The sequence below is a fragment of the Lathyrus oleraceus genome, chromosome 6, assembly GCF_024323335.1.
Source record: "Lathyrus oleraceus cultivar Zhongwan6 chromosome 6, CAAS_Psat_ZW6_1.0, whole genome shotgun sequence".
NCBI lineage: Eukaryota > Viridiplantae > Streptophyta > Magnoliopsida > Fabales > Fabaceae > Lathyrus > Lathyrus oleraceus.
In genome coordinates, this window is record NC_066584.1 from 203,667,619 (window position 1) to 203,739,707 (window position 72,089).

General features: G+C 38.5%; 1 protein-coding gene across 1 annotated transcript; it reads right to left on the reverse strand.

Annotated features, from left to right (window-relative positions):
* Positions 1 to 29,321: 29,321 nt before the first annotated feature.
* On the reverse strand, positions 29,322 to 37,823 carry LOC127091117 (CDK5RAP3-like protein). The gene is made up of 10 exons (XM_051029669.1): positions 37,402 to 37,823; positions 37,177 to 37,311; positions 36,599 to 36,693; positions 36,422 to 36,516; positions 36,174 to 36,309; positions 35,957 to 36,106; positions 35,200 to 35,748; positions 34,747 to 34,955; positions 30,306 to 30,438; positions 29,322 to 29,676 (listed from the first exon to the last, which is right to left on the reverse strand). Exons 1-10 carry the CDS (start codon positions 37,460 to 37,462, stop codon positions 29,545 to 29,547), a joined length of 1,695 nt encoding a protein of 564 aa, XP_050885626.1. The 5' UTR covers positions 37,463 to 37,823; the 3' UTR covers positions 29,322 to 29,544.
* Between the last annotated feature and the right edge of the window lie 34,266 nt (positions 37,824 to 72,089).

A 72,089-nucleotide genomic window follows, 5' to 3' on the forward strand; every position in this document is an offset into this window, starting at 1 on the left:
AAAAATTTGACATGTTGAAATTTCCAAACTTCCACCTCAAAATTCATCATGATACAAGCTTCAAATGGAAACGTGTTCAACATAAGAGTTGTTCCTCTTGACCTAACATTTCCAAAGAGTCCAATTTCATCCATTTTGGACAAGGTTTGAGTGGTTTGCGCATGGTCTGAACATGGCTGCATCATTTGGCAAGGATTAAACTTCAAACAACTACACACTTTTGCCTTGCATTCCAATTCACTTTTAGACTCAATTACATGTAATTGTGGACTTAATTGAGTAGCTTCATGGGCCTGTACACGCCCATGCAATCATGCATCACTCAATTGCCAAATTTTGAAACATTTTGAAGGTGCAAATAACACTTGAATTTGCTATAAATAAGAGCCTCTAGCATCAGAAATGAGGACCCTTTCGCGCAAGCTTTTCCTCCCACACTTGAAACCCTCACATTTGAAAGAAAAACTTGAGAATTTTCATTTGAAAATTAAGTTTTAATCTCACTGTTTGGAGATTCAAAAACTCTAGGATCCAAAGCTTTGTTTCAATCCTAAGCCACTTCTGCAAGCTTCCTGAGCAAGATCAAACAAGAATTGAAGCAAGAGAGATCAAGTTTTGCACATCATTGAAGGTATTTTCCATATTTTTTGTTCTCTTCGATTCTCTCTCAATTCTCATCAATTCTCTTGGATCTTTGGTTGTCTTAAGTCCTACCAATGTAGGCAAGAAGATTGAGTTGCTTTGAGGCCAAATGGAAGCAACTCAGTTCATGTACCTCGAATTTTAACTCCATGTATCTCTCAATATACTTGGAGTTAGGATGAATTAAGGTCAGATTCGTGATCAGTACCATTTTTTCTTTAAGATCATATCCTCTTTTTTCATTTTTGTGATGGTGATGAGAGAACCAGTCTGGCCAAGGTCGCCTGAGAAGACAACTGGTGGTTTGCTCCGGCGATGAGTTGGATAGGTTCTGAGCCACAGGATCAAGTCTTTATGTTTTAATCATGAACGTTCCTTTTGATTACCAACTGTGTGGCACGCTGACTCAAGTGTACCATGGAACGCGTGTTTTGGTCTACTTGATCTGCCACCTCAATTAATGAGGGAGATCAAGTGGACCACGTTTTTTCAGATTAACTGATTTTCATTTTATTTGTTTCATTTTCATTAATTCATATTAAATTTAATATTGATCCAAAAAATATGAGAGTTTCACCAAAAAAATTTAACTAAAATACTCTTTCATCTTCTGAATTAAAATTATTTTTTGGATCATTATTAATATTTTTTATTATTTAATTGATTTTGTGAATATTTTTAATTGTTTAAAAATACTTTTTAGTTTCCAAAAATTATGAAAATTTTCTCCAAGGTCCTTTGACCTTGTTTGACCTATGATAAATCTCATGGCCATTTCTTTGGTGTTTTGATGAGGTTTTAGGAATTTGACCGATCATAATTTAATTTAATGCATATTTTTATTATTTTTTAATTGTTTAAATGCCAAATTAATTGTGTAGAGCCATTTTAAATGACTTTTTAAATTTGACTTGTGTTGTTGGGCCTTGGTCAAGGTTGATTTGACTTTGCTTGGTTAAGATCATTGGATTTAGGGGATTGATGGATTGTACATTCCATCTCCCAAAATGAATGAATGATCTTAATTTGGTAAAAGTATTCCTTTGACCAATTTGTGTTGAATTCATTCTCCCTCCCTCTTCATCTTATTTCCCAACTTTATTTATCCATGTCATGGACCTATGATGTCTCTATATCCTAAGGCTAGTTGATTGCAAAATCAACATAAGTATGGATGAGATTAGGTCCACCATTTTGCATATTTTTTTTGTGTGTGGTATGTTTCATGAGCATAGTCCATTATACTATGTCTCTAACATGCATCAACACCAAAATTATATTGTCCGACCTCAAACAGTTGTGACTTCTACATAAGTCCAATTAAGATTGCTTAAGATAGCGCTAAATGTGTGACACAAAATAGCATAGCATTCTTGTTAGTGAGATTGTAAGTCACCCCTCTTTCATGGTATTGTATGGGAACTTGGCCTTTTTCCTTCCTTTGGAAGATGTCTTGGTTCAAGGATTCATGCTTGTGATAAGTGGGTTGATTGTTCTCCAAAGAATGACTTAAACAAAAGCAAAGTAAAAGCAATACTAACTTCTAATCAACTAACAACTAACATTTAATTTCAAGTCATTTATTTATATGCACTTTAATTTTTTAAAGTTTTACCCATTTGCCATTATTCATACCATTCAAATTGTTTACTTTAATGTTATTTTCTATTTGTCCACTTGGACCATATTTTGTGATATATTGTTTTTGTATATATTTGTGTGTTTGTATGGTATTTTGACCTTAATGAACATAATAAGAACAAAAACCCTAAAAAACATTTTGTGTGGACTGTTGGTTTGATCTGAGACTATTGGACTTAGAATTTAGGCAACATTCGCTATGCAAAGGACTTGGTCAATGCCAACCTTCATGAAACCAAGTGCTTGTGAAGTTAAATTTTATCTGATACAAAATTGAGGATCCATTTGAGTTCATCTGGAACATGATCATTGTGAAGCTGTTATTTTGAACCTGCAACTAATTCCAACTTTGAAGTCATCTGATACATGGGAAATTTTGAAGAAGATCATGGAGTTGCTAAGCTTGGATGTGGATATCTTTATTTGATGCCTTACTCTTCAACTTGCTATTTGTATATTGATTATTGCTTGACTCTAAAGTCCAAGGGAAATTTGGGTTTCTATATGACATTCTTTTCTATTGGATTGCAGCCCATTGGTCAGATCTTTTCAACTCTCAACTTTTAAATTTATGCTTAGGATTAGTCTCTTCATATCCTCCCCACTTCTTTAATTTCAAAATCTCTCCCTCCTTTTAAAATCTTCTTTGCTTGTGCTTGTTTTCTAAATTTAGACCATATTGCAAATTAGAAACCTTGGCCTTATGCCATTGCATTTTCAAATTCCTTTTCTTAAATAAACTTGTAAATGAACTTAGCTATACTTGACTTAAAATTTTCAAAAGACAAAAAGAACTAACACTCATCCAAACCTTTTTAGGCCTTTTGTGCCTCTTTCAAACTTAAATTTTGTTAAAAGCAACTCACTCATTTTGAAATTGATACCACGAACTACGAGGTTTTGATCCCTCATTTTTATGTTGGTACGTAGGCAAAAGTCCGAAGGTCCGGTCAAACATCAAAATATAATTAATGAATTCTTTTCTCATCCCTCCACTTTATTTATTGCAAACATCATCTTGTACAAAAACACATCTGCACATAAAAAAAGGCTCCCTAGGAGTACCTAGGACACTTTGGGTGCTAATACCTTCCCTCTGTGTAACCAACCCCTTTACCTGTAATCTCTGGAATTTTATTAGTTTTGATTTGAAAACTTCTTATCTTTTGGGTTTTATTCGTACTTTTCCCTTTTCCCTTGGAAACAATAAAAGCGCGTTGGCAACTCTGGTTTAATTTACGTCTAGCTTATCCATAGCTTGATGGCCATGAATTTACCGCTACACACGCTCTTCAAAAACCTCAATAAGTGAATCTTTGTCTCTCGACTCAATCTGCAACTCTACATGCTTGCGGTTCAAAGCATGGAACCGTTCTTCCCACAAGTCTCTCTCTTGCTTCATCTTGGAGAGTGTGTCTTCCAACTCCTCTACATCTTGGTTAGGGAGAGTGATGGCTCAGTCACAACCATAGACATAGGTCTTTCGCAAGCGTATGACATCTTAAGCTTCAAAACTCTCTTCTTCACCCAAATAGTGTAAGCTTCGAAAGCTACACAGTGGCACAGACCAAGCTCGGATCTTCCTTTCCTATGCACATTGTGCCAAATTCACCATTCTGTTCTTCAAATGTTGGGGATCTTTATCCTCTTGATAGAATAGACCTTCTAACCGAACATTATTAGGTTTATCTCTCAAGGGGGACCCAAGTTGACGACGAGCCAATGTTGGGTTGTAGTTAATTCCTCCTTATGTACCAATAAGAGGAACATTAGAGAACTCACCATAACTATCAATAATATCTAAGCCATCAAAAGCAGAATCATACCAAACAATATCATCATTAGTGAGAGACATAAGTCTCTGGGACCACCGTAGACATTTCTTGTTCTCCAATAAAACAGGTGTCTGAGGCACATGCGAAATAAACCACTTGTACAGAAGAGGAATACAACACACAATGGTTCCACCACCCTTAGAGTTCCTTAAATGCAAAGAGAAGTATGTGTCACCTAACATAGTAGGAACAAGATTCCCAATCAAGAAAATTCTAATGGTGTTAACATAAATAAAACCGTCAATGTTAGGGAACAAAGCTAATCCATATATGAGAAAAATAAATATGGCTTCAAAATCATCCATGCTACCGGCTTGAGCAAAAGTAGTAGCTCTACCAATGAGAAACTCAGAGATCAGCCCTTGAATCCCTCCTTTCTTTATCAAATTAGCATCAATCTCATATTTCTTCAAATGAAGAGCTTCAGCTATGACTTGAGATCTGGGAATCTCCTATAATCCACTGAAGGGAACCTTGTTAGATATGGGTATACCCAATAGATAGGTGTACTCTTATAACGTAGGCACATGCTGATAATACGGAAAAGTGAAGCACCGATAAAGAGGATCATAAAAATGAACCAACACGCTCAAGAGTCCTTCAACAACCTTGGTAGACAATACGGATAAAAGCTTCCCATGATGTTGCTTGAAATCCAAGGGATCTAATACAAAGGATGACAACTTCCTTAGCTCTTTCAAGTCAGGACATCTGATATTGTACTTTTTAGTGTTCATCTATCCAGAATCCATGGTTTGAAAGTTATTTGCAAATAAGACATTAGTTTCCTTGAAAATTTGTTGTTGTGATGAATGTTATGATGCGCACGAATGCATGAGTGCAACAATCACACACAAGGGATCACACATGAGGCAAACACAAACAAAGGTCACAGGATGGATCAAGTCATCATCAAGATCAATCATCCATCTTGGTGGATTATGGTTTTCACCTTATCAACACCCAAGATCCATTGATTTTAACGAGACCGATCGGATCAACCGAGAATTAAAGGGTTTGTTGTGAGTCACGAGCATGGAGACGGGTTAAGAACCATCCCAAAGGAATGTACTACAGAGAAAACTTGTAGAGCATGTTTTAAAAATTTCCCAGAGTCGTGATCCCATCTATCAAATACTATAGGTTTAGATGACTGACTCATCAACCCATAGTATTCTCAAGAGAAACTCGTCTGAATGTAGTATCGTGTAACAACTGTTATCAAGTCTACACTTGAACAGTCTCCACATTACGTCCTAAATAGGCCAAGTTGGGTTATATGTTCTATGATCCCCAGCTTCTCGGACTCCCTGGTCGGAAAAAGTAATGTTTATCCACGACTTACTCGTGTGACATCGGTAATTCCAAGGGGGGCTCCACTGAGTAGATGGGTCTCAAGCCAACTCGTTAAGGACTAATCCACACGAGTTGAACATGACTATACCATCCTTCTATCTTAATTGCAGTCAAGTTCGGGTTAGAAGTTATCTCACCACTCAAAGATCACCAAGCACAACAGACAGATTATATCACACAAACAATATATAAACAAACATCAAATATCAACAAAATATTACACACACAAAATTAGGCTAAACCCACTGAGGACTACTCCCCAGCAGAGTCGCCACTTTATTTGTATAACGGTAAATTCATGACCATCGAGCTATTGATTAACTCAACATTAATAAAACCAGAGTCGCCACCGCACTTTTATTGTTTCCAAAGGAAAAGGGAAAAGTACGAACAAAACCCAAAGATAAGAAGTTTTTAAATCAAAACTAATAAAATGTCAAAGATTACAGGTAAGGGGTTTGGTTACACAAAGGGAAGGTATTAGCACCTAAAGTGTCTTAGGTACTCCTAGGGAGCCCTTTTTTGTGTGCAAGTGTTTTGCTAAAAAGGATGTTTGATAAAAATGGAATGGGGGGATGAGAAAAGAATTAATTTATTATATTTTTGTGTTTGACAAGACCTTCGGTCTTATGCCTATGTACTAACATAAAAATGAGGGATCAAAACCCCGTAGTTCGTGGTAAAAATTTCAAAGAAGTTGGTGGATTGATTTTAACAAATGTTTAAAAGGAAAAGGGCACAAAATGGCCAAAAAATTTAAATGGAGTTGTTAATTCTTTCTTTTTTTGTCTTTTGAAATTGGGGTCAATATGATTAAGTTTATTCACAAGTTTTATTAAGAAAAGTTTTGAAAATCAATGGCACAATGCCAAAGTTTCTACTCATTAAAACATGTCTAAGTTGAAAACTCAAGCAAAGAAAGTTTTTAAAAGGAGGGAGAGATTTTAAAATTAAAGAAGTGGGAGGAGATGAAGGGACTACCCTAGACAAAAATTAAAAGTTAAGAGTTGAAAAGATATGACCAATGGGATTCAATCCACAAGACAAGAATGTCATATAGAAACTCATTTACTTTGGAGCAAGAAACAAGCATAAGCAACATATAAGCAATTAATATGAAGACTAAGGCCTCAAATAAAGATAGCCATAACATCCAAGCAAGCACTCCAATAGCTAGTAGTCTTCAAATGTATCGGATGAAAATATTCATTGTGGCAGACTCATAGAAACAATCATCAAACATCAATAACAAGGTCAAAATAACAGCTTAAGCATAGATACAACATAACAGATGAACCAAGGGCACTCAAGGATAGCTTGGTCTCAAATAGTGGCATAGGTTAAGTCCTCAAAGCATAGGGAGGTTGCCTATTCTAAATCCAAAAGCTCAGATAAAGTCCAACAGTCCACCAAGATATTTTTTAAGGGTTTTTGTTGTTATTAAGTATTTTAAGGTCCTAAGACCATAAACATAACAAAATCATAAGCATACAATATATACAAACACAAATGATATGGCTCAAGTGAGCAAAAATAAAAATGACGGAAACATAAACATCTTGCATGAAATGTAAATGGCAATGAATGGTAAAGATACTGAAATTCAAATTGCATTAAGTAAATGACTTGATAATAAAGCAATGTTAATAAGAAGTTAGTTAAATGTTAGTGAGGAGTTCAAATTGTTTAAGTCATTCCTTGGATAACACTCAACCATTCATTCACAAGTATGAAGACATAAACCAATACATCATCCATGAGAAGGGATCCAACTTGGATAAATCAACAAGTATGCCACTAGCTCTCATGAAGGGAAAAAGGTCAAGTCTTCATACAATACCATGAAGAATAGGATACTTACAATCTCACTCACAAGAATGATATGCCTTTTGGGACAGATTTAGCTCTATGTTAAGCAATCGTAATTGGACCTATGCAGAAGTCACAACTATCTGAGGTTGGGCAATAAAAATATTGGTGTTAATGCATGTTAGAGACATGGTACAAAGAACCAAGCTCCTAAAACATACCACAACACAAAAATAAAGTGGGACGAACCTATCTCAGTCAGGCTCATGTTTATTCATCTGACACAACGTCATTGATGAATCAACTAGAATTTGACTTATGGAGAATTCATTGGTCAATGATGGATTGGGGAAGAATGGGAATGGAGATGAAGAGGGAAAGGGAAATACAAACCCAAATTGATCACAGGAGGAATTTCATCGGATCAATACTATTCATTCATCTTATGGGATGAAATGTACATTTCATCAACCCCCTAAGTCCAATAGTATTGGTCAAATGGAAGTTCAAATCAACCATGATCAAGGCCAAACAGAAAGTCAAACATCACAAGGCCAATCAAATGGATCAACAATATTTTTAAACAATTAAACAATTAAAAATGAATTAAAATGCATTTTTCAAAAGTCAAAACCTCAAATCCCTTCAAATCACCAAATAAATTGCCAAGAGACTTATCCTATGTCAAACAAGGTCAAAGGACCTTAGACAAAAAGATTCAGCATTTTTGGAAAGTCAGAAGTATTTTAAAATATTTAAAAGCAAGTCAAAAATAATTTAATTCACAAAAAATATCAAAATTAAACAAAAAAAATGATTTTAATTCAAAATATGGAAGAGGAAAATATTTAAAGATTTTTGGTGAAAGTCCCATATTTTTTGGATTAAAAATGAATTTAATATGAATTAAACAAAATAAACTAATTAAAAATAAAATCATAAAGAATTAAAATAGATGGAAAGACAAGGGCCATCAGATCTCCCTCATTAATTGAGATGGCAAATCAGATGGTCACGCGCTAAGGTGCGCCAAACACTCTGGTCAAACGTGTGGCAATGTGAGTAATCAAAACTAATGGCCATGATTAGAACGTTGGGACATGATCAAATGGTTGGGACGTTGCCAACACACCACCGGGGCTAGGGCTCCTTTCATCTTCTCCGGTGGACCTCACTAGACTGGTCCACCATCAACCTTCATGAAAATAAAATATGCATACACTATTTTGAAGAGAAAATTTTCGGGAATCCAAATCTGCCCTCAGAATTTTCCAATTCTCACTATATCGAAAGATACGTGGTATTGAAAATTGAGGAGTATGAACTGAGTTGCTTCGATTTGACCTCAAAGCAACTCAATCTTGTTGTCTACATTGGTAGGTCTTCAAACAACCAAAGATCAAGCAAAATGGTGGAGAATTGAGGAAGAATCGAAGAAGAGAAAAATCTGAAGATTCACCTTTGGTTTTCTTCAATTGAGCTTGATCTCCTTTCCAATTTGGCGTGGCTTGCTTCTATCCAATTGTAGGAGGTGAAATGAATGATTAAAGGCCTTGGATTCTTGGAGTTTCAATCTCAAAACATAAGTGAAATTGAAACTCGATTTCAATTGAAATCTTCAAGTTTATCCTTTCAATGGAGGTTAGGGAAGATGTAGGTCAAATATTGGGCAGAAGGGTCTCTATTTTGAGCTCAACGACAGTGTATTTATAGCCTTCACACTTGCTTTTCACACACTTTTAATCAAATGCCAAAAATAGCAACGCCATCATGCATGCTTGCATGGGCGAGCACAAGTCCCATGAAATGATGCAAATAGGTCCAAATTCAAATTCAAACGATGCTAAAACAATAACATGGAACCATGCAATGTTGATTTGAAAATTGGTCATGAAACTTTCCAATTAGGGCCATGCATTACACCCGTACTCCAAATGACATAATCTTGGACTCTTTGGAAAGGTAACATGAAGGGGAGAAACTTTTCTATTGAAATTTTTTCCATTTGGAGTTTGGATCATGATGAATTTTGAGGTAGAAGTTGGAGGAATCAAACATAGTTGAAAATTTTCTAAGTTAAAAGTCAAATGACCACTTTTTCCACCTTGAATAACTTTTGCTATGAGCTTCAAATGAAAATGGTTCCTTATTCAAAGTTGTATCTCTTTCATTCCTATTCAATTTGGTCACAAATTTGACACCATTTGAATCTTGCATGAGGGAATTATGGATTTTAGAAGTTGAGGAAAATTGCTTGTTCAATGATGATGGCCCAAAATGACCTATAATGTTTCCTCTTGGTACGTGCCCTTGCAAGGAGAATTTGACATTTATAAAAGAAGAAAAGTTGGATAAGACACCTTGAAATTAATCATGAGACTTGGATGGCATTCATATCATAAAAATTGAGCAAGTTATGGTTCTTGGAAGTTGACCTTCTTACTAGGGCACAGATAAAATGACCTATAATCTTTCACCATAAAAGATAAATTTACAAGCAAAATTAGATCTTTGTGACAACATTAAAGTTGTTTGTAATGTCATAAAAAATAACTTTTATCTTGGAATCATTTTCATATTACAAAAATTGTAGGAGATAGGGTCTAGGGAACCCTAGATTTGACTAGTTGACTTTCTATGGTCAACCTCTTTGAACCAACTTGCAAACTTAAAGCTCTTTTTATATTTGGGGCTAATGGAGGATCATATATGCTTGAGATGATGTATAATGAAGTATCCCTTGAAATATTTGACCAATGGTTGAAGAAACTTGCTGAGGAAGTAAGACAAGATACCTAGATGAATTAGGGTTTCCAAGGCTAACAAGCTTCAAACTCTTTATAAATTCTTGATCAAATTGACAAATAAAGTGCATGGGGATCCATATATGATGTTTAAAACCATTGTGAACCCTTCCTTGATTGATCTCTTGCATTAGGGGTCTCAAATCCTAGATGTGAGCTTGATAATGCATAGATACACACACACACTACCTACAAAAGAAACAAAGCTATACTAGACATATTTTTGGTATTTTTGTTAGTAAAGAAATAAAAACAAAGTATGATACAATCAAAAGTGATTGGTGATCTCTCCCAATGCAAACCCAATGAAGGAGAGGTAAGGAGGATACTAAGGTGTGAATCCCAAAGCTAATGCAAATGATGAGATGGCATGAGGGATCTTAGGGTCAAAATTGGGGTCTTACAACCCCCATCCAAACTGAATACTCTTCTAAAGTTGGCATAATATGATAATCAGGAAAAGTGAAGCAATGATAAAAAGGATAATAGAACTGGACCAATGTGTTAAAAACCCCTTTTGGAACAGTGATAGATAAGATAAATAGAATCCTTCCATGACGACCTCTGAAATCCTCAGGATTAGTAACCAATGATGCCATCTTTATTAACTCTAACAAACCAGGACTTTTGAAACTGTATTTTTAAGTGCTTTTAAGATCCATAGCGATAGTACCTATGATGTTTACAAAGAAAAACCTTTAAGTTCTTTGATAATTTTTGGTGAAAATAAAGTTTCATGAATGCATGGATGCATTGTTATGCAACAAAAACAAAAACATTGTAGGTTTCAAAGGTTTGACGTCATGAGCATGGATCCATGGGTCTAACCATCCCAAAAGGTATGTAGTACGGGTAATTACATGTAGAACAAGGTTCTAAAAAGTTCCCAGAGTTATAGATCCATGTTTTGGATATTATCGACTTTACAATTACTCGCAGGCCAATAATACTGTCAAGAGAACCTCGTCTGAGTGTAGTATCGTGTATAAACTATGTCAATATTACTCCTAGATAGTCACCGCACTACATCCTTGTTGGTTCTAAGTGTTGGCAGCAATTTTGGTAAAACAAAGAGTGTTCACAAGATGTTGCATGTGATGTCTTAACATAAGATATCTTGTACCTACTGGAGTTTAAAAACATAATTATGCAGGATTATTTCAGGATGTCATACACGATGTCATGACATCTGATATTATGTACCTGTTGGAAATTATAAATGGAATTATACAGGATTGTTCCAGGATGTCAGACCCGATGTCATGACATCTGTACACAGAACATTCAGCATGAATGTTATGTGTTATGTGATTGTGCATTTAATGGCAATCTATGTATGATTAAAGATCTGATTTGCATGCGCATTCAATCATTAATTACAACCTGATTTACTTATTTTCCAAAGAGATCTAACCAGCTGTCATGAGAAGATTTAATTGGAAAATAGTTTTATGTTTTCAAGATGTCCAAGCCCAGCTGAATGCTTCTATAAATAGGACATGGAAAACCTGATTTGATACACAACCAATACAGAGCAAAATATTGAGAGAGAGCAAGGGTTTGTGTCTTGTTTAGCCGTGTGACTTGTAAGCCATTAAATTCATCCATAGATGATTGAATTGGTCTGATTTGTGAGTTGTAATTTTTCACTCTAAGCTTGTAAGCAAGAGTGTGTGTCTACTTGATTGAAGTTGTTAAGCAAGATCAAGTGTGTGCCTACTTGATTGAAACTGCTAAGTAAGATCAAGTGTGTGTTATTGAAGAGTGTCTTCTTTTCATAAGTAATTGTTGTTTAAAATCACAGGTATGATTGAGGGGGAGTGAGTGGGTTCTTATATCTACGAGTGCTTAGGTAGAAACCACACGGGTAGAGATTAGGTGAAAAAGAATGTAACTTGTTGAAGTGTACCGAGAGTCTTTAAACTAATTCTATTTAGTGGATTTCCTTCCTGGCTTGGTAGCCCCCAGACGTAGGTGAGTTGCACCGAACTGGGTTAACAATTGCTTGTGTCTCTTGCATTACTATTCTTTATCTTTATCCTGTTTGTGTTACTCAGATATTAGTGTCGTGACATTAACTTCGACATCTCATATCTGATACCAGAATTTCAATTGGTATCATAGAGGGCATCCTGCTCTGGTTCTGGGTGAGATCTAGGGACAATACTTTTTGGTACTATGGAGAGAGATGGAGGATCTGTTCACAAGCCACCAATTTTGGATGGATCTAACTATGACTATTGGAAACCTCGAATGGTAGCTTTCCTAAAATATTTAGATAATAAGGCTTGGAAGGTTGTGTTAATAGGCTGGGTACATCCAGTAATTACTAAGGAAGGAGAAGCCACCACTGACAAGAAGCCTGGAGAACAATGGTCCAAGGAGGAGGATGATCTAGCCCTTGGAAATTCTAAAGCATTGAATGCCATATTCAATGGAGTAGACAAGAATATCTTCAGGTTGGTAAACAACTGTGAGGTGGCTAAAGATGCTTGGGACATTCTCAAAACCACTCATGAAGGCACCTCTAGAGTTAAGATGTCTAGACTACAGCTGCTCACCTCCAAGTTTGAAAATTTAAGGATGAAAGAAGATGAAAATATTCATGAATTTCATATGAGTATCCTTGAAATTGCTATTGCCTCAGGATCCCTGGGAGAGAAGATGTCAAATGAAAAATTAGTAAGAAAAATACTTAGGTCACTCCCTAAGAGATTACTACCAGACGTAGGTGAGTTGCACCGAACTGGGTTAACAATTACTTGTGTCTCTTGCATTACTATTCTTTATCTTTATCCTGTTTGTGTTACTCAGATATTAGTGTCGTGGCGTTACCTTCGACATCTCATATCTGATACCAGAAGATGTCAGATGAAATTCATGAATATTTTCATCTTTTTTCATCTGACATCTTTCATCTCTTAGGGAGTGACCTAAGTATTTTTCTTACTAATTTTTCATATTTGTTACCTCATGAATCTCATATCTGAAGATGTCAGATGAAAAATTAGTAAGAAAAATACTTAGGTCACTCCCTAAGAGATTTGCTATGAAGGTGACAGCCATAGAAGAGTCTCAAGACATCTCCAACATGAGAGTTGATGAGCTAATTGGTTCCCTCCAAACATTTGAGATGGGGATGAATGATGGATCTGAAAGGAAAACCAAAAGCATAGCCTTCATGTCAAACACAGAGGAGGAAAATAGTCAGGATGTTGATGAGGATCTGGCAAATGATGTAGCAATGTTGGGAAGACAGTTCAACAGACTGTTGAAAAAGATGGATGTAAGATCTAAGGCTAATGTCAAGAACATCTCATCTGACATCAGTAAATCTAACAATGCTGGAAGAAGAACAAGGTCAGATGATAAGCCCAAAAAAGGAAAAGAAGTACAATGCTATGAATATGATGGGTATGGACATATTAGAACTGAATGTGGAACCTACCTCAAGAAGCAGAAGATGAGTCTTGTTGCCACTTGGTCTGATGAGAGTGAAACAGAAGAGTCTGCAAATCTGGTGACTGCCCTGACTGGAAGATGGAGTTCTGATAAAGACTCAAGTGATGATGAAGTAACCTTTGAAGAGTTATCCACTACCTACAAAAAGTTGTGTCACGAAAGTGCAGAGGTGTGTAAACAGGTTGAAAGCCAGAAGAAGGTAATAACTCAACTTGAGAATGAGAAGGTAGAACATTTGGAAACCATCTCCAAATTAAAAACAGAAGCAGTGGTTCTGAATACCAAGCTAGATGAAAGTCAACAAGTTGAAATCCAGAAGAAAGTGATAGTACAACTAGAGAATGAGAAGGCAGAACATGTTGAAACCATCTCCAAGTTAAAAACTAAAGCTATGTTCTTAAATTCTAAACTGGAAGAGATGACCAAGTATGTAAGAATGTTAAACAATGGATCTGACTCCTTAGACAAGATTCTCCAAACTGGACAAATAACAGGAGACAAATCTGGCATTGGGTTTAATGGATCTAAGCCTGAGTGCAGCTACACTGGTGACAAACCTAAATCCAAACCTAAGTGCAGCCATATTAAAAGCAAACCAGAGATGTCACATCATATGTCACAACATCAGAAGGGAAGACAGCAGAAAGGGAAACACCAAAGATGGAGATGCCATTACTGTGGAAAATTTGGCCACCTAAAGCCCTTCTGCTATAAGCTGTATGGTTATCCTAGCCCTGGTCATCATCAGACTCACTATCAACCTAAACCCAAACATCGCAGGCCTATCAACAAAAAGCAATGGGTTCCTAAGACTAATGTTACAAGTCTAATAGCTCACACTTCCTTCAGAGGTTCAGCCAAAGAAGATTGGTATTTTGACAGTGGGTGCTCCAGACACATGACTGGAAACAAAGACCAGCTAACTGGCCTTCATCCTCATGCCATAAGCTATGTAACTTTTGGTGATGGAGCAAAGGGTGAAATCGAGGGGATAGGTAAGCTTGATTGCCCTGGAGTTCTTGAACTTGACAAGGTCCTACTTGTTAAGGGCTTGACTGCAAATCTAATAAGCATCAGTCAACTATGTGACCAAGGTCTAAATGTTAACTTCACTAAAATTGAATGTCTAATTACTAACAAAGAAAGTGAAGTGATCATGAAAGGAGTCAGGACCAAAGACAAATGTTACTTGTGGAGCTCTCAAATTGGTTATTCCTCAAAGTGTACCTTAGTCAAAGAAAAAGGGATGAAGATGATTATATCTGCTAGAGGAACTCCCAAATTGAAGATTGATGAAAGACAAGTCTGTGGGAAATGTCAGACAAGGATGTCACACCAGAAACTCAGACTTGACATCACTTCCAAAGGAGAAAAGCTCATGATGGCTCAAACAGATAGGAGGGTTGAACATGTTGCTAGTCATATACAGTCTGAAGTTGGAAAGAACTTTGTTGGACTTGAGCTACAAGTCAAGCAGATAGAAGGGTCTATGTGTCTATCTCAACGAAAATGTGTCAAGAACAATGTTAAGAAGATTGGGATGGAAAGTGAAAGGACACCTGCTCCTTTGAAAGATGAAAATGGTGTTTGTGCTATATATCAAGATATAGCAGCTGGAAGTAGCTGCTATCAATAGGGTTGGTTGAAACTAATACTGACTAAATACAATATCACACACGATGTCATGACATTGTACTATGACAACCTGAGTGCTACAACTATGTCCAAAAATCCTACTCAGCACAGCTGGACTGAGCACATTGACTTTTGTCATCACTTCATTAAAGAATTTGTGGAAGACAAAATCACAGCACTAAAGCATGAAATGCAATTAGCTGACAAATTTGCAAGGGTTGAATGCTTAAGAGGGAAATTGGGGATTTGTAGTCATGAGAAGTTATAGCAATTAAAGTGGAGTGGAAAAGGTAATAAAAATATTGTCTGCCCACTTAAAAGAAAGTGCCACATTTATGAAAAATCATTACCTAGTATTGGAGCTAGTATCTATGCCATTTCCACACGCTACCTTAACACAACCATTTCCATCTTCATCCAACTTTTCAGAAAACCTCTGATAGGGCAAAGAATTTGTTTTCAAAAGTCCAACAAAATGTCACAACATCCCTCATCCTCAGGATCAAAACCCACTCACAAAGGAAGGACTCCCTCCATGGAGTTTTTGGATGAAGATATTCTTGAGGTTATTCCCCTCTCTGTTATTCTAGGCGATGTCCCTGGTCCTTCTTCCATGGCTGGAAGTAATCAAGGTAACATTCCTGATAAACCCCCTCATAAGGATGACATGCACTTTACTGATCGTACCATTAGGAACCTAGTAACTAGGATTCTAAACGAAGGGCATGCAGTCAAGGGTGTTTCTACCCCTCTGTCTAGAAGGGACCTCTCACCTGAGGTGGAACCCCAAACTGAAAAAGATGATGATTCATCTAGATCAGAGAAAGAAGTGGCTGCTGAGGGATTATGCTCTCTAGGTAAAACCTTTCCTAGTAAGAAACCAGCAGATGTGTCTCATGAAACTGCTGAGAATGTTATTGATCTGGAGGAAGAAAGTTATGAGGAAGAAGATGACACCTTGGTCCATCATGTGAAACCAAGTGTAGCAAAGAAACTGAGGACCGGAAAAGGGAAGAATGTGGCTGAAATGATGACAGCAAGAAAAGGGAAAAAGGTTACTGGTGTAGGACCCTCCAAATCATGGAGTAAAGTTGAGGTTAGGAAGAGGAAGGTCAGAGAGAGTTTTGACTCTGATGATGATGTCGAAGACGATGTCACAAACATCTCTCCTGCTAAAAGGCAGACTGTGAAAAAGTCTCCAGGCAAAGTTGCAGCTGTGCACTTAGACAACATCTCTTTTCATCTAGAAGATGGTGCTTCCAAATGGAAGTTTGTCATTCAAAGGAGGGTAGTTGTTGAAAGGGAGCTGGGAAAGGAGGCTGTAGAAGTGAAGGAAGTGATGGATTTAATCAAGAATGTCGGTCTGATGAAAATTGTTGTTGCTTTGCCCCAATGTTTTTAAGGGTTAGTAAAAAAGTTTGTTGTGAATATCCCAGAGGATATTTCTGAAAAGAGTAGCAAGGAATTCTGCAAGGTTTTTGTAAGAGGTACATGTGTGAGATTCTCCCCAACCATAATCAACAAGTTCCTAGGGAGAGGAACTGAAGGAGGTGTGGAGTTAGAGGCTACAGACAATGAAGTCTGTAGGACTATTACTGCTAGCCAAGTTAAGGAGTGGCCTAGTAAGAAGCATCTATCAGCTGGCAAGCTAACTGTCAAATATGCCATCTTGCATAAGATTGGTTCAGCCAACTGGGTGCCTACTAATCATATCTCAACCATCTCTAATGGTCTTGGAAGAATCATTTATGCTATTGGAACTAGGATAAACTTTGATTTTGGAAGGTTTATGTTTGATCAAATTGTCAGACATGCCTCCACTAATGCAGTAAAGCTGCTTATTGCCTTTCCATCCATCATTTATGGAATTATCTTGAGCCAGCAACCAGGCATTCTCAACACAAGTGATATTCCCAGCAGAAGAAAGTCTCCATTATCCATTCACTACAAGTTGTTTGAAGGAAGCCATGTCAATGATGTTGTCATGACATCTGCAAGGAAGGAGCCTTCCTCTCAAGGTAGCTTGATTGATCAATTGAAGGAAACTTGTAAGGAGCTGGATACTGGTATTAGGGTTGCCAAGGTAAGGAAAGAGGCTTTGGAGGTTCTTATTAGTAGCTTAGAGAAGGAAGAGATGGAGAAGGTTGGTGAGACCAAGGATTCAGATGCCAATACCTCAAGTGACAGGTACAATGCTCAATCTAGTGGCAGTCCTGATTCTGAAGGTGAAAATGATGTTACTTCCTCAAATTAAGTGGTAATGGTTCCCCCTGATATGAAGACTGTGTGTGTTGTGTGCTGTGATGAAGACTGGGTTGGTTTGGCTGTTCTGTGTGCTGTTCTGGATGATGATTTGGTTGTTTTGGAAGCTTGAATGTTTTATTGTTTTGCTGAAATGTTTGTAATTTGTGGCAGTCCTTACTGATGCCTTGTTGTAATATTTGGGCTCTTGATGAGTTCCATGGATTTCTAATTATCTCAGCTATCACAGTTGTGTATAATTATGGTTTGTATCTCCTAAAAATTATGTTTTAACATTTTATATATTATGACATCTGTTGTGACATTCTCTGCTAGGCTGATTGACATTTATTTTGTCTAATTGGTCACCTTTGGTCTATTTTGACTAAAAAGGGGGAGAAGTGATTATGTGGAGCAGTTAAATATGTGGAGATGTATGTGCTGGTGTAGCTGAACAGATGAACAACTATTATTGAAGGAGATGTGTTTGATGTAAGACAGAATGTTGTTCTGTTTACAGATGTTTGAGGAGATGTCTGTTGTGGTGCACAGGTGATGTCGGAGCAGATGTCAGAGGGTGACTCTGATTGTTATAGGTGTTGTTATTACAGGTGTTGTTATTGTTAAAGGAGATGTCTGTATTGAACAGACTTAAGGGTAGAAGAAGTACCCTTGTGCATTTGTTTGTTTTACTAGTTTCTATTATAGCTAGTAATTATGAGTTTGCTTCTGCTGCTGCTTAAACTGTTGTTTAACTGCTGATAGTTTTTCTTGTGAACAAAAAGGATAGATATATGTTTCAGCCAAAATTTTCCAAAGGGGGAGTTTGTTAGTTCTAAGTGTTGGCAGCATTTTTGGTAAAACAAAGAGTGTTCACAAGATGTTGCATGTGATGTCTTAACATAAGATATCTTGTACCTGCTGGAGTTTTAAAACATAATTATGCAGGATTGTTTCAGGATGTCATGACATCTGATATTATGTACCTGCTGGAAATTATAAATGGAATTATGCAGGATTGTTCCAGGATGTCAGACCCGATGTCATGACATTTGTGCACAGAACATTCAGGGTGAATGTTATGTGTTATGTGATTGCACATTTAATGGCAATCTATGTATGATTGAAGATTTGATTTGCAGGCGCATTCAATCATTAATTACAACCTGATTTACTTATTTTCCAAAGAGATCTAACCAGTTGTCATGAGAAGATTTAATTGGAAAATAGTTTTAGGGTTTTCAAGATGTCCAATCCCAGCTGAATGCTTCTATAAATAGGACATGGAAAACCTGATTTGATACACAACCAATACAGAGGGAAATATTGAGAGAGAGCAAGGGTTTGTGTCTTGTTTAGTCGTGTGACTTGTAAGCCATTCAATTCATCCATAGATGATTGAATTGGTCTGATTTGTGAGTTGTAATTTGTCACTCTAAGCTTGTAAGCAAGAGTGTGTGTCTACTTCATTGAAGCTGTTAAGCAAGATCAAGTGTGTGTCAACTTGATTGAAACTGCTAAGTAAGATCAAGTGTGTGTTATTGAAGAGTGTCTTCTTTTCATAAGTAATTGTTGTTTAAAATCACATGTGTGATTGAGGGGGAGTGAGTGGGTTCTCATATCTAAGAGTGCTTAGGTAGAAATCACACGGGTAGAGATTAGGTGAAAAAGACTATAACTTGTTGAAGTGTACTGAGAGTCTTTGAACTGATTCTATTTAGTGGATTTCCTTCATGGCTTGGTAGCCCCCAGACGTAGGTGAGTTGTATCGAACTAGGTTAACAATTGCTTGTGTCTCTTGTATTACTATTCTTTATCTTTATCCTATTTGTGTTACTCAGATATTAGTGTCGTGACATTACCTTCGACATCTCATATCTGATACCAGAATTTCAATCCTAGAAGGCCAAGATCAGTTAAGGGTTCTACGGTGCCCAGCTTCGCATGCTCTCAGGTCGAAAGTAATAATCTCGCACAATTGACTTGTTTAACATCATTACCCTCAAAGAGGCCTCCATGAGTGGTGGATCTCAGGTTAACATGTTTACGATTACTCCAGACACATAAACCTGACCATACCACCTATCTTAACATAAGTGCTCTCAAGTCTGGGCACAAGACCTTTACCTCACCATACATAGATCCATAGGCCCAAGTAAATAAAAAACTCCAATATGAATCACAAATTAGGTCTAATTTCCCCAAAATCAACCATCATTTTTGGTGGATTTGGCTTTTAACCCTATCAACACCCAAGATCCATTGATGTTGGCAAAACTTATGACCAAAAATAAAATCCAAACAACAAACAATAATAATAGCACGAAACACATATATAACAAATTAGGCTTAACCCTCTTAGGGATGATATTCCCTAGTGAATTCGCCATTTTTATGTAGCGGTGAAAATTTGAGTATAACTCATTGATTAAATTAACTCATATTAGTGAAAGCCACCTCCGCGCTTTATTATTTCCAAAGGAATGGGAAAAGAGCGAAATAGAACCCAAAAGAAGTTTTTAAATAAAAGTAATAAAAAGAACAGAGTTCTAGGTTCAGGGGTTGGTTATACAAAGGGAAGGTATTAGCATCCAATGTATCTATAGTACTCTATAGGAACCTTTTGAAATATTTGTGTTTTTGGCTAGAAGTTTGTTTGTTTGTTTGCTTATGAAAAAGAATGAGGAGATGAGAAGAGAATGCTTGGAAAGATTTCAAATAATCTTATGCCTACGTACATTCCTTGTGCAATGAATGATTAAAGCATCGTAGTTCCCTTTAAAAAGGTTTTTAAATAAGAAGAGACAAGTTGTCATCTAAAGGGGAAGACTCAACTAATCCACCACATAAGTAAGGGAGATAGATCTTGCATTATAATAAGAGAAGGGCTCCAACTTGGATATATATATATATATATATATATATATATATATATATATATATATATATATATATATATATATATATATATATATATATATATATATATATATATATATATCTCAACAAGTATGCCACTAGCTCAACTCAAATGGAAAGAATCAATATCATCTCAAATAATGGGGATAGGAGGATTACATCTCAACTAAGGATGACTCATGTCTAATCTTAAGAGGTTTAAAGATACAAGCCAAAGTGGCAAAAGGATTTTGAAATGCTAAGCTTTAACACTACAAATCGTGAAAGAAAGTTTAAATAAATAAATACAAAAAAGGGTGAGTACCTTGATAATTCTAGTCAATACCATCCCATTCCCTTGGATTATAACATAAACAACGACAAGATAATCATCATAGTGACAAGGGGGTTAAACATTAGTCATCAAGGACAAGAATCAAGCATGTATCATCATCATGAGTACTATCAAACAATTAGGTCAAAACCTAACAAAAGGTGGTATCAAGCATTAATAGAAATCAAGGATAAGATGGATCTCAATCATCATGTCAATCATCAAGATCATGCTAGAGATATGGCATACGAGTATCATGGTCAATGTCAAAACATGCCAAACATAAGTATCAAGGTCACATGATTATAGACAAGATAAACTAATCAATCATGAACATGTCAAGACAAACACAAGCAAGACAAAGAAAACTCATAAGTAATGTACAAGCATCAAGGTGAAAGAAAATGTGAATCATGTCCTAAACAAACATCAAGTGCTCAAGCATGAACAAGTATCAAGGCATCCTCAAGAAGCATCAAGTTCAAATCAACCAAGACATTAGGATTTCCATGAATTTAGGTTTTTGTATGAATCATGTTTCTAACAATTTCAAAGAAATATGATTCAAACAAATCATGACATGAATAAATGGATCAAGGCCTCATGGGGTTAGGATCAAAATGTCACCAAGAGATTACATAAAAAATAAGTCTTCAAATACATGCAAACTAAGTTAAGAAAAAACACATTTTTTATGATTTTTGAATAAGGAAATATAACTAAAATAAATAAATACTAAAATATTTTTTGGTCATTTTTTGTGGGGTGAACATCAATCATTAAAAGAATATCTAAAAATTTTGGGGGGATTTTTGTTAAATAGAATAAAAGAAGATAGACCCTTAATTTAATTTATTTTAAACATATTTGTGATTTTTTTTAATAAAAGAAACTAAATGAAAATATTTTAAAAAAAGAGCCAAAAAAATAATCCAACCTAATTTTATTATATTTTGGTATCAAGAAAAATAAAATCAAACTAAAAAAACAAACAAATAAGAAATAAGCAAAAATTAAAATAATTATATTTAAAAAAGGCAAAACATGGAAAATGAACAAAGGAATAAAAGAAACTAAATAAAAAAATAAAAAAAAAAGAGCCAAAAAAATAATCCAACCTAATTTTATTATATTTTGATATCAAGAAAAATAAAATCAAACGAAAAAAACAAACAAATAAGAAATAAGCAAAAATTAAAATAAATATATTTAAAAAAAGCAAAACATGGAAAATGAACAAAGGAATAAAAAAGGATCTAAGGGGAGGATTGAACCTATTGCCCTCAAGATACACACACACACCCCTTGCCACTGGAGCACACACTCCATTGTGTATAAATTATCAAACCACACAAATATATCTAAAAATTGATGCATCAAAGGTTTGTGTAAAACACTCATTATATTGAGATTTAGAAGCATCATACGCTACAAAGCAAGATCTTGAGTTTTGGCTTTGGTTTGAACATGAAACTTGACATGAAGGTGGACTTCTAATTTGGCCTAACATGGTGACTTTCCTTGTTCGAAACACCTAGCTCAAGTGTGATAAATTCATGCCAATGGGCTCTTTGGGAAGATTTCCCCATCCTCTACAACTTTCATGTTGGACATTTGAAGAAATTTAGCTTGGATCATGGAGATAATTGGTCATCAACTTTGAGAATCTTAATTGCTAAACACTTGGAAAAGTTTCCAAGTGTTGAAAATTTTATAACTTTGAGATCTCATCTTCATCACTTCATATCTTCCAATCCTTATGAGATATTTGGTTAATTCCTTCTAAAAAGTTGAAGTATGAAACATCATCTACAAGTAAATCCTTTGATCATGAAAAATGATGGCTTTAGGAAGAAGTTACAAACTTGTAAAGTGGGCTTCACGAACATGCAATTTCATAACTTAGAGAAATTTTGAAAACCCTAAATTTGACACTCTTGAACTTTTTCTTGATTTTCTTGATTTAACTTGATCAAATGAATTCATCAATCATATTTTCATGATTCTTGACTTGAGAAACCCACAGTTGACCAAAAAAATTCAAAAGTCAAACTTTGACCTTGAGCTGTTGACTTTTCATCAGATGAATTCCAAATCTTCAATGACCAAAGAATCAAACTTTTTTAGCCAATTGAAGCACATGAATGGATCATAATGAGACACTTGGGGACCTTGAATCATATTTCAAACCATTAGATCATATCTTCGTCAAAAAGTCAACATCAGAGAAATCTTGATCAAAACCCTAATTTAGGCATCAGATGAATTTGGAACTTGTTAATCTTGAATGGATGAAATCTTGAACTCGATTATGATAAATGGAAATCACTTGACTATTTTTAATGAATGAGAAGCTTGGATTACTGAGGAATGCCCGTAATCTTGACCAGTCAATCACTTGAGCTCCTTAAACCAACACACCTACCTTGTGAAAGAATCAAACAAGAGAAAACATATTTTTGTATTTTTGAATGGTTAGAGATATGAAATGATCTATGAGGTCTTTTGATGATATGCAATGATGTCAAAAGAGTTGGGATCTTAGGGGTAAAAAATCAGTGTATGACATTAAACATGCAACATAGCCTACGGAAATTAAAATGAGAGAGAGAGAGAGAGAGTGCCAGTATGTATAGTGGTTCGGCTCTATCATCCTCGCCGGAGCCTACTCCACTCTCCAATGGTTTTCCATTAAAATTTGTTCTTCCATTATATTTTGACAAAAATTACACGAGTTCATACAATCACAATATCCACAATAATGATGAGAAAATAAATATCATATCTGGATCTTGACTTGTATACAACCTTGATGTCGAATTCTGTAAAATATTTACTCGACTTTCGCTTCTTGAATCTTCCATCTTCACTAATATGGTCAAAGTCTTCGTGGATGGAAATCACCTTGATCTCATTGATTTATTGAGTGATGAACTATCTGAAGATTGAGAAGAACTTCTTCCTTGTCTGTAGGCTTCAACACAACATTACCAAGGTTAGTCTATAGAGAAGAACCTTCTTATTTTCATTGGAATTTGTCACCACTAGTCACAAAAATCCTAATATTGTAAGCCTCATGAAAATCTATACAAAATCTTCATGAAATGTCAGTTTCAAGAAACGTCTCCCTCAACAATTACAAATCTTTATAATCAAGATTTGAATCAAAACTAGAGGTTGAAGATGAAATAAATTATGGTTGCAAGAGATTTTGAGTTTTCAAACAAAATTGGAAGTTGTTGTTGTTATGTTCTTGGTTGTTATGAAATAAGATTACAAAATAATTTGTATGTGTTGGAGATTAAGCACAAAAATAGATGGAAATGGTTGTTAGATTCGAGTCAAGAACATTTGTTGATTCGAGTCAAGTGAACAAGTGGAGTCGAACAAGATCAACATAAAAGAAGTGCCTTATTTACTATTATTCGATTCAAGTTATATCTATGATTCGATTCGTGAAAGGTCATTATTTGAGTCATGTAGAAAACCTGATTTAAATCAATTTGGAAAGAGCAAAATAGAAAAAATGTGAAAAAATGTATGATTCGAGTCATGTTTAAAGTGCGATTTGAATCAATTGAGTAATGGCTAACAAGACTTGTGTGATTCGAGTCGCATTGTTGCATGATTTGAATCAAGTTAAAAATTTGATTTGAGACACTAATGCAAAATTCTTCCTGTTTTTCGTGTTTGATTTTATTCGAGTCATTGTTGGTGAGTGATTTGAGTCACGCACAAGAAATCTCAATTTTTCAAAATAGTTTGAGATTCCACTTCCTACATAACTTGAACCAACATCAAATATGATTCTTGTTCCATTAACTCAACCAATTGACTTAAAAAACAATGATCATACTCAAATACAAACACTTGAATTATTAATCTCAAAATGATTGGATTCAAAACTTAATCCAAAGATATGCAATAGAAGAGAAGACTCAATAAATAATAATAACAAAAATAAAGCTTAAGAGACCAGCAACAAAGTTGTATTGGGGTTTTTTCACTTAATGTATTAGGGTCATGCAACTTCAACACATCTTTGAAGAGCACACATCTCGTTAGTAATTGCTTGCATCCACTCAGGGTGAGATAATGTTTCACCTCGAGTGTTAGGAATACAAACAAAAGAAAAAACAGACATAAATTATAATGTAAAGGGGAAAGACCGTGATCACATAAATCAATATAATATGGAGATGGATTTCGTGTTTGACATATACCTTTTCAAAGGTAAATCGAAAGATTTAACTTAGGCTGCAGGATTGGATCCGATGATGAAGACAATGTCGGATGAGAGTCAGCAATGACCTCGAAGACAAGTATGACAGGCGTTAGGTGACAACAGTAATATGTTTGTAGTGGTCGAGATATTGGGGTAAACCATAGGGATATCTAGTTGGTCAGGCTCCCTAGACTAATTCGAAATAATGGTAGAAAGTACATTAATAACTTCTGAAAAAGGTGTGGGAGTAATTTTTTGAAGTGGTTCTGGAGTCATGTGGTTAGACTCAAAATATAGAATAGAGTCGAAGAAGGTAACATCGGCTGATATGAAGTATCGTTGTAGAGTAGGAGAATAACAACGATAACCTTATTGTGATCGATGATAACCAAGAAAGACACACTTGAGTGATTGAGCTGATAGTTTATTAAGTCCGAGAGAGAGAGAGAGAGAGAGAGAGAGAGAGAGAGAGAGAGATTATGAACAAAAATGTAGACTAGAAGACACAGGGAGGAATTTGGTGAATGGGTGAATGAGGAAAAAGAATTGAGTGAGGGATATTATCGTTAAGGACAGAAGAGGGCATGCGGTTTATAAGGTAACATGTCGTTAGTAAAACATCCCCCAAAAATCAGAGTGGAATAATACATGGAGAAGTAAGGTCTTAGTGGTTTCTACGAGATTCCTATTTTTGCATTAGGCTACCCTATTTTATTGAGGTGTATGAGGGAAAAATGTTTGATGGAGTATACCATTGTTGGACATATAATTTTGAAATTGTTGGATAAGTATTCACGGGCATTGTCACTTTTTAAGGTATGAATAGACACACCAAATTGAATTTTTATTTCTTGGTAAAATTATTCAAAAATATAAAATAATTCAGATCTATTCTTCATTAAAAATAATCACGTGCAACGTGAAAAATCATCAATAAAGGTAACAAAATACCTAGACCTAAACATAAAGATAATATGTGAAGGATCCAAAACATCATAGTGAATTAAAGTAAATAGGGATGAAGCTCATTTATTGACTCTATTGGAAAGATAATTATGAATGTGTTTCCCTAACTGACATGACTCATAATGTAAATTAGATAACTTCGATAAACTTGACACCAACTTCTATAGCTTTTGAAAACTTGGATGACCTTATTGAGTATGGATAGTAAGTGGAGAATTTGTGGGTGAGCATGTCTTGGATGACACAGGGAGGTAGTAAAGGCTTTGAGACTCGCATATGACGCCAATCATTTTTCCCGAAGGTGATAATATAATCAAGAGAGCGAGTTAAATGATTGACAGAAAGTAAATTAAATGGACACTTAAGTACATAAAGAACATAAGTAACGTAGAGAGAAGGTAGAATTTGAACAGTGTTAATCCCTTAAGGTTGGGTTTGAGAATCATTTGCAGAAGTTATGGTGGATAAGAAATCAGAGGTAGAGATGGATGAGAATATACTTTTATTACCGATAAACATTTTCAGACGCACCATTATCAAGGATCTAAAGGCCAAGAGAAGATGATTGAGAGAGGCAAACATATGAATCATCAATGTTTGTACCCGAAGCAATGGAACTAGATTTTTTATTATTCTGACACCACCTAATAAAATCATTGTAACATGGCGTAGAGCTTTGAGGAGTATGTGAGATTTGAAGAATATTTGAATGATCAGTTTGAGTCGCGTTCACCTGGCGTGGAGGTCTTTCATACAACTTCCAGTAGCAGTCAATAGTATGCCCAAGTTGGTTACAATGTTCACACTTGGAATGAGGTTTATAGTTGGATGACCCACCTCAAATGCGACCTTGATTGTTGCCACGGAACGCAATGGCAGTAGTGTCTTCTAGTGCAGGGGAAGCAAGAGATGGATGGATGGTAAGATGTTCAAGTGATTGTTTTGCAAGTATTGGGAGAAGGAAAGCAGAGGCAGATGAAAATTTTCGTATTGTAACAGAACTCAAAGTTTGATCACGTGACTTCTCTTGTTCAGTTGTGATGCATCCAATAGGAGGTAGGAACTCGTTGATATCATGGAGTGAACTATAAACTTGACCAATAATGTTGACATAGACCCCTCAATATTTTTGGAGTAATAATATTCAACAATCTATGACACACTCCATAAAGACGTTGAGTGTCATTCGTGTAGAGTTATTTCGTCTGCGTCCAAACCAACTCACATGTGATATGGGACAGAAAGATCAGTTTGATATCGAGATGAAGAGTGGACTTGATTACGTTGCGTAGTTAAGCATCAATATGTTCCCATTTTGGCTTTTCAGTTGCAGCCACTGTGTCGGATTTTGTGGTAAGGTGATCCTTGTTGCCTTGGTCATGGACCCACTATTTGATATCACTGGCCCAACTATCGTAATTTAACCCCGTCAACTTTTCTATAAAGAGTGTAGAGGTGACATAGTCAGTGAAAATGCTCTTCGAACCAAAGGAGTCACTAGGACCAATCATGAGTATCTAAGGAAGGAAAATATCGCACAAACAATTGAAATAGAGGTGTTTGAATAGAAAATCGTATTTCGATAAATGGCAAATAAAATCCGAGTCAGATCTGAAATTGATTACGTTGCATAGTTAAGCATCAATATGTTCCCATTTTGGCTTTTCAACTACAGCCACTGTGTCGGATTTTGTGGTAAGGTGATCCTTGTTGCCTTGGCCATGGACCCATTATTTGATATCATTGGCCCAACTATCGTAATTTGACCCCGTCAACTTTTCTGTAGATAGTGGAGAGGTGACATAGTTAATGAAAATGCTCTTCGAACCAGAGGAGTCACTAGGACCAGTCATGAGTATCTAAGGAAGGAAAATATCGCACGAACGGTTGATATAGGGGTGTTTGAACAGAAAATCGTATTTCCAGAAATGGTAAATCTGAGTCGGATCTGAAATTGGGACAAAAAATAGGTTGAATCAAAGAAATTGGCGGCAAAATCAAAGGGCGTACGCATCATCACACGCACCAAGAAGGGAGGCTCATGAGGCCCAGGTGCTTGGCAATGATTTTCTGGGGATGAGTCAGATCAGCGCATGCGCTTTTGTTATGGAAGTGGTGTGTCCGAAAGACGGCGAAATCGGTTACGGCAGTGCGGTGGTGACTAGAAAGTGACGAAAAACCGATATCATAATGAGTCACGACAGTGGATATGAGGCAAACCAAAGTTGGGACACAATTTACCAAAAAAAAATCATCGAAAGACAGGGAGTCAACCGGATAAAACACAGTGAAATATGTCTCTCAATAGACTATAAATATCATGTTAAAATACAAGAGAATGAGAAATATTTAAATAAAATTGTATATTTCAATAACATTACATAAGTTGTGTAATTTACGACTATCGTATTTATTGGATAAGGAATATACTACTGTATATTCTATTCTAAATAGGCTCAAGAATATTTTATGAAATATTTTATATATAAAAATATTAACAAAACCTAGTGTGAATAATAGTTCCACAGTGGTTGGAAATGTGGAGACTTGATCATTTATAAGTGAGAGAATCCACTTACCTATCACCTTAAGATTTTGGGTGAATATGTGGTGTGTCTATCATAAATGTGTTGCTCTAAAAAAAGAAGTCACACAATGTTCAATGCTTCCTAGTGAAAAACCCCCCATCAACAAATGGTATCAGAGCTAGACCTCTCCCAGTACGATGTGGTTCGGGGACGAACCAAGCGGAAGCTGGTGGACATGTAACGCCAGAGAGGCCAAAGAGTGGTTACATGTTATACCCGAGGGCAAGGGAGTGGTTGTCGGTGCACGAGGCATGAGGCTGTGCAGGTATGGGAATGCATGGTTGAATGATGACTTATAAGGATTAATTGGTACTACTTATATTAACAAGATGCATTTTCTTTTCGATAGCCTAACAGATAAGAACTCCTTAATTAAACGTGTTTGACTTGAGGTAGTATTTGGATTGGTGACCTTTTGAGAAATTTCCCGAAAAGTGCGTGAATAAGGATAAATATGCTGAAAAGACCCGTGTTGATTTGTAGGATCAATCGATAATCCTGGGAGTTGTCTGAGGCATTACAATTTCAATCAAATCCTCAAAAGAAGAAAACTTTGCTGGCTAAAATTTCAATTGAATCCTCAAAAAATACTCGTCAAAGTAATAAATCCATCACTTTTCTATACAAATTTACTTCTTCTGTTCTACATAGTCACTTATTTTAGTTTCTTAAACAATGTTTAACATTTTTACTTGAGTGCGTACTTACTGTCTTCATCAACATCCAAGTAAAAGTGCTGCCTAACTTTGTCATGAACATGACTTGGAAAAAAAATAATATCGAGCAAGAATAATGTATCCGGTATCTTCTGTTTGTAATATCAATAAGGATGCGGTTTCAAATGACAAATTACGTTTGTAAGATCAATAAGGACGCGGTTTCAAATGACAAATTACCAAGGTTGCTTCATTTATAACAAGTCGGGAAAGAATTATAACTATGGATCATTTGCATTATAAAAGTAATGTTTACGTCAAAAAAAGAACCGGAAATGTGAAAATAAAAACAAAACATAGCAGGAAAAGGCTCTACACCTTAAAACCCACTTTTCTGTTACTAAAACTTTAGTCATTATCCACTTGAAAGCTCCATTTCTTCAATCAGATCTTCATGCTCCGAGACCACTGGTCAGAATGGTGTTGATCTCTCCAATTATATTAACTGGTCTTCCATCAAACATGGATGAAAGTGTGTTCTCACACAGTTTTTTCAGTTCCTTTGTTTTAGCCACGGCAGCGTCCTACAATTCAATCAAAACTTAGTATATCACTTGTATAAGAACAGAAGCCAGTGAAGGGGGCAAAGAGGAAATAGCATGTATCATTAGATGTCAACAGATGCATATAGAATGAAACAGAGGTTTTTCTCTGCTTGGTAGCAGAAAATTAAGAATAAGGGCAATAGACAAAAAGGGGGTTATAGTTTGCATTGTTTGTTAAGATAAGTCATGAAGTAGTAACAATGAAGCAATATACTGATTTCTATCTCCATACTGAAGCAAAGAGGAAACAAAAAATTATAAAGAAATAATGATGTTGTTCAGTTCTACTAAAACACTATCATACTTTTTTTTCAAGAAAGAAATTATTGTAAATCAGTGATGCTGTGAGTGCCTACTCTGTTGGATAAAAGTGATGTCCACCCTACCCTCTTATTGGCATATCTCTGTGACCTAACAATTTAGAGAGGTGTAGAGCTCAAATATCACTTCTTTTGCTAGAAAAACGATGAACAAAAGAAGGGAACGAAGATAAGCTAGGATTTTTCCATTAACTTTGTGATCTTAAATCAAACAATAATGCATGAAATTAGTAGAACACTTGAATACTGTACACCAAAATAGAACAAGTACACACAAGTAGAACTCACTTGTTTTGGCCACAATGAAGATAATGAATTTTGTAGCTCCATGCGCTTAGTAGCCAAGTCCTTTAGCCCCTCTTCCAACTTGACTTCATGATGTTTCTTTTCCTCCAAAGAGTTCACTAGTCTGTCTAGAAATCTGAAATTTGGACACAAAAAATAGTCCGTTAACACAGAATATAGATAAAGTCTGACACAGCTGGATTCTTCTCAGTTAATGTGCTTCTGATACGTACCAACACAGTACACAATAGAATAGTAATAATAATAATAGTATTTAAGAGAAAGAGCTTTATTATATGGTTGTGTAAAGGAACAAGGTACAGAAGAATGAATTACAGTTCCCTAGATCTGTAATCAATAGAGAGTCAGTACTCTCTACCCTCACTGCACTAACAGACAGAATGCAAAGATGCCCCTCCCTTCCCTCTCTCACTCCTTATAACTAGGAAAGGAAATGTTGTGATGCTCTCTCCCAACGTCACCTCATTTCTAACAACCTTAGCCACTATTTCCCAATCTGCCCTTTCTTCTAGAATAAACCAATATCGGCTTGGCCCCACTAGTTGCTGAGTGAATTAATTGCTGATGTGGTGCTTCCTCATTTGTTTGGGTTCTATCAATACTTCCTCCATCAAAATGGACCTTGTCCTCAAGGTCAAATTTCGGAAACTGACTTCTAATCATTAATTCCTCCTCCCAAGTAGCTTCCTCCATAGTCTTGCCCTTCCAATGAATTAGTAACTGTTTCACCTCTTCCCCATGCTGCTTCACCTTCCGGGTAGCAAGTACAGCTTCAGGTTCATAAACCTCTACGTGTTCTTCCAACAGGTCTGGGAGTTCTGTGTCTTCTTGGTAATTTCCCACTGCCTTCTTCAATAAGGAAACATGGAAAACAGGGTGCACTCTAGATCCTTCAGGTAATTTGAGTTTGTAAGCCACTGCTCCTATTCTTTCTATTATTGGGTAAGGGCCATAATACTTGGCAGCTAATTTAGCATTAATTCTGGTAACTACAGATTGCTGCCGGTGGGCTCTAAGCTTGACAAACACCCATTCCCCACACATAAAACTTCTGTCACTTCTCTTCTTGTTTGCCTGACTCTTCATTCTCTCTTGTGCCTTCATTAACTGAATTTTTAATTGTTTCAGAGCTTCATCTCTGTCCATCAAGTCCCGCTGCACACTGGCCACTCTAGTTTCTCCTTGCACCCATCTTGTCAGCCGAGGTGGAAGTCTTCCATACACCACCTCAAATGGTGTCTTACCTGTTGAGGCATGGTAAGTAGTGTTATACCAGTACTCAGCCCAATGAATCCACGTCACCCAAGTCCTTGGCTGATCAACTATAAAACATCTCAGATAAGTTTCCAGACATCTGTTTACCACTTCTGTTTGGCCATCAGATTCTGGATGATAGGTTGTACTCATCTTGAGTTTGGTTCCTTGCAACTTGAATATTTCCCTCCAGAAGTTACTCATGAAGATAGGGTCCCTGTCACTTACTATTGATAAAGGGAGGCCATGTAATTTGATTATTTCCTTGCAAAAAATTTCTGCTATACTTCGGGCTGTATAGGGATGTTTCAGGGGTATAAAGTGTGCATATTTAGATAATCTATCCACTACTACCAATATAGCTTCAAACTGTTTGGACTTAGGCAAACCTGTGATGAAGTCTAAGGATATATCCTCCCATATCTGTTCTGGAATAGGGAGTGGTTGCAGCAACCCACCTGGAGATGATGCCATGTATTTTTGTCTTTGACATATATCACATTGTCTAACAAATTCTTGTATAGTGTTTTTCATACCTACCCAATATATATTTGCAGCCATTCTCCTATATGTTTTGTAGAATCCTGAGTGCCCTCCTTGTGGTGTAGAATGAAACTCTTGTAATAGAGTAGGAATGAGTTGAGATTTGTTGGAAATTACCAACCTGTCTTCATAAAAAAGAACCCCTTGTCTATAACTGTACCCAAGCCAAGATGAAGGATCTTGTTGAATCTCTGCAATGATCCTTTGTAATTTCTCATCTTCTTGCACCTCTGCTTTGATTTGTTCTCCTTGTGCCCAAGTCACCATAGAGTTCATAGTATTCAATTCACGGCCTTCATGCACCCTAGACAGTGCATCAGCACCCTTGTTGAGCTTGCCCTGTTTATAAATAATCTCGAAATCATAACCCATCAGCTTTGCAGCCCAATTTTGCTGTTCTGCAGTTACTATTTTTTGCTGCATTAGTTGTTTGAGGCTTCTTTGATCCGTCGATACTACAAACTTCCTTCCTAACAAGTATGGCCTCCAATGTTGGATTGCCAACACTACAGCCATTAGCTCCTTCTCATATGCGGACTTAGATAAATTTCTGATTCCCAAAGCCTTGCTAAAGTAAGCCACCGGTTTTTTGTCTTGCATCAGAATAGCCCCTATGCCCGTACCTGAGGCATCACATTCAATAACAAATTCTTTTGAAAAGTCTGGTAAGGCTAACACTGGTGCTGTTGTAAGCCTCTGCTTCAATGTGTCGAACGCTGCTTGAGCCTTCTTGCTCCATTTAAAACCATCTTTCTTAGTTAATTCTGTTAAAGGTTTGGCAATTTTTCCATAATCCCTGATGAACTTCCGATAATAACCTGTCAGCCCCAAAAACCCTCTAACTCCTTTAACATTCTTGGGTTGAGGCCACTGAAGCACACCAACCACTTTATTAGGGTCAACAGCTACTCCATTCCCTGTGATTACATGCCCCAAATACTCCACTGACTGTTGGCCAAAACTGCACTTCTTCTTGTTTACCACCAAACTATGAGCAGATAACAACTCCAATACCTCTTTAAGATGCTTCATATGAGTTCCCCAGTCTTGGCTATAGATAAGAATGTCGTCAAAAAACACCAATACACTCTTTCGGAGCAATGATCTAAACACGTCGTTCATGAGGTTTTGGAACGTCGAAGGGGCATTGGTAAGCCCAAACGGCATTACAAGGAACTCATAGTGTCCTTCATGCGTCCTGAATGCAGTCTTCTCAACATCAGAATCCTTCACCCTTACTTGGTGGTAGCCCGACTTAAGATCCAGCTTGGTAAAGAATTTCGCACCATGTAACTCGTCTAATAATTCTTCAATGACAGGGATAGGGAATTTGTCGGGAATGGTTACCTTACTAAGTGCTCTGTAATCAATGCACATCCTCCATGTGTTGTCCTTCTTTTTTACCAAGATAACGGGACTAGAGAATGAACTCGTACTGTGACGAATTATCCCGGCAGCCAGCATCTCTTTAACTTGCCTTTCAATCTCATTTTTATGGTGATGGGGGTAGCGGTAAGGACGAACATTCACTGCTCCATGTCCGTCGATGAGATTGATAGCGTGCTCCTTCTTCCGTCTGGGTGGTACGCTCGAAGGCGTTTGGAAAATGTGAGCGTACTTACCTAAAACCTCCTCCAACTCCCGGTGTTGGTGTTCCGACAACACAGATTCGCAAGTTGTTTGGAAAACGTTCGCGTACTCACCCGACACCCACTCCAACTCTGGGTTTGGGCTTTCGGACCTAACGAATTCACAAACCACCTTAGGCTCAACCCCCTCAATTCTCCACACCTCTCCATCTTTCTTGGACCTGGGTTTCTCTAAAATACTTTGCAGTGCAATCAATGGCTTTTTGCACCCCTCTTTGTTTCCAAGTGTTATCCACTTCCCATGGTGGTCCGACCTACAAACAAATGAGGAAGCACCAAATCAGCAATTAAACTCGCGTGATTCTCCTTCACCTCTACCTGGAAATTTTCCAAGGTAGAACGTACTTCCGAGATTTCTCCTTCTAATGCCGTCACCTTTGCCTCCATTCTCGTTAAAGCTACCGCTTTGATTTTCTTCGCCGGCATCCACTGGTACCGGTGCTTCGAATCCGGTAGGTCGGACCACTTGATACGTACCAACACAGTACACAATAGAATAGTAATAATAATAACAGTATTTAAGAGAAAGAGCTTTATTATATGGTTGTGTAAAGGAACAAGGTACAGAAGAATGAATTACATATCCCTAGATCTGTAATCAATAGAGAGGCAGTACTCTCTACCCTCACTGCACTAACAGACAGAATGCAAAGATGCCCCTCCCTTCCCTCTCTCACTCCTTATAACTACCCTCACTGCACTAACAGACAGAATGCAAAGATGCCCCTCCCTTCCCTCTCTCACTCCTTATAACTAGGAAAGGAAATGTTGTGATGCTCTCTCCCAACGTCACCTCATTTCTAACAACCTTAGCCACTATTTCCCAATCTGCCCTTTCTTCTAGAATAAACCAATAACGGCTTGGCCCCACTAGTTGCTGAGTGAATTAATTGCTGATGTGGTGCTTCCTCATTTGTTTGGGTTCTATCAGCTTCTTATAAGCACGGAATCTTAGTATATAAAATATCAAGAAATACCTTTTGGAGTTGAGAATCATAATCAGATCCCTTGTCTTCCTATTTGTAAGCAATGAAATTGCCAAAGAAATATCACTTTGCATAGTGTCTATAGTATCAGCAGCATACTGCTGTAGTACAAAAGGAGAAACTGCCTGTACTTGATTTTGTAGCGACAAAGTTTCCTCATTCTTCAACTCAGCTAACCGTTGATTTAAGAAGGATTTCATCTGATGACATAAAAATTCAATACAAAAAAATTTAGTCTGGACATTAGAAAAATGGGATCTAACTCATAAATCATAATTTTATCGAGAACACGAATCTGTTTATCAGCAAAAGAAAGAACTATATTGATTTAACAAAAATTCCAAGAGTTATGTTTCTTTATGTCTGTCCAAGGGTAATATTAGAAATTATGTGAGCGAAACCAAGAACTTGATAGAATAAGAGGTAAGCACAACTATTATATACCTCATAGAGATCATCGAGAATCTTATTTCTGTATTCCGTGTCTAAAAGCTGGCTCCTTCCTTCCTTGTTCACTGTTAACTGAGATAAGGCATCTGAAAGAGGAGTCTGATTGTCCGGCACTGCATTTGATGCATTCGCATTGTCAATCACATCAACTTGAGCAGACTCAACACTAATATCCCAGCATATATCTGCATGTGCGCCTAGTTCTTCATTTGATATTGTTGGATCAGATTCAACATCCTCAGTTGATGAAGAAGTCTGTATGGCCTCGGAGGCATTAATGATTTCAAATGGACCCATGCCATTTCCGGAATCCTCGGTTTCTTCTACGGTTCCGATATCCCAATCAATTTGTGAACTTTCCACTGAAATATCCCAGTCAATGTCAGGAGCAGCAACTTCCACACAGCCTACTACAGGATTTGTCTCCTTGTCACTTGAGTGAACACCAACAATATTAATAACCTCAGAGTCAACAGCAATATTTAAAGATGGAGGATTTTCACGCACATTCCTCAAGTTTTGTAGTACAGCTTCCGAAGATCTCTGCAATCATTATACTAATCCTAGTTAATGTATTCAAAAAACATGTCAACTCTAAGCCCATCCTTCTATTCCGATAATTCAAGAGAGTTGCAGGAACAATGCATTACACATAAATGAAAACAGTAAAATAAGCAAAATTCACAGTTCTGACATACATTAGACATAAATGAAAACAATAAATTGAACAATATATACAGTTCTGACTTACATCTCTTTCGGTGTGAGCATCTCTGACAAAATTACAATAATATTCTATTGCCTGTGAAAGGTTGTCACTATTCCCAATATCCAATATCCTGCTAAATGTACTTGGAAGTGATTTTGCTGTCTCCAAAAGCTCTAATCTAACATTTTTCCCCTGCAAAACAATATAATCAACCACAATCTCCATTTAACAGAAAATAAACACATACTACAATCCAAACCTGTAGGCCAAGCTCCTGACAAGCTTCAACATATTTGGCTGCCAAGAATGCAGCACTTCTTTTTATATCAGTCTCCTTGCGATCAAGTTCTGCCAGCTGCTGTTGAATCTTCTGCACCTGTTTCCTCTGATAAGGACTTCATAACAGAAACAAACAGAACAATACCCTCTCGTACGTCATATTCTTCACAATGTATTGCGTCATGTTCTCACAATTTATAACAAAACCAAAAAGATCACGTTGCTTACATTTCATAATTCACATTTTGGGTGATAATAAGAGCAGCCTCACCAAGGAAAACATGGTCTTTCTCAAAAGATCGCACAATTGCTTCCCATGCACCCTACCCAAATAATAATGATGCCGATGATGATGATAACCATACATAATTTTGGAATCACTAAAAAGGGGAATGAGTATCTCACCGCAGCACCAGATAAGCGACCAAATATATTCCTGCTTTCCGTATTAGACTTCAAGAGAGTATCATATATCTGTTTCGCCTCTACATAACCAATCCCTGAAAAACTTAAAGCAATCCCACTTTTAATCCCATCCAAGGTTTTAAAAACCGGTCCGTTCCCGTGAAAACGGCTGCGACAAAACAGTATCCGAAGGTGTCGATACCGTTACCGTTATTCACCGTTTTTATGATAAATAATAAATTGTGGTTAATTAACAATGCAACGACCGCAATCAGTGTCGCAAAATCTGGACCAACCGAAATCAAGAAAGCCTTTACACGGCCCGCATGATCCCATCTTATGCAATCAACTTAACCCAACGAAAATTCTTATAATCAATAAGCTCTCAGAATCACTTAAGAAAACAACTTTAACACTTGAAGGAAAACAGTTTAACAGCATTCTATCTGCTATAGTTAAAAATAATTTACACACTACTGTTTATTCAAATACTTTTTTTTTCATAACTGTACATAAAAACCCATAAAAATTTGATTGTTTTCATTTGATTTCGCTCTGAAAAAGAGGAAAATACTAACCTTCAGGGTCTAGGGTTTGAAAAAGGGGATCAGAATCCTTAGGGAGGGACGAGAATTCGTTGGAAATTCGAGCCCTGATTGCGGCCACGCGCTTCCTCCAATCAGAAGGTACTCTCTTGCGATCGACCAACCATTCTTGAAAGATGATAAAAAAAATACGAAATCAGAAAGCAAAATTGAAAAATGAAAATGAAATTGAAAACGGAAAATGAAGATGAATGTAACCTCCGAGACGGGAAAAGGTGATGTCGATTGGGAGGTTGCGGATGTCGTCCGGAGTTTGCATTGGGAATGAAGATCAAAACAAGAAGTGAAATAGACGTGAGATGTTCTTCTGGTTGTTACAAGTTGGTAATGAAGAATTTCGCACCACTGGGTTACTCCGACAACACACGCGAAAACCACAGTTTCAGCTTCAACTCAATTCAACTTCGCGTTATTTTCTCTCTCTTTCTTTTCAAAGGGATTTGATCATTTTTTTTTTTAATTTTTTCACTTCTATTTACCTGATTACTCGACCTGATTACTCGAGTTTTATACCATGTGGAAACCGGAAGTGGAACTAACTCAATCTTAACGACGCTCAACATAAAACCACGTGTTTTGTTAGAGAGAGGGGTTAGAGTAGAGAGAGGCTCTAAAACTTTTATTTATTTATTTTCTTCCCTTTATTCCTAAGATTTATGGTGGAGTTTAATCTCAAATCTTTTAATTTTCTTTATTTCAATATGTGGTTTCTCTTTGGATAGAGAAGTGGAAGAACATTCAGAGGGAGGAGTTACACTTGAAAGTGATGAAGTATTGAGGGAGGAAGTATTCCAACGGACTCTTGCAGGAAAATTATGGATCGGCAATAGCTTTAACGTAAGAGCCTTCATAAGCACTATAGTGGGTGTTTGGCGACTCAAAAATCATGTTGAGACTCAAGAGTTCAACAAAAGTTTGTTACTATTTAAGTTTGCAAAGAAAAGAGATCTAGAATTCGTGATTCGAAATGGGCCATGGAGTTTCGATTGCAATCTTCTGGTTTTAGATCAGGTCTCAAGAGAAGAGCAATTATCGGGGCTGGACATGCACTTTAGTACCTTCTAGGTTAGAGTTTATGATTTGCCGCTAATGTTAAGGCATGAGACAATGGAAAAAAAGATTGGAGATATTATGGGGTCTTTCGAAGAAATGGATTCAAGGGAGGCGCATAGAAATGGGCGTTTCTTGAGGATTAAAGTTAAGATGGATCTAAAGCAACCTCTGAAAAGAGGAACCATTGTCAGTTTTAAAGAGAACAAATATAGGGTCTACTTCAAGTACGTGCGGCTTCCCATATTTTGTTTTATGTGTGAAATATTGGGGCATCAGGTAAAAGATTGTAAAGGATTGAGAATCTGAGTGAGGAGGGATATGAAGATATCGATGAGCAAGATCTGTCGTTTGAGTTATCGTTGAGGGCTTCACCACCTCCAAAGGTCTTTGAGGAACCAAGGAGAAAGGATTCAAGCTCAAGTAATTGCAGCAAAAGCTTGTTCAATGCATCCTTAAGTCAAAGCATATGTGAACAATATAGGAAGGAGAAAGAATGAGAGGTTCAAGTTAAGCAAGGAAGGAACATTAGTAACACACCAAATTTGATGGTCCAGACTTCTAGGGATAATTAGGTGGTGGAAAATCTGGAAATGGAATCAGTGGCGGAATCTCTTAAGGCATTGGCAATAATTGTTTCTCTGTTAAAAGGGCCAACATAGTTTGAGGGAGGAGGCAATAAAAAGAATACTTGGAGAAGAAAAAAGAATGAAAGGAATCTGAAACTGAATCAAAAGAAGAAGAAGGTGGTTGTTGGAAGTAAGAGACAACTTATTGATGTGATGATAACTTAAGGAACCCTGGAAGATATTGGAAATGGTGAGAACAAGAGAAATCGCGATGGAATGAATGAGGATGATTGCAAGCAAAGATTGGAGATGGTGTTAGAGGACCAACATCGCCTTTAACAATGAAAACCCTAAGCTGGAATTATAGGGGTTTAGGGAATCCTCATACAGTCTGAGCCTTGCAGAGGCTCATTAGAATGGAAATCTCTCTTTGGTCTTCCTTATGGATACTAGACTGAAAGATTTCAAGTTGCAACGCGTACGGTTCAAATGTGGCTTTGTCTATTGTTAAGTGGTGTAGGGTGGGAGGAGTGGAAAGGATAAGGCAATGAGAGTTGTTATGATATGGAATGAGAACTTAAAGGTCAACATTTTTCGTATTCTCCCAACCATATTAGGGGTTCAGTGATGGATGACATGGAGGATATATTGTGGTTTCACAGACATCTATGGTTTCCCGAAAATAATAAGAGGAAAACATGGGAGCTAGTGAGTCAACTGACCAAAGAAGTAGGGGACCAATGGATTTTTCTTTGGAGATTTTAATGATATACTTGTTGAAGCGGACAAAAAAGTTGGCAATATCAGGTCAATTAGTCAGCTGAACTGGAGTAGATAAACGGTGAGTAATTGTGGAATTCATGATTCGGGGTTTGAAAGGTACATATTCACTTGGACAAATGGCATACAAGACTTGGAAAATATTTAATGTCGGCTATACATGGGTTTAGCTATGTCGGACTTTGCAAATAGATTTCCCTCTACCAAAGCTCTCCAACTCCCACGTTTTAGGTCTAATTTTGTTGTCATTTGTATTGACTTAGAGGCCCCTATAGAGTATAATAAAAAGAACAAAGTTCTCCTTTTTACATTTGAAGAGGTGTGGACCGAGGAGAAAAAGTGTGAATATCTTGTTATAAATAGGTGGCTGGATGATTATAACCACGACGCCAACAAACGTTTCGTGATTCAAGCCATCAAGGATGCCTTCAGAGAGTTACGTCCTGGAGCTGTTATGCTTGAGTTGAAATAGTTAGAGATCATCTAAAGGATGACAGCTGCTGAACATAGGGTAAGGAGAAGATTAAATTAAACAAGGCCCTAGAGAAATAAAGAAACAATCTATTGAGAGTGGAAGAAGTGATATGGAGGCAGAGGAGTCGAGCCCTTTGTCTCAGTGAGGGGGGCCGAAATACAAAATTCTTCCATGGAAAAGTAGAGCAAAAAAGGAGGACAAATCATATAGCTAAATTAAAAGATGATATATGGTGGTGGAAGGGTGAAGATCACTATGAGATAATTCTAGTAAAGTATTTCTCTAAAATGTTTTCTTATTCTTCTCCTGTTAATATCGAGGATGTTTATCTAGTTGTTAAAAGGAAGATAACTAGGGATAATCATCTTTAGTATGAATCCATGTATTCTCCAAATGAGGTTAAGGAAGCTCTGAATTGGATGCACCCCTCAAAGGCATCGGGTTCAGATGGCCTACCATCTTTTTTTTATAGAAATTTTGGAACATTGTAGGGTCGGAGGTGATGAACTCGGTTCAGGGGGCATTTAATAACAATCAAGATCCTACTGCCCTCAACAAGACTCGCATCATTATGATTCCAAAGTGCAAGAATTCCAACACACCAAAAGACTTCAGGCCAATTAGTCTCTATAATGTGGTTATGAAATTGGTGACAAAAAATATTGCTAACAGATTGAAAGCCCTCTTGCTGAAGATGATCGATGATGAGCAAAGTGAGTGTTGTGAAAGGCAGATTAATAACAGATAATGCGTTGATCGCCATGGAATGTTTTCACTAGATGAAAAAGAATAAAAATGGAAGCATGGAATGATGAACCTAAAACTGGATATGTCGAAGGCTTATGATAGAATTGAATGGGGTTTTCTTGAGGGGGTTCTCAAAGCTATGGGTTTCCTGAATTCAATGGTGAGGTTGATTGGGAGATGTGTTTCTACGGTTACCTACCAAATTCTTGTAAACGGGTAACCTAGTCAGAGTTTCTCCCCCGGGAGGGGACTCCGACAAGGTGACCCCTTCTCAATGTAGCGGGGTATTCGTTACCATTAGACATATTGACTAAATCCAAGGTAAATCATACAAGTCGAATCGCCACCGCACTTCTATTTATCCAAAGGAATGGTTAGAAAGCGAACAAAAACCTAATAGTTTTATCGAATCAAAAACTAGTAAAAATGTCAGAGATCGGGGTAAGGGGGTTGGTTATGCAATGGGAAGGTTTTATGCACCCAAAACATCCTAGGTACTCCTAGGGAGCCCTTTTCACACTTGTTGTAAGGTTGGTATTTTGTGAAAAATTGTTTGTGCAAACATGATTGAAGAGATGAGAAGAGAATATACAAGTTATTTACAATTTGTGTTTGGATGGATAAACCCATTGCCTACGTACCATCTTAAAAAAGATTAGGATCAAAACCTCGTAGTTCGGGGTAAAAATCTCAAAGCAAGTTGGTGAATTGATTGGTCCAAAAGCCTTAAGGTCTTTTGTTATCCAAGGGAGAAAACTCAACCTAAAACCACAAATACACCATGTGAGGATAGCTTCAACATGCTAGTGAGGGGTTAACCCTATAATAAGCATGGAATACTCATTATCCATCACTAAGGATATAGGTGAATATTACATCTACCTCAAGGATAACTCAAACCTAATAGCTAAAGGTTATGAAAGGTTTTTGATAAGAAAGTGGTCATTGAAACCGCAAAAGTATTTGAATGAGTTATATTTACCAATGAAAAGTATTTACAAAATATGGTCAAAGTTGACTTAAAGATTCAATTCAAAATGAGTGTTATGAAAAGAAAGTTTGAAAATCAAAAGCATAATGCTTAGGTTTCTAATGTTTGAAAACAAATGTTAATGTTTGCACAAAATTTTTGGCTTGGGTTAGAGTGGAGGGAAGAAGAAGAATGGTTAAAGTCCTAATCATACAAGAGATGAAGGATAAGAAACAAGACCACAAATGGAGTTCCCTTCTTAAGATCATATTGATGATCCAAGTAGCTCCCATCCTTTGGAATAAGCAAGCAAATAAGTGTAAGCTCAAGCAATCAAATTAATCAAGCAAGCTCTTAGAAGATCCCCAATGGCTCTTGTATCTTTCTCTTTGAAGCACATGACAATGGTTCTTCAATTTGGCTTAAATAGGATTCCCTAGCACAAAAGCACACACATCAAAAAGTTCTATGAAACAAATCAAGAAGGGACAAGAGTGAGTTTAGAGATTTGGTCCGTCTAATCCATCTTCAACATTGAGGCATTTTTTACTCCATTTTTGCATAGGGAATATCCTAGAATCTAAGTCCATTTGTCCATTTTTTTTGCATTTGGTCCACAACAATCAAAACAAAAATACAAGCACAATAATATATACACAATTATGTGCTCAAGTGAGCAAAAGGCAAATTGCATTAACATAAACATGTGCTCAAATGAGCAAAGGGCAAAAGCAAATTAATAATATGTACAAGAATAGTAAATTGCATAAATGTAAAGAGCAAGAATTAAATGTTAATGGTTAATGGTTAGTGTTAGAGTTAGTGTGCCATAAGGCAATTTAGCGCTATGTTAAGCAATCGTAATTGGACTTATGTAGAAGTCATAACTATCTGAGGCCGGTCAATAATAATGTAGGCAACAACACAAGTTAGAGATTTTGATTAGTGAATCAAACTCCTACAACTTGCCATGCCAAAAAGAAGATGAGAAATGATCTTGTATTTATTTAGGTTCTTTGCTTGATTAGAAAGCAACCTATCCTTAATGCAAAACCATTCACTTGATCCATGATCAAGTTGAATTAGATTTTAATCAAGGAAGGTTAAACCTCCTATGTATCAAGGCTAACCACCAATCTTTAACTCATTGATCAAAAAAGAAGAAGAAGAAGAAGATGATGATGAATATTAAAGTACATTAATGGAAATGAAATGAAATAATCAACAAGCATTGACCAAAGATAGAGGAGATCAAGGTCAAACAATAGTAAACAGAAGCAAGATGAAGATTAGAAGTCAAGAAACAAATAAAATATTTTTGGTATTTTTCAATATTAAAATAAAACTTGAATTAAAATAATAAACAAAGGTCAAACTTCAAACTCACTTCAAATCAACTTTGAAAAGTCCAAGTGAATTATCCTAAGTTCAACAAGGTCAAACAAAGTTTGACAAAAAATTTCAGCATTTTTAGAAGTCAGAAACTATTTTTAATCAATTAAAAATGCATAAAAATAACCTAATTGAATTAAAATCTCAAATAAATCTCAAATCAATTAATAAATTGATGAGAATATTTTTCATAGATCTATCATCATTCAAAGAGGTTGGAAAAATATTTTTGTATTTTTTGAATATCAAAAACTATTTAAAATGAATTAAAAATGGGCAGATAAGAGAAAATTCTTAAAAAATATGAAATGATAAAATAAAAAATATTAAAAATCATTTTCAGAAACTAAAAATTAAAAGAAGAAAAATGCAATTGGTCTCATATTTTTTGGACCAATAATGAAGGAGATATGAATTTTTAAAATGAAATGGAATTAAAAGAAATAAAAGGAAATTAAAATCAGAAATTAAAATGCTGAAAAAATGTGGAGCGTCTGATGTGATCTCATTAATTGACGTGGATCATCACGTGGCTAGGAGGCGCGCGCTCACCATACACACTAGTCAACTGAATAACACATGGCCTATGGAAAAGTCATAACAATGAGTGGATGGGATCTGATCTGGAAACACACACGCACGGTCTAGATTGAATCTGGAGATTGGATGGTGACTTGCGCCACCGTCTTCTCCGGTCAGCTTCCGGCGAGGGCAGAATTTACAGAGAAATAAATGTGCATGAAAAGCCATGATCCAGGTACCAAACGAAAGCTGGGGTGATGTACATCACCCCTGTGCCAACCAAATCCACTCTAGGTTTCTACATTGAGAGAAATCAGAGGTTGAATTTATGTGGTGTTCAACTGAACTTGTTGGAATTTAAAAATTCAAGGCTCAAATCAACTGCCTCTATAGAGAGGACTTCAGATCACACAACAACAACAAGAAATAAGAAAAATATGAGCTGATTCGAAGAAAATAAAAACTAAAGTAAACCTCTGATTTGCAGAGTTTGAGAGCATAATTCCTTGTTGTGGATGCTTGCAGTTTGTTCTTTGGATCAAAGTGAAGAAGGCTAAGGAACTTTAGATATGAAAATCAATTGATGAAATTGAATTTTAGATCTGAAAATTATGAATGAAAATGGTGAGTTCCTTTTGAGTGTGATTGAGGGATCAGTCGTGCAACATTTAGGGCGCCTTTAGGTTCCTGAAATGAGAGGCATGAGCATTGTATTTATAGCAAAAGTAAGGCTGAGTTGCATGAATAATTCATGTGCATGGATGGAAAGGGCCTCCATGCATGGGCCTGTACAGGCATATAGAGGGCTCATTTCCACTTGGATTTGGCAGCTGATGCTAATTGGAATCAAATTGGTCGTGCAGATTGTGCATAATCATCTCATGCAATGCAAATTTAAATGATTTTAAAAAATGTACCAATATGTTCATGTCTTCGAAAATGCCATGTCCATACTTGAAACACAACCTTATGAGTAATGGTTGGAAATATTTTTGCATGAGGGTCATTTGTTATGTTGATCAAAGCTTCATTAGAAGCTTGGAAATTGTTGAAAAGTGGTCATGAAGTGTAGGGTGCAAAACATGTACATGTGAGAATTTCAAAAATAGCCAAAGTTCAAGCCCTTCTGTTTCAATGATGCAAGCTCCAAATGACAAAATCGTCAACATAAAAGTTGTATATATTTTCAAGAAAATCAATTTGGACTTAAATTTTGCATCATTTGGATTTTTTATGAAGAAGTTATGGGTGCTTGAAGTTGGACTTTTTGACATTTCAATGCCTTTGGTCCAAAGTGACCTATAATGTTTTGCATTATCACATGTATTTATTTTAGGATTTTGAAATTTTGTTCAACATAACAATTGAAGTAGACACCTTAAGCTTTCCAATTCATTTGATCCCACCTAAAAATCATGAAAAATGAATGAGTTATGTTCTTGGGAAGTTGACCTAAAATTAGGGTTTCAGTCAAAATGACCTATAATGTTTTGAAATGGATGATGATCTTCCAAGCTTCAAATAAATTTTTGATGAACATTAAAGTTTCTCATATGGTTATTAAGAACATTGTTTCTCTTGGGGTCATCTATATTTGACAAACACATAAAAAGTTAGGTCTCAGTGTACTTCAAAATAGTCAGATGAATTGACTGATCAACTTCTCAAGTCCAAACCTCATATCTTGATGAATTGATGATTGAGGACACTCAAATAAGTTCAAATATGCATGAAACGATGAATTAAATAACTTCCCTTGATTGAATTTGATCATGGGTTGAGGTTGCTTCATGAGCATGGCACAATTGATGGACAGATGAATTAGGGTTTCCTTGGGAAACAAACCTCAAATCCCTTGATTTGCTTTGATCAAAATGATAAATGGAGATACTTGGGAGGAATATTTGATGAATTAGAGCTTTGGAAACCATTTCCATGCTTGCTTTCATCTTCTCTTGGCCATATCAATGCACATAGGATCTCCTAGAAGCTTTGGATCTTGTGAATGCTCAAGCTACAAACAAGAGATGTTAGTGACATATTTTTGTGCTTTTGGTTAGTAAATAAAATGAGAAAAGCAATAATATACAATTCAATCATGCTTGGAGATCTCAAACCAAATCACAAAAGTTCCCACCCAAAGGTAAGGAGCCAAGATGCTATGATCCTTGAGGCAAATGCAATGTGCAATGGTATGATGCCATGAGGGATCTTAGGGTCAAAATTAGGGTCTTACACTCACCTTACTTGTTTATTATCTATACAGATGTCTTGTCTGGATTTCTCAAGAAGGAGATGATGGATAAAGATATTCATGGGCTCCAAAGATTTCACATTTGCTTTTTGTGGATGACTCCCTTTTATTCATGTGAGCAAACTCTAATGAGGTTGATTGCTTAATGAAGACCCTAGACAGGTACCAAGGCGCTTTGGGACAAGTGGTTAATCTTGAAAAATAAAAGGCATCATTTAGTTGAAGTGTATGTGAAGAGGTGAAAGATATGATCTAGAATCGCAAGTGTGTTAAGATTGTGATGTCTCATTCTCGATACTTGGGTCTGCCTATTGTGTTTGGGAGATCAAAGAAGGAGGTTTTTTCACATGTAGTGGAGTGTGTTAAGAAAAAATTCAAAGGGTGGAAATAAGGTTTTATGTCCAGAGCAGGTAAAGAAGTCCTTATCAAGGTTGTTGCGTAGGCCATCCCAAACTACATCATGAGTTGTTACAAACTCCTAGAAGTTTGTTGTAGTGAGATCAAAACAATGTTAGCAAAGTTTTGGTGGGGATCTAGGAATGGGGAGAGGAAGATATATTGGTAAAAATGGGACAGATTAGCAGTGTCCAAGGATGTCGAAGGAATGAGTTTTAGAGGTTTTAGTGAGTTCAACACTAGTTTGCTTAGAAAACATTTTTGGTGTATGTTGGTTGGGGGGCAATATCTTATAAGGAGAGTGTTCAAAAGTAAATATTTTCCTAGGTGTTCGATTTTGGAGGATAAATCAGGTTTCTCCCCCAAGCTATGCTTGGAAGAGTATTCTAAGTGTTGGGGAAGTTGTTAATAACAGTATAGGTGCATAATCGGGGATGGTGCCAAAGTGAGAGTTTGGAAGGATATTTAGTTAACATGTCACTATGGTCTTAGTATCAAAATATATATGCATACTCTTTGCTCAGACGCTCTGATAAGAGATTTGATTGACCTATACCTTCAATTGTGGAAGAGAGAGCTCATTGGAAACTGTTTCAATCCCTATGAAGCCCTGGGAATTTGTAGTATTCCTTTGTCTTTTAGGCAGCAGGAAGACAAGATCATCTAGTACTATGAAGATAATTATTAATATTTTATTTGGTCTACTTATAGGTGTCTCAGCAGGAATTGATTAGCTCAGAGTCCAACCATTTTGGGTGGAATAAAGGACAAACTCTGACACAACATTTGGAAGGCACCTATTCATAATAGAATCAAAGAATTCCTTTGGAGAATGGCCAGGAAGATTTTTCCAACTTGTCATACCCCAAATTTACCCTACCTCTATTACAATTTTCATGGCCCTAATGCATATGCATACATTCATCATCTGACCATCTCATTTGCATTTACACTCACAACAAGGAGGCATGTTACATAGACTCAAGGCATGGTGTTCATATTTGAGAACCACCAAGATCTCTTGATCATGTTGGGTTGTGTCCAATCCACCCTGAACCCTAATTCTCATATCTAAGCATTCTTTGACCCTGTGGCACTACACAAGTCATCCTATTCACCTCTAAACCCCAAATTGGATGGTGAACCTTGATTGGAAGCATTGCTTGATCATCTGATCATCCATGGACCTCAACCTTAGCCCATTAATCCTTAGTGGCTTGTACAAGTCATTATTTAACTTTGTGCTTTAGCCTTGTGTAACACCCCAAAATTTGCCCTCCTCATTCATGCATTCATTTAGCATTTCATATTGCATTTCATCATGTCAATCAGAATTAGATCAAAAAAAAAATAAAAAAATAAAATGAAAAATAAAACGAAAAAAATAAAAAAATAAAAAAAATTTAAAAAATTAAAAAAATTAAAAAAAAAACGAAAAAATAAATAAATAAATAAAATATATATATATATATAATAGAAAAAACTTGGACTTGGACCTCTCTCATTTGAGCCCACAAAGCCATGAAAATCAGGTTATAAAAGAGGGAGATCAGACAGAAAAAGGAGGAGAAGCAAAATACTCTGAGGTTTCCTTGAAACAAAACCCTGGACAAAACCTGGAGAGGAACCTGACAGAGAACTCAGAGCAACCCCCATCTCACGCAAACCCTAACATTTCAACCGGTCTCTCCCATCAGGTTTGCCTCATTCCCATAATTTTATGCTCTTAATTTGGATCATCTGAATGTATGAGGTATGATGGATGAATTTCATTATGTTTTTGCCCACGGGTTTAATTATGCATGAATGGGTGAAACCTATGCCTTGAATGTTTAATCACATGATTTCTGAAATGTATGCCACAGGGTTTGAGGTTTCTGAAACCATACTGTTGTCCATGAAAAAAATGCTTATCGTGTTTCACTAACCCTTTTGTTGAGTTTTTGTGAGGGCTCACAGACTCTTGCAGAGATGGTTTGCGTGGTTTTCCCACTTTATTTGTGGGATACCCCCTGGAGGTTCATTCCAATTACCTGTACTGACTCACCTTTCTTTGATGGCGTTAGCTTGGGAGATCCCTGGGTTTCTTACTCCTTTAATTGCTGTTACTTCGGATCTTTATCCGCGTGGTACTTTTACCTCTTTTCCGCATTTTATCGCTTTCTTAGCTGGAAGACCTCGATAGGAGGCATTTGTTTTCTTTTGTTTATTTACTTCTGAGCCCCTTGTTGACACATTTACTTTATACATGTTTGTTTTGTATGTGTTTGTATCCCTGCAGGTAACGCGGTTCCTTCGTCAAGGACTGCCTTTTTGCCCTTGAGCATCCCAAACCCTAAAACCCAAAGCAACACGTTAACTCCTTCTACTACAGACGAGTAAGTCTCCAAAGGTCGAGCATCCGGTAGATTGCGTAGTGACGTCGTTCGTCCAAAACCCAATCCATAACCCCGTAGTTACCCGAACTACGGCTTGCTCTGATTCTCATTCCAGATGAGATACGTAGGCATAAGATGCGATGTCTTAGCGAACACACATCCCCCAACCCATAGGTCAGCCGAGCTACGAAGACTCTGATTCTCATATTCAGATGAGATACGTATGCAGTGGATGCGACATCCGCGCGAGTCATTTTCATTTAACCCTTTATTTTGGTAAACAGCACAAGATAAACTCACACCCTTTAGACAAGAACTACAAAAGTGGGTCCCGTAGAGTACTACGGATGCGTAGGGGTGCTAATACCTTCCCTTCGCATAACCGACTCCCGAACCCAAGATTTGGTTGCGAGACCCCGTCTTGTCCTTTCCTTTTTCAGGTTTACTTCGAGCGTTTCCTTTCCCTCCTTTGGGATGAATAACGCACGGTGGCGACTCTTCTGTCATTTTCTTTCGCCGGTTGTTTTTTCGCGCACTGTATTTTTCAGGTTGCGACAGCTGGCGACTCTGCTGGGGACACTAAGAAGTTGACCTCTTGCTGGTCCATCTTCCCTAAGCGAGTCCCTCCTAGCTTGTGTGATTTCTTGTTTATTGGGTGTTCATGCTTTTGTACATTTATTTGCTTACCTGCTTGCATGCATCTGTTGTATCTGTTTGTTTGTTTGTTGGGATGGGGTGTTCTATGAGAGATAAGCCCATTACCCAGGCTTGAGTGTACACACAGGTTTTAGAGTGGATAATCATGAGGCTTACGTGGCGTGTTGCTACGTTAAGTCGTTCGTGAAGAACCACACCCAGACGAGGTTTCTTTTGGATATATTATGTCTTACGGGTGTTCCGTAACGCCATGATGTGTCTCTAGAAATCGTCGACTCTGGTGACCATTTCCCGAGAACTCAATCGAGGCCTCTCCTCCGAGACGTGAATATGTTAGCTTTGGTGGGTGCATTCTCGCTGCTCAATCCGAGGATCCCGAGACTGGGAACTTGCTATTAGGATGTCCTGTTGAGGGGAGTCAATGGAGGTCTTTTGTCCCGTAATAATACCAAACCTTCAGTGGTAAACGTATTATTCGCGACTGAAGGGCTGAAGCTGACAAACTTCTGTTCTTAGAACCTACCAGTGAGGGGCGGGCTAAATTCAGGAAACCTTAACCTCCAACCAACCCGGTTTTCTGGAGCAGAGTTTTGGTCTTGTATTATATTCCTCAGTGAATTTCTCTCCAGGCAGTGCAATCTGACAGATGTTCAAGCGGATCCATCAATTCTGATTGACATGCCTTTGCATTGCATAACATCATCTGCATATTTGCATCCAACATCTCATGCTTATTCATTTGCAGGGTATTCCCTTTCAAAATGGGGGTGCCTTAAAACTGAACAAGCAGTGCGTCGCATACCATGCATATTAACCCTTGTCTGTTTTGCAGGTGTCACCGCAGTGTCTAATGTTTGTTCCCTGTATCAAGCAGTTATTGGTCCCAAGCGAGTCCACAGGTACCCGACAAAGGAAAATCGTCCACAGCTAGCGATGGACCAAGTACAGAAAGAGCTGGTTGATATGCGTGAAAGGATGGATCAGTTCATGACATTGATGACTGGTATGGAAGAAGGCCAGGAAAAGCTGAGGGAATTGGTTGAGCAACCGAGACCCGACCCGGAGGTGGAGATACCAAATGCTGAGGGAAACCCTGGTAACCCTGGGAACGCTGATAACCCTGTGAACACTGGTAACGCGGGTAACGTAAATGCTTATGGAAACCCGGGTAATGTTGGCAACACAGGGAATGTTGGAAATGGTATTGGCGGAAGGTACAATGTGAATCATGGAATTCGGATTAACGGGCGCCCCGTTACTGAAGATTATCAGTATGATCAATTTTCTTTGCACGACAAGGCCCTCGAGACCACTCGCCGTATGGATGAGCTTGCTGAGAAGCTCAAATCTTTGGAGTCTCAAAATTCCTTAGGCTTTGATGTCACAAATCTTGGTCTGGTTCAGGGAGTAAGGATTCCTCACAAGTTCAAACCCCCTACTTTTGAGAAATACAACGGGGCTTCTTGCCCACACACTCATCTCCAATCTTATCTGGGAAGGTTGGGAGCTCACACGGAAGATGAAAAGCTGTGGATATACTATTTTGAAGACAGTCTAACTGGAGCTTCTCGTGAATGGTATTCTCATTTGTCTCGTACTACCATCAAAAGCTGGAAAGACTTGGCAGAGGCTTTTGTCAAGCAATATCAATACAACTTGGACATGGCTCCAAATCGGACCTTGTTGCAAGGTATGTCTCAGACTGCCAAGGAAACCTTTAGAGAGTATGCTCAGCGTTGGAGACAGATTGCTGCGTCCGTCCAACCCCCTATGTCTGAAAGGGAGATGGCGGACATGTTCATGAACACTCTTCAAGGTAATTATATTGAGAGATTGGCTGCTTGCCCGTCAATCAGCTTTGCAGAGATAGTGATTGCTGGAGAAAGAATCGAGAGTCTGTTGAAGATGGGCCAAATTCAAGACAATAGTGCTTCCAACTCATCAGGTCCCAAGAGACCGTTTGCTGGTAATGGTTAGCGAAGAAAAGAAGGCGAGGCAAGCGTTGTGTATGCCGGCAGAGGCAGGGGTAGAGGACGCCCTAATTATTATCAAGATCAAGTGGCCGCAGTCACTATTCCAACACCTGTTCCTCAACCGCAATATCATCCGCAACAACAACCCAGGTACAACAATCAACAACAAGGAGGTAATCCGGGTCAGCAGAGACACTATCAACAACGTCCAAGGCAGACGGACCGGGTCATCGAGCCAATCCCAATGCCTTATTCAGTATTACTTCCCAAGCTGATTGACATGAATCTGGTTACGTTGAGAACTCTGGCCCCACCAATCGATCCCAATAATTTGCCTAGAGGTTATGATGTCAACGCCAGATGTGTTTTTCACTCCAACGCACCTGGCCATACTACAGATAATTGCAAGGCTCTCTAGTTAAAGGTACAAGATTTGAGAGATGCCCAGGCTATCAATTTTGCTCCGGTGCCTAATGTTATCCAGAACCCGATGCCGGCTCACGGCGGGCAGAGGATTAATGTTGTTGATAGTGGGGAAACTTTGAATTTGGTTTCTGATGTGACTAAGGTGAAGACTTCGCTATCAGTGGTTAAAGACCGACTTCTGAAAGGACAGATTTTCCCGGGCTGTGGGGAAGAATGCAGAAATTGTCAAGCTGCCGAAAACGGATGTGATAGTTTGAGAAGGGGTATTCAATAACTGATAGATGAAGGTTGTCTTCAGTTCGATCAGGCCCGTCCAGTGAAGAATGATGTATCGGCGGTGACGTTTTATTTCACTCCTGAAGAAATATATGTTCCCGAGAGACTCGCTCCGACAACAATATATTTCCCAGAAAGTACAGAACCAGCAGCGGTGAACATCGAAAGTTCAGCACCAGTTGCAATTTACTCTGACAGCCCTCAACCGACTTTGGTTGGTCCGATCACCATCACAATACCAGGACCCGTTCCGTATGAGAAAGATAGTGCTATCCCGTGGCACTATGGGGCTGATATCTACTGCCAGGGGCAGAAAGTTAACGAAGAAGACATTGACATTGGTAGCTCCGCTGTAGACAATGTTGGAGGGGTTGGTGGCTTCACTCGCAGTGGACGCCTATTTGCATCATCAACATTACGCGCGAATACTGAAGCCGAGGCAGCTGCCAAGGCTAAAGGGAAACAGATGGCCGCCGAAGAGGTTACTACCGAGGAAGCTCCTCCTAAGACCGCATTCGAGAAGGAAGTGGATGAGTTTATGAGGATTATCAAGAAAAGTGACTACAAGGTAGTCGACCAGCTAAATCAGACACCCTCGAAGATCTCCATTCTCTCACTATTGTTGTGCTCTGAGGCGCACAGAGCAGCCTTGTTGAAAGTACTGAATATGGCCTATGTTCCACCGGAGATAACTGTTAACCAGCTGGAGTCGGTAGTTTCCAATGTAAACGCTAGCCGGGGGCTAGGTTTCACCGATAATGACCTGACATCTGAGGGCAGGAATCACAACAAATCCTTGCATATCACAATGGAGTGCAAAGGGGTGATGCTTTCCCATGTTTTGGTTGATACAGGCTCTTCTCTGAATGTTCTTCCAAAGAAAGCCTTAATGAAGTTGGATTGCGATGACACCATCCTGAGGCCAAGTAACTTAGTTGTGAGGGCTTTTGATGGCTCTAAGAGAGCTGTCTTTGGCGAAGTTGAGTTGCCAGTTAAGATTGGACCGCAGGTGTTCGAGAGCACCTTTTATGTGATGGATATCCAGCCTGCCTACAGCTGTCTGCTAGGTCGGCCTTGGATTCATGTTGCCAGTGCTGTTACTTCTACCCTCCACCAGAAGCTCAAATATGAACTAGAAGGTCAGGTCGTCACTGTCTGTGGTGAAGAGGATATTTTTGTTAGCCACCTGTCTACATTTAAGTATGTGGAGATGGATGGCGAGATGCATGAGATGCTGTGTCAGGGCTTCGAAGCCATAAACATCAATGAGGTCGCGCCCGAAGCTGTCTTTTCACCTGAGTTTGAGAAGGTCGGGACTTCTATCTCTTCATACAAGCAAGCTGTCGAAGTGGTTAAAGCTGGTAATGCCCAAGGCTGGGGCAAATTTGTGGAGCCAGTCATCAAAGAAGAGAAGTTTGGATTAGGGTATGCTCCGGGATCTCAGAAGAATGAAACCGGTACTCTCTCCAGCGGGGGTTTGGTTTCTCCCCACATCGTCAATGCTGCAGATGAAGACAAGGCTGACAGCGACTGTGACTTAGATAGCTGGATTCGCCCGTGTGTCCCGGGAGAAAAGCTCGACAATTGGTCGTCTGAAAAAACCGTCCGGGTTACTCTACTGAAAGAGTGATTTTTATTGTTTTCCTTTATTACATGCATAATAAAGTCTTACACTTTGCCCAAGGTGTAACGGCTCATTTGTAGGGCCATCCATTTAGTTACATTTCGCAATTATTTTTATCATCAATAAAGGACGGCTTTTGCAAACAATTTTGTGTTCTCTTTATTTCAGTTCTTTTTTACTTTTACAAAAAAAAATGGCAATGTTTCTTTTTTCGTTTTTTCTTTCTTTCCAAAAAAAAATCTCTCATTCTAAGGTAAAGCATGATCCTCCATCATGCAGAGCGGACCACCCGGATCTCACTACTAACGACACTGTCATGGCCAAGTATGACTTCGACAATCCTATCTATTAAGCCGAAGAAGGGGTTGAGGAAGATTGTGAATTGCCTGAAGGGTTAGCCAGATTGTTGAAACAGGAGGACCGAGCTATTACACCTTATCAGGAGGTGATTGAGACCGTCAACATCGGTACCGCAGACAACAAGAAAGAGATCAAGATCGGGGCAAGCCTACATGCCGAGAGGAAAGACCGTTGATCATGTACTTGACTGTGTTAGAAAGGTCAATGGGTTGTGTGCTCGGTCAGCATGACGAGTCGGGTCGAAAAGAGCATGCAATATACTACCTTAGCAAAAGTTTACCGACTGTGAACAAAGATACTCATTGCTCGAGAAAACTTGCCGCGCTTTGGCATGGGCTGCTCGCCGACTAAGACAGTATATGTTGACTCACACGACTCTATTGATATCAAAGATGGATCAAGTCAAGTATATTTTTGAAAAGCCAGCGTTTACCGGAAGGGTTGCTAGGTGGCAAATGATGCCGACAAAGTATGACATCCAATACCCTTCACAAAAAGCCATCAAAGGAAGTGTCTTGTCAGACTATCTTGCAGAGCAACCGATTGATGATTATCAACCTATGAGGTTTGACTTTCCTGATGAGGACATCATGTTTCTCAAATCGAAAGATTGAGAGGAACCACTCCCGGAGGAGGGGCCTGACCCTGAATCCAAATGGGTTATGATGTTTGATGGGGCGGTCCACGTCAATGGTCGCGGAGTTGGTGTAGTGTTGATCACACCGGAAGGGGGTTCATATGCCATTTGGTGCCAGAATAACTTTTCCCTGCACCAACAATGAAGCCGAATACGAAGCTTGTATCCTAAGACTTGAGGAAGCCATCAATATACAGATTAAAACCCTGGATGTATACGGGGATTCAACTTTGGTCATCAATCAAACCAACGGGAAATGGTATACACCTCAGCCTCATCTGGCTCCTTACAGAGACTACACGAGAAGATTGTTGACTTTCTTTTGAAGAAAACCAATTTGCTGATGCTTTGTTTACCTTGTCTTCGATGATTAAGGTGATATGCTGGAACTATGTACCCAAAATTGACGTATCTCGGTCAGAGACGAATGAAGAAAGCATTTGGTCAGAAAGTGCGCCCTCGGGGGTATCAAGTCGGTGAATTGGTACTCAAAATATTTCTTCCTTCCAACACAGATCACAGGGGCAAATGGACACTGAACTATGAGGGTCCGTACGTGGTTAAAAGGATTTTCTATGGCGGAGCTTTGATGCTAACAACCATGGATGGCGAAGGATTCCCGTCCCCTATTAACTCAGACGCAGTTAAAAAAAAATACTTCGCATAAAATAGACCCGCTGGACGATAAAAAGAATAGTCCAGGCAAAAAAAAAGGCATCCCGACGAATAAAAAAAAAAGAGAATAAAGAGGTTCGGGCAAAAATTAGGGATATAAAAAAGAGTACACCCGGTGAGTCGAAAACCCAAAAGGGCGGCTCAGGCATAAATGGGTATCCCGGTGGATTGAAAACCCGAAAAAGGGGGCGATCCAGGAAAAAGTTAGGGAATAAGAGAATGACTGTGATCTGAGTTCATCAGTGTTATATCACCGTTTCATTCAATCCGGCAATCTTCGAAGGTTAAAGATCGACTAATCATCCACTTCAGAAAGCAAGATGAGCAGAGCGTCTTGAGGACATACGAGCCATAGCAGAGTCGAAACTCGGTGGGACCTCGTATCCCCATTGCCATTAGGATAGTTCTCTTTTTATAGCGATCACCTCTTTTCAGGGATCAGCTTCCTGATACCCTCGCCTATTCCTGGCACAAATTTTCTCCCTAGTAAGAGTCGAATAATTCAGTTAAAGAGCCTCTTTATTTTTCATTTATCAGTTTGTTTGCAAAAATGTCCGAATTTTTGATAAAACATATTGCATATGAACATAATGGTGGCTTTTGCAGATGATTTGCACAGGAAAACATTTAAAATTGCTTTGAATGTGCTTAATCCCGGACGGTGAATTCAAACCGGGTAATTCCCCCGAGGCATACGTGTATTTTTGGTTGCAGGTCACAGGAACCGGATGCCAAGTTATGAATCCTCATCCCCAAGCGGTTGACAAAGTCTCTCCTCAGCAGAGCATGTTCCCCAACAGAGTTGACAGTATCCAGACTATATATCCCCAGCGGAGTTGATAGTGTCAAACTGTATCTTCCTAGCAACAGCGGAGTGGTTGCATAACCAACAGATGAGAGGGTGGTGTTCCCAGTGTTCATCTCATTCCCCAGCAGATTATTTTTAACAGATTTGTTAATCCCCAGCTTGAGGGCGATTAGCAAGTTCATATCCCCAGCAAAGATCGTTTCCTACGACATTTCCCCAGGAAGTGTTTTCCCCACAGACTCTCCTCACAGAGCCTCGCCGAACAAAGTTTCCATAGTTGATACTCCCCCCGCAAGGTCAACTTTTCAAGCAGCCAATTTATTTTTGGTGGCTCATTGGTCCCGGCAGACGGATCATTCCCCATAGAGCATTCAAGGATTGATACAGCAATCTGTTCCCTACCGGAGTTTGCTTCCCCAAGCAGATTTCTTTTTACACCATGCATAACATTTGCATTTGCATGCATATCATATCAAGCATACACATAAGCTGATAAACAGGTTCTTCCAAGCAGACTGAAGAATTACTTTACAACCAAGGTCATGAGATCCAGCCAGAGGATCAAGCGTGAGTGATCCAGCCTGAGGGTCGTTTTGAAGATTCAGCCTGAGAATCGTTTTCCAGTAATCCAGCCTGAGGGTCATTTCAAAGATTCAGCCTGAGAATCGTTTTCCAGTGATCCGGCCTGAGGTTCATTTTGAAGATTCAGCCTAAGAATCGTGTTCCAGTGTTCCAGCCTGAGGGTCATTTCGAAGATTCAGCCTGAGAATCGTGTTCCAGTAAGCCAGCCTAAGGCTCAATTTGAAGATTCCCCAGTGAAGTCGCCTACAAGCTTTATCTCCCCAGCAAGCCCAAGTCTAATTGAGGAGTCGTTACAACATGTTCTAGCCCGAAGAATATGTACGAAGCCCAAAAGTGGAATTGTCTCGAAGTTGCATATCTAATATGAAGGTTGGGTGTAGATTTTAAAAGAGGGTCAACTAGCGCATGCCTCAGATGCGGGATCCTAATGATGGGAATTTATCATCAAAACAATCCAGATCTAGCCAGAAGATCGAAGTAGATTCAGCCAGAGAATCGAAACAAAGAAGATCTAGCCAGAAGATCGAAAATCGCAATAATTCAGATCTAGCCAGAAGATCGAAGTAGATTCAGCCAGAGAATCAAAGGAAATAGATTCAGCCTGAGAATCGAAACGAAGGAGATCTAGCCAGAAGATCGAAGAAGATCTAGCCAGAAGATCAAAATCGTATCCAGCCCGAGGATCAAAATTAATATCCAACCAGAGGACTAAGTTGAGTATAGGTTCAGCCAGAGGATCGAAACTCCAAATTAAGCTAGAAGACTGATTCAGATCCAGCCAGAGGATCGGAAGAAAGATAAACAGCGCGGTGTATTTCTGCGTTTTTGTGGTGTTCTCGGAGCGTAAATTTTCGGTCTGTCTTTGGTATTCAATCACAGCTCATCCCGTTTGTCTGATAAGCTGTCCGCTTTCATCCTACTCGGGTTAGCTGATGATTGAATAGAGGCAGCTGTAACACCCCAAAATTTGCCCTCCTCATTCATGCATTCATTTAGCATTTCATATTGCATTTCATCATGTCAATCAGAATTAGATCCAAAAAAAAAAAACGGAAAAGAAAAACGAAAAAAAAAAAACGAAAAAAAAAAACGAAAAAAAAAAATAATAATAATAAAATATAATAGAAAAAACTTGGACTTGGACCTCTCTCATTTGAGCCCACAAAGCCATGAAAATCAGGTTATAAAAAAGGGAGATCAGACAGAAAAAGGAGGAGAATCAAAATACTTTGAGGTTTCCTTGAAACAAAACCCTGGACAAAACCTGGAGAGGAACCTGACAGAGAACTCAGAGCAACCCCCATCTCACGCAAACCCTAACATTTCAACCGGTCTCTCCCATCAGGTTTGCCTCATTCCCATAATTTTATGCTCTTAATTTGGATCATCTGAATGTATGAGGTATGATGGATGAATTTCATTATGTTTTTGCCCACGAGTTTAATTATGCATGAATGGGTGAAACCTATGCCTTGAATGTTTAATCACATGATTTCTGAAATGCATGCCACAGGGTTTGAGGTTTCTGAAACCATACTGTTGTCCATGAAAAAAATGCTTATCGTGTTTCACTAACCCTTTTGTTGAGTTTTTGTGAGGGCTCACAGACTCTTGCAGAGATGGTTTGCGTGGTTTTCCCACTTTATTTGTGGGATACCCTCTGGAGGTTCATTCCAATTACCTGTACTGACTCACCTTTCTTTGATGGGGTTAGCTTGGGAGGTCCCTGGGTTTCTTACTCCTTTAATTGCTGTTACTTCGGATCTTTATCCGCGTGGTACTTTTACCTCTTTTCCGCATTTTATCGCTTTCTTAGCTGGAAGACCTCGATAGGAGGCATTTGTTTTCTTTTGTTTATTTACTTCTGAGCCCCTTGTTGGCACATTTACTTTATACATGTTTGTTTTTTATGTGTTCGTATCCCTGCAGGTAACGCGGTTCCTTCGTCAAGGACTGCCTTTTTGCCCTTGAGCATCCCAAACCCTAAAACCCAAAGCAACACGTTAACTCCTTCTACTACAGGCGAGTAAGTCTCCAAAGGTCGAGCATCCGGTAGATTGCGTAGTGACGTCGTTCGTCCAAAACCCAATCCATAACCCCGTAGTTACCCGAACTACGGCTTGCTCTGATTCTCATTCCAGATGAGATACGTAGGCATAAGACGCGATGTCTTAGCGAGCACACATCCCCCAAACCCATAGGTCAGCCGAGCTACGAAGACTCTGATTCTCATATTCAGATGAGATACGTATGCAGTGGATGCGACATCCGCGCGAGTCATTTTCATTTAACCCTTTTTTTTGGTAAACAGCACAAGATAAACTCACACCCTTTAGACAAGAACTACAAAAGTGGATCCCGTAGAGTACTACGGATGCGTAGGGGTGCTAATACCTTCCCTTCGCATAACCGACTCCCGAACCCAATATTTGGTTGCGAGACCCCGTCTTGTCCTTTCCTTTTTCAGGTTTACTTCGAGCGTTTCCTTTCCCTCCTTTGGGATGAATAACGCACGGTGGCGACTCTTCTGTCATTTTCTTTCGCCGGTTGTTTTTTCGCGCACTGTATTTTTCAGGTTGCGACACCTTGCCCTTGACAAAACCCTAATATACAACCATTGGCTATGCATAAACATTGTGAAACTACATCATGACATCTCATGCACCCACAAACCCTAGTTTTTATGACTTTGGCCCTTGAAGAACCTTTTGGTCCAAGAAACCTTAATCGTGCCCCCCTGTTTCTATGTTTTTACTTTTTGCTTGAAACCATACTTTATGGATATTTCACTTTTTCACCTTATTATCCATTAGTCCATTTACATCCAACTTAAGCTCATTCCATTCATCATTCATCCAAGGACCCAAGAGATCAATTTTGGCCAAAGTTTGACTTTGATCAACAATTGACTTTTTGGTCAACCTTGACCAAAGTCAATACATCTCTCCAAAATCCTAATTTCCACAACTTTCAATCATCATCCACCAAACATCCATCCATTTCATCCATACATGGCAATATAAGTGAAATGTTTTGGTTTGGACCTTTGAATCATCAACTTAAAGTCACATGGTTCCATCCATAAGTATGGCCCATAATCATCATACAAAGCATAAAGGCATGGTTTCTATCAAGACTTTCTAATTTGGTCTTTAAACAATCATCTTTGTGCCTTGGAATGCAAGAAATGTCAAAAACGCAACTTAGGGCATGTTGGTTTGGCCAAGTTTTGGCAAGTTTGGCCTACCATTTAGTCTAAACTCCATAACTTTTTCATCTTTTAACCTTTTGAGGATCTACTTTGAGCCAAATGTTATAAATGAACTCCTCTCTAACTTTGTTTCAAGACCCAAAACCTAATTTAGCACTTAAGGACGTCAAAATTGGGATTGGCCAAGTCAGGTCAAGTTGCCTAGTCAGGCCTAAAAGCATGTCATGACCACCACTTTGCACCAATACCATTTTCACCTCACAACATTTTTTGACCTAATTACTTTTGCATTTTGTTAAGGGTTTGGTAAAGATGGTTTGGCCTAATTCTTGTTTAAAATGCACGAGCCAATTTTAATTGGCCCAAGTGCAAAAATTGTGCCTTGCCATGTTGCACATCACAAGACCAGACCAGACAAGATGACCTATGTCATACATCAAGTCATTAATCCATGTGCTCCCTTTTTCATCTGAACAAAGCATGCGTTGTAACAACATGAGACACCAAATGGAGGCCCGAATGAAAGAAGCAAAGGGACATAGGTGCAAGCAAACCGAAAAGTAAAAAAGCACCAAATTTCTAAAAATGGATACAAGCAAAAAAAAAAGGCTCAGCAGGTGTAGGGACCACATTTGCCTCACCAAAAGCATGATATTTGCAAAACAAAATGGTGAAAGAGGAATTGCAGAGCAGAGATCACCCACCCTTAGCTAACAAGTTTAATTTTTGATACATTTTCAGGCTCATACTAAATCAGAGTTCCCAACCATAAAGCTTCACCCCAATCACTCCCTCAACTTCCCTATAAATAGATCTCACTTCTCCCTTCAATAACCAAGCTTAACAGCCAATCAATGACTCATGGGTATGGAGGTTAATTCGTGGTTGTGCATAGGTGATGTTTCCAGGTTCAAATCCAATGAATAACACGTGTTTTGAGGATTTGATTTCAGGGTTCAAAGGTTGAAGACGAAGTTGAACACGTGCGTTTTCAAATTTGAATATATATGTTGGCCTGTTCCAATTGGTCAGCTAGCACGCACATCCTTTTTCTTTATTTTGTTTTATTATTTTATTTCATGGGTGCGCTTTTGAATCACCAAAGGGCTCTTGGCCCAGTGGATGAGGGGGTTGACCCCCCATGACCCCAAGGTCAGGGGTTCAACCCTTAGTGTGCGCATTTGTTCCATTTTATTTATTTTCCCTTTATTTTATTTATTTTTCACCCCATTCATTTCCCATTTCACATGATTTTGTTACCATTCATTTTTATTTTTCTGAAAATATTTTCAACACAAACCATGTTATTTTTGTCTCTACTATTTTATTATGCTTTGTATTATTCCATTTGAGTAATTTTTCATTTGACTTATGAGGTCTTGAACTTGGGTAGCTAATGAAGTCTATTAGGTCATGATTTGGATTGATTAGGTATGTTTGAACCGTCTAATATTTAAACCTACTAATGAATGATCAAGGGATCATTTATGGTACTTTGAAGCATGGATAGGTTGCCTCTATATCAACCAACTTGGATCATTTGACACAGGTGAAGCTTTGTTTGTGTACATACTAACTTGTGGTTTCATTTGTTCCATTTTGTTTCTATTGTTATACTAACCCACTAATCATTATTGTTAACTTGTTCATATTGTACATTGATCAGTATAACTTGTCTAGCCTAATCACTAATTAAATCATTAACCTTTAGCCCTTGAGTTGGCATAGTCTTTCTTTTGTCAAGCTATTGATAGATGGACTTGAGGTTTGTATAACTTTCATTGTTACAAATATATTGTAAGTTGATCATTTGATCATCTTCAACACTTTGCATCAGTGACAAGTTATCCCCTGATGCGCCATACTTTGAATCTTTTGACATAAGTATAGATAATCCTCAAGTGTTGAACTTGTACATACTACTAACCATACTTAACTTTACTAACTTTGATTACCATTAACCCATGTTGTTATCATTGTTACTTTATTATTTACTTTTATGTTGTTACTTTGTAACTTATATTCAAGTACTCATCATATTCACTGTATAAACTCATCATGCATGTTTATTATTGTCATTTATCTTTATTGTCATCATACATTAAAAATAACAAAAACATGATAAAATGATAAGACCAAAAAAGATTCATTCCACTTGTAATCAACCATTGGACTTAGAGGATCTCATTTAGGACCTTTGATTGGAGAACCTTTCCATATTTTGTGATACTTTGCCTTTAACTTTGGATTTTATCTGTAACTTGCATACCGGTTGTAAGAATGACATCATGGCACTACCCTAAGGAGACATGTTTGTAAGACCATTATCCTTTGTTAGCTTAGGTCACTTTTGCACACACATGACTTTCTCTTGAGCTACCTTACTTTTATGTTGGTTATTTTGTATATCCATTACATAACCCAATTTTATAATCAAATAAATAAACCCTTGATTAAACGTCAAGTGACATTTTCTTTATCAAATTCAAAATATAATAAAACTACGATTATCATTGTGCGTCACGAGCCTTAAATGGTGGAAAATGAGTAATAATGGAGCTTTTCGACCCTTATTATGATTATTTTGGACACAAGACACTTGGCTTGTTTGTCTAGAATTTTCACCTCCGCCCATAGACTTTAGTGCAACCTAATCACAAACAATCTTTTTATAAACCCTTATTCAAGGTAAAAACTATATAATCCATCAAACCTTATTTTTGTGCCTTAGGGCGCCATCTCGAAAACCCTTTTCTCAAAAGGTAAAATCAAACCAACACACAAACATTTTCTACACCGAACTACAGAGATCTGATTCCTCATCACTCAATGAGTGATATGTAGGCACAAGGGCCACAATCCTTAGATAGCATAATAATAAAAAGAACCAAAACCCTTTCTTTCACACTCTTTTTATAAATAAGAATAAATAGAAATAAGCGAGATAAATACCCACATACGCAGATAACCTAAATGGTTCCCATGGAGTACCATGCACGTGAGGGGTGCTAATACTTTCCCCTTGTGTAACCAACTTCCCAACCCAAGTCTCGGTTGCGAGGCCGATTCTTTATCCGCACTTGTGCTTCCCGTGTGCACCCTTTTTCTTTCGAGGGTTTTATCGACTAGTTTTGGGCTCATCTCCGATGGAGGAATCCAAATAAAATTCGGCGGTGACTCTTCTGTTTTGCCCTTTCTCTCTTTCTCTGAGAGCAGGGGGGCATTCTTTTGTTCAGTCCGTCTGATTTTGTTACACCCGGTAGCGACAGTTGGCGACTCTATTGGGGACTTTTGTTTCCCTAAGCAAGTCTAACCTAGTTTGGATTGTCTTTCCTTTTACATATGGGGGGATTTATCAGCTTATTTATTTTTGCATTCTTTTATTACTAACCTATGTTTATCTTCCTTTGTTGGTCCAAAAATTTGGCTTGTGACAAAGAACAAATGCTTACAATAATGATTGCAAATTAAAACCTTGTGTGAAAGACTCTCCACCCAAGTCTGAGAGCTTCCTTGAGATAATGAGAGGTTGAGTAGTATTGGTCCCTGGGGAGCTTTCCTCGTGAAGGTTCATACGAGAACCTCACTTAGTGGTAGACTCTCTTAGAGGTTTCCTCGTGAAGGTTCTACAAGGAGGGAACATCACATCAACAAATGTCTAAGTCATGAAAAAGAACGATCAACATGGCCAGAGGTACCAGTAGTTGAACCAGAGAGAAAACCTAAAAACAGCCAAAAAGGACAGCCTGACACGGCCACCCGTGTCAGGAGAGGGAAAAGCAAACGAGAAAGATAAAAAATAGTGGCCTGACACGGCCACCCGTGTCAGTTGACACGGGCCGTGTCAGGAGCACTGAAAGTGAACGGATTTTTTTTATCAACAGTGGCCTGACACGGGAGGCCGTGTCAGCTGACACGGGCGGCCGTGTCAGCTGTCACGACCCGTGTCAAGAGCACTGAAGATGAATACCAAACCTTGTGGAAACTAGTAGCCTGACACGGCCACCCGTGTCAGGCAGGTGATTTTTTTTTGAAAATTTTGAATTTTCGTGGGACCCACCCACTTAATCCACCATTAACCATACCTTTTCCCCATTAACCTTATCATTATTAGATTTTTCTCCTACACCTCATTATTCTCTCTCATCATTCTTAATCTCTTTCTCTCAAAATCTTTCAACTTCCATTAAAACACATAAACCTCACCACCTAAAACCTTCCACAACCCCCATTTCCACTCACCTATCGCCAAAACACCCTTCACTAATATTACTCCACTCGCCGTCCCGGTCCTAACCACGGTTTCAGAATTTCCTAACTCAAAAGTTCAAATAATTTCTATTTCTTGCAGGTCCAAAATACCCCCGTGGAGAATCCTCACCGGAGAGCAATAACTCGCGGAAATGGAGAAGTCACGGAAGCGCCCGAGTCAGAATCCAAATCCACACAACATCGTGTTTGACAATCCAAAACAAGAACGGAGATGCCAAATTCACCGGAAGCGCAAACTCACGCCCACAAGGTATATGTGTGAGCATACTTTGAACGCTCTGGGGTTGAAGATGGAGGTATACCGGATGTTCCATGTTTTGGGAATGCTCAAGTTCATGAGTTTGGAAGCGCCAACATACGAGCGCATTACTCTCAAATTCCTCAACACGTTGGAATTCCAGCTGGAAAAACGGTGGATAGACACGACCAGGTATTATTTTGGTACCTTGCGTTTCCGATTGTCTAATAATTATCATGAGTTGTCTGTTGAAGAGTTAGCAACAATACTCCGACTCCCTCTAAGCTGACCAGGAGCGGTCCCAGACGGATTCTCACCTAAGGATTTCTGGATTTCCATCACCGGGAGGAAGGATTACTCCTCCAAAGGTGCGAAAGCCTTGGGCATCCAGAATCCATGTTTCAGGTACGCTCATAAGGTTTTAGCCTATACCCTGTTTGGAAGAGGCGATAACACAGGGGTAGCTACTCAGAGAGAGCTATTCTTTATGTACTCGATGGCTCAAAACAAAGCCATCAATGTAGCTGCCTTTGCAGGAGACTATCTGGGCAGAGTCGGCCGAGCAAACTCCAGAGGCATATCCGTAGGGGGAATGATCACCCAAATCGCTGAGCATTTTGGGTATCAAGCTGTTTTACTCGAAGACACGCCAATTGCAGGTAACACCAAAATTTACATGTCTGCTCTAATTTCACAAGGTATGATTGTTGTTGCCCCTACTTATTATTCCATACTTATCCTTAAGAGGTTTATCATCGCTCTGCCGGATCCAGACATAGTTGATATTACTGACTGTGCTAATTGGTTGTATGTGAGCGCTGACCCCGATGCGGATGAAGGCCATGAAACTGACCATTTTACTGTAGGTGAGCAATTTATGGATGATCAGGTGGAAGGATCAGAAGTAGAATAAGAAGATCCTCAAGCACCTCCTGAGTAGTTTGTACCACCGCATCAGGAACCCACCCAACAGGCGGCGGGTTCATCATATTGGTCAACTGACTAATAAAGATGGGTACAAACAGAGATAGGTGACTTGAGGACGGAACAACAACGGCAAGGCATCGAGCAATCCCGTCAGGGGGCGATGTTGGATGAGATGAGCAACATGATGCGACAATTGATGTTGCATTTACCGCAACCACCTCCTCAGTAGGATACTGTGAGTGCCCTCCTTCGCTCTTGTTCGAAAACATTGTGGACAATGTTGATTTCAAGTGTAGGGGAGATTTTATGTCTTTTATTAGTATTTTATTCTCAGTATTTTGTTATTGTGTTATTTTACTTTTGTGCATTCTAGATTTGATTTTTCTGGTTGAAGGTACATTATGCTGCGAGTATGTCAAGTCTGTATTGATAGGTTGGAAATAGTAATGATCACAATTGAGAGTGGATGAAAGGATCACGCCACTTACCATGGATTGTTGTGAAGGATCTCCCCAGGAAGTTGACACTGCTGAAAGTAAAGATCAGACGCAACGTATACAGCTTAACCGACATGAGTATCCTGTACATTCCGAAGTAAGGAAGAAATCGCACCAAACTAATGAGTACTGTGGATCCTGTCAAAGCTGAACCAAACAGAGTGAGTCATAAAAAGACAAACACATCGATCATCATGAGCGATATTCAGGTTTGTCTTTATCACTCTAAATTTGCGTAGACTCTCTGGGATTGTCACTGCATGATACACAAACTGAGGCACGTTGTTTGAAATTAACCCTGAGCCTTTCTAGCCATCCCGAATAATTATATCCCTCGTTAACCCCATTTGAGCCTATATCCATTTTTTTTGTTTAAACCCCATAAATGTACCTGTTGGCCAAAAACACTTCCTCACCCTGTTCAGAGTCAGGATAATACATTCAAACTGTGTTGAAAAGCTAAGTTTGGGGTAAAAACCCCAAAAGCTCCCAAAGCCCAAGAAAGTGCAAGAACAAAAGAAAAATAAAAAATTGATGAATCGAGAGAAAGAAAGGAAAATAAAAAGAGAAAAATGATAACTCGAAGATTAAAAAAGAAGCACGGAAAATGGCATTCGGTGAAGAAAAAAATAATAAGAAAAGAAAACCGAGGAAATAAAAGAAACAAACACAGGATGTTACATCGACTCTGAACCAAAAGCCACTTATTTTCCTTTTTAATAATCCATACCCTAGCCCAAGCCAAGCTACAACCCGAAAGACCTCAAAAGTGTGTGTTGTGCGTCGGTGATAGGAAAAGAGAGACTATTCAAACTTGTGAGTGATATTGCATACTTTGAATTATGAGTGTAAACAGCTTACCCTGAGAGAATTTGTGAGAATGTGATATAAGCTGACAGGTGAAAACGGTGCTTTGAAGTGGAAGTGCGAAGAAAGACTTACAAAGAAAGGCATGACTTGTGGAAGGAAAAGGGAAGACGTTACCGAATGATCTCAGCAGTGGTGGAAAACATGAAGAATTCTGGAGAGTGACAATGTGTCTGAAACATTACTTGGGACAAGCAATGAGCTAAGTTTGGGGTTGTGATCAGTCACCATTTACATTGAGTTTTCATTACTGATCCGACTCGAAACAGAGGCTTTTGACACACTGTGCAAGCATTTATGATACATTTCGAGTAGTTTTACTTCCGTTATTTTATTTAAGAAATTTTAATCATTGTTATGTTTTACTTTTTATTTTCGTGATTTTATGCGTGGGATAGCTGTGTTTTTGTCCGACAGGTCCAGGTAGAAGAACCAGAGACTTCAGAACGAGACTGTGCGAGATTCCGGCAAGTAAAGGAGCAGAAAACCCCGGTACAGGAGGCCTGACATGGCCACCCGTGTCACCTGACACGGGTCGTGTCAGGCAAGGGAAGACATGATGAAGAAAACAGTAGCCTGACACGGCCACCCGTGTCAGCTGACACGGGCCGTGTCAGGCATCATCCCCAACCGTGTCACCCCTTGCCAGGGGCGTGTCAGCCAGAACAGTAGGCCGACACGGCCACCCGTGTCAGCCCAAGCCCAAAAGTCCAGTTTTTCTCGGGCTTTTTGTTCGTCAGGCTTTTTAGAGATATCTTTGGACCTGTCCAACTGCTGCTGGGAATTTTCACTATAAAAGAAGGTCTTCTGCCAAAGGAAAAATCATCTTGGAATACGGAAAACACAGTATTGTGAAGCAGTCAAGTATTACAGAGATCACGACATTCGGAGAGCTGAAGGTGTTCATGAGCGAGAGCGATTGAAGATCAAAGTCATTTGATTACTTGTAATGTGTAATTTTTATCTTGAATTTGTTTTAAACAATATGAGTAGCTAAACCCCCCAATGCTAGGGGGTGTCCCTGATTTAGAATTGTAACGAATTTAAGTTTACATTTGCATTTATAATATTGTTTTTAGGGTAACCTTTTGATGTGTTTATTGCTTTCTCTTTCGGACCAATCGAGATTGATTTGTGGTTATCAATTAGGCAGGACTGCCATTGATAAGGTTTTCATAAGGTTACTCTACAGTAGATATCACCTAGGACTAGGGATACCCTGTATGAACCAGAGTATTCTTGATATTATACAGCTTAACTTCATCCTAATTGGCTATGGACATAGGAATTAGGGTAGATTGATTAAAGGTTTTCTCACTAAGGACTTGGGAGAAAATACCCTTAAGAACTGGTAGTAATTGATATTTGTTGATGCAATAGTGACTCAGAGTTGTTACAGGGATAAATCATACACCTTCCCTGACATTGTTCCTTTTTCTCTATAAACCCTTATTTTCATCCTTCTTTACCTTTACTTTTATTATTATATCTTTACACTTAAAAACCAAATTAATACTTTTTGTTTAATTGAATGATAATTTAAACTCAATATTAACTTGCAGTCCTTGAGATCGACATTCGGGGAATTTCCCCATTATTACTATAAAAGGCAAAATAGTACACTTGCTATTTTCCCGATCACCCAGCCATGAAATAAATCATCAAAATTCATAATTCAAACAATTAAAATATAATAAAATATCTAATAAAAAACGGGGTGTTACAACTCTCCCTCACTTAAGAAATTTCCGCCCTTGAAAATTACATGAGGAAAACAGAGTCAGATACACTCCTTCATCTTACAGACATAATTTCCAAGGGGATGGAAAGTCCATAAATTTACTAAGTTCGCGGGGGGATACTGAAGAATCCACCGTCGAACATGTAGCGAGGTACCAAACTGAGGCTGGTGACATAGCAAACAACGAGGACTTGAAGTTGAAATACTTCCCAAGTTCTCTCATGAAAAATGCGTTTACCTGATTCACAACGCTACCTCCTTAGTCGATCTAAACATGGACACAGTTGGAAAGGTTGTTCCATGAACAATTTTACATGGGACAGTCAAAGATCAGTCTTAAGGAACTAGCGAGCGTTAAGCGAAAGGTCACAGAGTCAGTTGACCAGTACCTGAACATGTTTATATTATTGAAGGTGCGATGCTTTACTCAAGTCCCTGAACACGAACTAGTCGAAATGGCGGCTGGGGGTCTAGATTATTCTATACGGAAGAAGTTGGACACCCAGTACCTTAGGGATATGGCCCAATTGGTCGATAGGGTTCGACGCATCGAATGTTTAAAAGTGGAAAAGTCTAAGGCGGGTCGATATCATAAAAAAGAGAAAGTGTCCTACATCGCAGTCGAAGGAGACTCTTCTGGCGATGAAGATATAGTCGACATGAGTGAGGTCAACGTGGCGGAACTCAAGCCCGGACCTCCATATGCATGCAAGGTTTTGAAACCATCGAATGGGAAAAACCCTGTCGAACCAGAGAGAACAGATAAATACGTCACTAAGACATATACGTTCTACGTGTCTAAATGCGAAGAGATCTTTGATCTATTGGTAAAAGACGAACATATTATCGTCCCTCAGGGTTTAAAAGACCCTCCCCTAGAACAGAAAAACAAAAGGGGATTTTGTAAATTCCATAATTTCCTTGGTCACAAAACTCACCAATGTGTTTTTTTCAGGGATTTGGTGCAGAAAGCTCTGAAAGAAGGAAGGCTTCAGTTTGGCGAAAGGCCAAAAATGCAGGTGGATACCGACCCTTTGAAGGTGGAAGAAGCATTGTATGTTGAGCCTCTAGAATGCATGATGGTGGAGACTACTGATGGTCTCATTGAGGTTCTCAAAGCAACCTCGTTAGCTTAATCATTTGAAGTAATGATGGTCGAAACTACTGAAGGTTTCAAAGTCAAAGACGAAAGGAGGCCCGAGTCGGCCTATACCTAGCTAGGTGAAAGTTTGTCTGACTTCCAGGAGAAGTTCAAGGGGAAAGGATCAAAGGCTCTGTTATACCCAAAGTGCAACGCGGTATTCTACGAGAAAACACCGAAAGACCGGAGGCTGACAACAAGACCAATAAGGAAGAAAATCTTATTGTCTCACTATTTGTGTTCGACAGACACAAAACTCCTCAACAGAATGAAGAGTACAGGAGACAATTTCAACGTTCCCTCCCGAAGACATTCATTCCTCCAACTGATGTTCCACATGAGAAGTGGATAGAACCTGTCAATCAGAAGGGGGGCAAGAAGTCTAAATGGAGGGTGTTGGAAAAAGAGGCAACGTCTCCAAAGAAGGGAAGAGGTTACACGATATCTCATAACTACAAAGGAAAGAATCCTATGGCTAGGACACAATGGAGACGCCACCAGCGAAACAAAAAAGTTGGGAAAAGTGTTACCACCCCACAGTCGAAGACTTTAGAGTCTGCTGGACAAAAGGAACAGGTGTCAACGGTCAAGGGACTTGCAAAAGTGGTGGCGAACCAGATAATGGCCATGACCGTCGACTCGACGGGAAAGAAGGCGGTGATAGCCACTCAAAATGTAGAATGTTCATTAGAGATTGAGGGGCAGCCACGAAACAAAGAAAGATCGAATGAGGAGGGGCCAAAATATTCTCCCCAATCAGAGGAAGAAGAACCTGAGTATTCTCCTCAGTCCGATGAGGAATTCGACGGGGATATGTATGACGAAAACAACGACGATATATATAGTGATGATTTCATCGTAAACTGAGGCATTTTGTCGGTACTGCTAGCCGAATACGACATGGTGTCTGAAGTTTCTGAAACAGAAGGAGACTTTGTACCAGACGAAACAGAAGGGGAAAAGCCTTTATGCTACTATGTCATGAACAACGGTGTGGTGGAAGAGCAGAAAGCAATGTTTGAAAGGCCCAATCCTGGGATGATGTACCATCTAAAACCATTGTTCATCAGAGCTAAGGTGGATGGAATGGCGGTGAATAAGGTTTTTATCGACGGAGGTGTTACAGTCAACCTAATTCCCTATACTCTGTTCAAGAAGATGGGAAAAGTCGATGAAGATCTCCGACAACACAACATGGTCCTTTCAAATTATGAAGGGAAGACCAACAATATAATGGGGGTGGTCCAGGTCGACCTCACGGTAGGCACGAAAGTACGTTCAACATTATTTATGGTAATAGACTCAAAGGCTAACTTCAACTTACTCCTGGGCCGAGAATGGATCCATGGGATAGGGGTTGTTCCCTCATTGGTCCACCAAAGGCTCATAATCTGGAGAAAAGATGGCATCGTAGAGAATATTAAGGCCGACCAAAGCTATTATCGGGTCGACGACAGGGGTTCCAAGAGATCGTTTGACCAACATTTGGCGAACATAGCGCCATGTGATGACGAGTCGGGATCCTATACTTCCGTCAATCTTGGTCGAGTTATGAACTTGGACCCTGATTATGGTTTCATCTGGGATAAGAAGGAAGACACAGGATCAGAGATGGGAATCCCACCTACGGGGTGGAAAACATTCATCTAAGATGACCGCTGAGTCAGAAAGCCTGACTCGAATTTTGGCCTATTTGGTTGAAAATAAGAGGAAGTCGATTCTGGAAAGGAAGAGACTCCAGAATTTAGCCTGTGAGGCTGAAAACCTAGATCATGGTCGACTAGACCAGACAACAGCTTCGGAGAGCCGGAGGCTTAATTGTATCTATGACAATGATCCTTTGGGGTTCGAAAAGAACCCACAAAATGAGTCCTAGAAGATGCAAGCACAAGATCCCCTCGAAGAGATTGACCTAGGAAATGGGACCATAAAAAGACCAACCTACATAAGTACTAAGGTGGGGTCATAGATGAAGGCAAGGTTAGTCGAGGTGTTAATTGAATACAAAGACTGCTTTGCCTGAGATTATGATGAAATTCCCGGTTTGGATCGAAGCATAGTAGAACATCGACTGCCTATGCAACCTGGGAAGAAGTCGGTGAAGCAACACCCTCGATGGTTTGCTCCGAACGTCACTTCAAAGATCAAGCAAGAAATAGAAAGACTCCTAAAGAGTCATTTCATAAGGACGACAAGGTACTGTAAGACCCCAAATTTGACCCTAAGATCCCTCATGCTATCTCATCATATGCATTGGCATTGGGATCACACCTTGGTATCCTCTTTACCTATCATTCATTGGGTTTGCATTGAGAGAGATCACCAAGCACATTTGATTGTATCATACTTCATTTTTCTTTATTTACTAACCAAAATACCAAAAATATGGCATTTTATAGTTTAACTCTTTTGTGGGTAGTGAACATGCTCACCCATGCTCT

What these genes read in the sequence shown, in the direction of transcription:
- LOC127091117 (XM_051029669.1), bottom strand. Translation starts at nt 37,462, where the DNA reads ATGCAAACTCCGGACGACATCCGCAACCTCCCAATCGACATCACCTTT. An exon ending in GTCGCTTATCTGGTGCTGCG is followed by an intron (nt 36,517 to 36,598) that starts GTGAGATACTCA and finishes TTATTTGGGTAG; the next exon opens with GGTGCATGGGAAGCAATTGT. An exon ending in TTCTCGATGATCTCTATGAG is followed by an intron (nt 34,956 to 35,199) that starts GTATATAATAGT and finishes TTATGTCATCAG; the next exon opens with ATGAAATCCTTCTTAAATCA.